Source organism: Hevea brasiliensis, chromosome 14, assembly GCF_030052815.1.
Source record: "Hevea brasiliensis isolate MT/VB/25A 57/8 chromosome 14, ASM3005281v1, whole genome shotgun sequence".
NCBI classification, from domain to species: Eukaryota; Viridiplantae; Streptophyta; class Magnoliopsida; order Malpighiales; family Euphorbiaceae; genus Hevea; species Hevea brasiliensis.
The window spans coordinates 27,996,355-28,068,443 of record NC_079506.1 but is presented as its reverse complement, the minus strand read 5'-3'; the positions used below and the strand labels follow the sequence as shown (position 1 = coordinate 28,068,443).

At 37.0% G+C, this 72,089-nt stretch overlaps 1 protein-coding gene, 1 non-coding gene and 2 pseudogenes across 2 annotated transcripts; 3 read left to right on the top strand and 1 right to left on the bottom strand.

Moving 5' to 3' along the window:
- Positions 1–42,825: 42,825 nt before the first annotated feature.
- LOC131173627 (small nucleolar RNA R71) lies at positions 42,826–42,932 on the bottom strand. Its single transcript, XR_009143940.1, has one exon. It is a non-coding gene; the product is annotated as a small nucleolar RNA R71 (small nucleolar RNA).
- A 14,128-nt stretch (positions 42,933–57,060) lies between these two features.
- Positions 57,061–58,763, top strand: LOC110649328 (putative F-box protein At4g17565; annotated as a pseudogene).
- A 3,040-nt stretch (positions 58,764–61,803) lies between these two features.
- Positions 61,804–63,246, top strand: LOC131172925 (F-box protein SKIP23-like; annotated as a pseudogene).
- A 3,385-nt stretch (positions 63,247–66,631) lies between these two features.
- LOC110649331 (putative F-box protein At5g38270) lies at positions 66,632–67,850 on the top strand. The gene is given in 2 exon segments (XM_058134555.1): positions 66,632–67,595; positions 67,738–67,850. Coding segments are annotated over 2 exon segments (1,077 nt in total).
- Positions 67,851–72,089: the final 4,239 nt, after the last annotated feature.

The window sequence follows — 72,089 nt, the reverse complement described above, 5'->3', positions numbered from 1 at the left end:
AGAAAGGTTCATGGGAAAAATGCTATATATGATAATTAAAATGCTCATAAGGATAATTAAATATTAAAAATGATATGAATATGTAAATTGGGACTAATGTCCTATTAATATGAAATTAATGATACCAATGAATAGTACCAAAAAATAGTAACAGTGAATAGTGCTAAAATAATTAAAAATATTTAATTGCCCATAGTATACCTAAACTTATTTATTTAGTTTGGATAATTTGGTATATCAATTAGGGACTACAGATAGCAGTATTGCCTACCAAGAAAATCATAAACTGACAATATATGTCTGGTATGATTGTTCTACAGGCTATATGCCTACTTACTGGCCATTGTGCCTACTTTATTTCTGGCTTTACAAGCCTGATAGCGGGTCTCATGCCCGACAGCTGGCCTCGTGCCTGACAGACATATACTGGATAGACATACGACTGTCTAACCAGTATACACCCGTGCATCTAGCTTTTATAATTTGTTATAGGTTTCTTGGGCACTGATGAAAATTAATTAAGACTTAAAATACAATAAGTAATCACAAAAGATCCCGATAATGTTAATTGTTTCCAAAGAGCAATAAAAATGTAAAAGACCCAGAAATTATGAGTTGCAGATATTATTTCAAATGTTAAATTATTGTTATTATAAATTATGCACCACTAAGTGTTATGCTTAGCGCGTTGGTTTTCCATCGTGTAGGTACTGGAGATCAGTCCCAGCAGCCGCAGCAGCAGCAGTAGTAGTGCTCACGCAGAGACCTATCAGATCTGCCAGTGTTTACTAGTCACCTCTACAGTTGTATTTTGGTAGGGCCCATGTATATACTAGTATTTTGGTTCATTATGTCTAGTCGTGATGTATTTCATTTTGGACTTGTAATTAAACTTTGAGATTGAAATAAAAACTTATAATTTATTATCTATGAATTTCCATATGAATGCAATAGATGATACTTCATTTTGAGATCTCATAAATAGTTGTGAATGATATGATAAAAGAGAATATGATATGGAAATATGTGAGATGACTATGAATATGTTAACAGATGATAGCGGAACCCGCCAGATGCTAATAAAGCAGGGGAGGCTCTATCCGGGTCTCCACGGAAATAAGTCATAAAAAAAATTTTCTACACATAGAATACATGTTTTAAATGACATCAAAAGTTTACAATAGATATGATAAAACAAAATAGGATACTCTGGCACCGAATGTGGCACTTCTTGCTCGGCTATATAATAGACGGGTAAGGGGCGTCGCATTTAGTGGTATCAGAGTAGAGGTTTAGGCGGTCCTAGACGTAGATAGATAGAAAGAAATAGTTGCATCACATGCATGGGCCTTTAGATAGAGTCGAGGTGACACTAATGCAGTTCTGTTCTTTATCTGTTTTATAGGATTGATGGCATCTGATCCTTCAGAGCACAGACCTCCAGGACCGATAGAGGAGGAAGTAGAGAGTCACGCACCTGCTCCTAGTCGGGAGAGAAGTGGTAGTTGAGCAGAGTCATCTCGAGGTACTGTGAGTAAAGCACAGCAGGCCTTCTATGAACAGATGACACAACTGTTCCGTTAGGTCACCGGAGGCATTCCTCAGCCACAGCCACCTTCACCTCCATAGTCATAGCAGCCACCACCACCACCACCTGTACAGCCACTTCCACGCCCACAGCCGCAACCTGTACACAGATCTCCACTAGAGAGACTATGAAAGTATGGGGCAGTTGACTTCAGAGGTAAGAGGGATGATGATCCAGCCACAGCAGAGTATTGGCTGGAGAGGATAGAGAGGGTATTGCAGCAGTTGTAGTGCACCCCAGAGTAGCAGTTGCAGTGTGCTCTGTCATTGCTACAGGAGGATGTATATAGATGGTGGGTAACAGTATCTAGAGTAGTACAGTCTGCACAGATCACTTGGGAGTTCTTTCTGGCTGAATTCAGAAAGAAATACATCAGTCACGTGTACTTGAAGGCCAAAAGGAGAGAATTCCTGGCACTGAGACAGAGGTAACTGACAGTCTCTGAATATGAGCGGGAATTGGTGAGACTTAGTGGATATGCATTAGAGCTAATGCCTATAGAGGTTGATAAGTGCAAAAGGTTTGAGGATGGACTGAATGACAACATCCGACTAATAGTTACATATCACCACTTCACAGATTTCTCCCTATTAGTAGCGTCAGCTCTGGATGTGGAGAGAGTCAGAAATGAGGAGCAGTCCAAGAGGGACAGACAGCGTAAGAGAGGTCCTAGACAAAGCCACTTTAGTGCACCAGTTACTAGTAGTAAGAAGCATAAGGGTTCACAGAGCCAGACACAAGGCCAGAGGGGCCAGTCTGGAGTAGTTATAGCTAGTTCCCCGGGTACGGTAACAAGAGAATCAATTTCAGTGCTAGAATGTACCCACTGTGGCAGGATACACAGAGGGGAGTGTCGACTGTTCACTGGTGGATGTTTCAGATGTGGGTTTATGGATCATTTCATACGAAGTTGTCCACAGGGGAGTGCTCCCACTGCACTACCACAGACAGAGAGGACTACCCCGACAGCACAAAAGGGTAGAAGACCTGTGAGGCCTGAGACAGCTGGTACATCACAAAGGGCTTCTGAGACTATAAAATGGCTTGAGGCTAGAGTAGCACCTCGTGTACGCTATGGCTCGAGAGGAGCTAAATCCGGTAGACGTTATCAGAGGTGCATTTCCTAATTATAATACTTTTAAGTATGTATTGATAGACCCTAATTATATTCATCCCTATATATACGTTGTATCTCCTGTTAAAAAGAGGATACCGAGAGATGGGTTAGAAGATGACATGCTTGCCACCAACCCTTTGAACCCTAAGGTTATGGTAGATTATCAACCGAAAAGGATCGTATCAAAGATAATAAATGGAAATGAGAAGGAGGCTGTATATGAGATGAAAGAAGATGAGTACAGAACTGGTTGAGGAAAAAAAAAAAAGAGTTAGTCTATGGGATTATACCGTGGTGACTATGTAATGCTCTTGATATTTGTGCTGTAAACTGCAGATTACAGTACCAACTTAGGACTATTGTGTAGAGCTACGTATTTTCAATAGTAAATCGAGATAAGGATAAGATTGTAAAACTAGGATCAATAAGACAGACTAAAGAAAAAGTAAAGTATTGTAAAACAAAAAGGCGAAAAGACAAGGAGATAGCGGTCTCTTGATTAATTACACTGTATAAATTTCGAGGACGAAATTTTATTTAGAGGGGAAGAATTGTAATGCCCTCACTGTAGGTAGTCCGTACATTCTACTTTTTCGACTACTAATATCTGTTCAGACAGTCAGACTGTTTGGGACTACACTTAAACTGTAGTGAGGAGGCATAAATTAATAAAATAAATATTAAAAAATAATAATATATATAGGAAAAATTTTGAGAAATAAAAATAAAATTTAAAGAATTTATTAATTAGTATAAAATAATAAAAATAACCTGATGAGCACCATGAAGGGCATTTTGGTCATTTCATCCCTAGAGGTGAATTTTGATCTAAATGTCAAATTAAAATTAGGAAATAAAATAATTAAAATAAATTAAATTTATGAATTTGAATTTGGAAAATGATAAGAGAAAGAAAAAGAAAAGGAAAGAAAAGAAAAGAAAGGAAAATAAAAAGACTTATGGCATTTACAAAAAAAAAAAAAAAAATTTAAGTGCACATAAATGTATATATATATATATATATATAGCCATAAGAGACAAAAGCCACTAAACAATATCTTCTTCTCCACTCTTTCTCTCTCTCTCCCTCAACTTGCCGCCCACCCTTGGTCCCTCATTTCCACCATTGTCATTCAAGCTCCAAGCTTGATTTCTCCCTCATTTCCTCACCAAAACCCATAACACTCTTTATTAAAAATACTCCCCACACCCTAAGGAAGCTTTAGAGACCCATTTAAAGAAGAGAAATTGAAGTTTGTAAGTTGGGTCACAAGGTAAGTGTAAAAATACCACTCCCTCTCTTCTTTAAATCTTGTAAGAATGATGAGATGAGTGAGTATTCCATGAAAATGAAAACAAATAAAAAGAAATTGAAGAGCCCTAATTTTGGCAGCCATGAATCTTGTGAGGTTTGCTGTTTTTAAATGATGAAAAATGGTTTCATAAGGATGTTTGAATAGTTGATATGATAAGAAGTGTAAAAGAGTTGAGTTTGTGTAAATTGGGTGATTGGAATTAGGGTTTATGTATATGATGTAGGGACTTTATGTAAATGGTTGAAATTAACTTGGTTGAGTTGAGATTGATGCTTATAGAAGTGCCATATATGCTTATTTGGAGTTTGGAAGAAGGAGGAGATTAAAATTGGGAGTGTGAATTTTCTGCAGGTTGTGTTGTTGTTGAATCCAGTAAATTTTTATTGCCATATCTCCCTTTGTGTTGCCCCAATTGGTATGAGGCCAATTGGAGGTGTTTTGGGACATCCAAACCTTCATTTTTCAAGAAGGAACCCTGCCCAAATTCTATCAAAATCATGACAAATTCTCTACCCAAACCCGGATGACCAAACACTAAAACCCAAAAAATGACCAAATGAACAGTACATGTTCATTTGGTCATAACTCTCTCTATACTGATCCAAAGGACCTAAAATTACATCAATGGAAACCTTAGACATAGGGCTACACTTTTCATGAAGACCACTTGACCCAATTTTGCTTTTAACTAAATCAAATTGTTAGCACAAGTTGAGTCACTAAAACTGCCAACCCAGAAATTGTCCAAAATACTGTTCCTTTGGTATGCTTGATCAGTTTTGGCAAAAATGCCATAACTTGGTCTCCAAAGTTGTAAATTGAGTGAAACTAGTGCCAAAAGTTTTATAAGATATAGAGCAACAATTTTTATGTTTTGACCAAGCTCTAGAACCATTGCATCCTAGGAAAAAAATTAGCCAAAGTTAGGAATTGAAATCTGGAAAATCTTAAGTTGAACCCAGAATGCCATTTGATACCCGTGTGTTCATTTGGCCATAACTCCCACTAGGAAATTCCATTTGAGATGTGCCAATATGATCTGGAAACATGATACTTAGGGCTACAACATTGATTTAGACACCTTTGCCAAATTCTAACTGTAAAGACCCTAAAAAGAGGGTCAAACATACTGCCCTAAAGTTGGTTATTGCCCTTTTAGGACTGAGAGTCCAGGTTAATTCACTGACTATAACTCACTATACCAAGCTTGAAAAATTATGAAATTGTACCTGGGAGTCTCTAAGACATATAGGAACATATCTTGTGAAGGAATCTAAGCCTAAAAATGACCATAAAATGATCAAATGACTGGTCAAAATTTATTGACCAGGAATTGTAAATTCTGGACAGCTTAGAGGCAAAGGGACCAGTTATGGTATTTTGACCTTAACTTGAGTTCTATTACCCCAAATTCAGTGATTCAAAAACTGAAATTCAAGTTTAAACATAGAGGAGCAATTGTTATGAAGGAAGTGTGACTAAATAAACATCCTAACCTAGTCAAATTCCTAGATAAAGATAACACATCAACATGAACCTAAAGAAAGGTTCATGGGAAAAATGCTATATATGATAATTAAAATACTCATAAGGATAATTAAATATTAAAAATGATATGAATATGTAAATTGGGACTAATTTCCTATTAATATGAAATTAATGGTACCAATGAATATTATCAAAAAATAGTAACAGTGAATAGTGCTAAAATAATTAAAAATATTTAATTGCCCATAGTATACCTAGACTTATTTATTTAGTTTGGATAAATTGGTATACCAATTAGGGACTATAGATAGCAGTACTGCCTACCGAGAAAATCATGAACTGACAATATATGTTTGGTATGATTGTTCTACAGGCTATATGCCTACTTACTAGCCATTGTGCCTACTTTATTTCTGGCTTTACAAGCCTGACAGCGGGTCTCTGCCCGACAGCTGGTCTCGTGCCTGACAAATGTATACTGGATAGTGTCGACACCATATTTTGGCCGATCCCCAAAATACTTTGAAACCGATCCCCGGTGCTAAGTTTCCTCGGAGTAGCTAATCACGTTTCCGATCCCTCTTTGGTAGGCGGTCACATTTCCGACCTCTCCTCGCAAAGACGTGAATCAATGATAAGTCCTACGCATCCCTTGAAACTCAGCCGATCTCTCAAATCATTTACCGATCCTTCAAACCCGTTGCCGGATTTCCGGACCTGTCAAGAATATTCCCGATCTCTGTTGATAAATGAAGTGAACTAGCACTAGATCTTTTCCTACCAGTTTTATTGCCGACCTCCTTTCCGAAAGTTTAAGAGCTAAAGTTTTGGTTCGATTCCGATCTTAAGTGTTCGAGTTAAATTTTCGGTCAAGTTCTGTTCAGCATTTCTTCCCTACCGATCTCATGTTCAGAGTGCTTTCCGATCTCTCATACTTAGATTAATAATCACATTTAGTTTTTGTTTTGCTGTGCTCATACAATCAAATACTCAGACAAATAATGGTTTAAAATTTTCCGATCACAATCATTCATTGAACAAAAGGCATTTCATTTCATGTCATAATTTGTACAAAGTTATTCGGCTGGGGGATCACCCCCAGCCTGATCTACATTTGGATCACTCCCTCTCTCCCTCTCACCCTCGGCTTCATCCTCACTATCTTCACCATCGCCCCCGGGTGCCAGGTCGTCCATCCAAGAAAAGTCTTCTTCTGGGTAACGCTCCTGGAGTGCGGCCAAGAGATCCTTGTGAGCCTTCACATAGGCCTCAGCTATTCCCGTCACCATCTCCTCATCCCTCTCCTTAAGCTCCTTATCCTTCGCCTCGAGTTCCTCTATAAGTTGAGCGACCTGAGAGGATGCATTGGCGTGGAGCGCTGGACTTCCTTAAGAGCGTCCCTCTCATCCGAAATACGGCCTGCTCGCCAACCGGTCTTCATGGAGCTTTGCCCGTCCCTCGACCTGAGATATATAATCCCGAGCCGATGAGAGTTCGGATCGGAGGGAATCCACTTCCTGGTTCTTCTTCCCGATCTCCTTACCCAGGCGCTGAATCCTTTCCCGGATCATGGTCTGGTTCACCAGACACTCCACGTTTAAGCTCATGGTCCGAGTCAATATGTCATCAAGGCCACTCTGGGATAGCCTGTCCCGATCCTCCTGAAAGAAGATGGTAGACCCCAGGACTTTAGCAAAACCGGGGTTCTCCTTAACAGTTCGGTTATCCTTCAAGGAGTCGATCAGTATCTGAGCGCCCCGAGAGGAGGTCCTCCCAGAAGCTTGAGTAGGTCCCCTTTCCGCGCTTGGGACAACTGCAAGAATTGAGGTCGCTCTTCCGATCTAGGAGGAGATCGGGTAGCTTCAGTGGTCGAGGGACCCGAAGGTTGGGGAGGATCTCTTTGTATCTCCCCAGGCTCGCGACCAGGTGTTTGGAGTCGTTCTGAACGCTTCATCTCCTTTACTTTCCGGAAGATCTCTCTTCCTTCTTCCGCTTCCTATGACCTTCACAACCCGCCATACCGCACAAAGAAAAGGTTAGTGACATCACTAAGGACCTTATAATTGAGATATAGAAAATAACTATGCCGAGGTAAGAGAGACTAAGTTCGCGTTCTTGGCCGGTGAGCACTGAACAAATTAATGGTGCAAATTTCTAGATACCGAATCCAAACAAGAATACTTTTTAGTGGCAGCCTCACTCATCAGATCCATCACTATCAAAATATCCTCTTCGCTCAGGGTAATATGGTTCGAAGCAAGGGTCCCCGTACCACCACCATGGGAAATCCTCAAAGCGGCTCGGATCTTTGCTCCTCACAATGAAGAAACGATTCTTCCAGGTCGTAAGGGACGAGGGAAGATCGGAAAAGAGCCCGCAACTAGGCTTCGCCTGAAAGAACCAGTGGTCATCGTCCTTTCGGTGAGTTAGCCGGTGCAGCTTGGCGAACACTTTAGCCGTAGGTCTGATTCCCTTAGCTCGGCATAGACCTCGGAAAGCTACCAAGATCCGCCACGAGTTGGGGTGAATTTGAACAATGGATGCTCGATGAAATTTTAAGACCTCCTTGTAGAAGTCATCCGTGGGAACCAAGGTCGCCTTTAATTGTTCCTCGTACACCATAACCATGTCGTTCTCTTCAAAGGAGTGATTGACACGAAGGTCGCCATGGCACTTGATTAGCTCGCATAAGTCGGGCCGAATGTTATATTCTTGGCTAAACGATCAAGATCGGATTCTCGAAGAACCGATCGTAGCTCGCCTATAGGAGATTCTCCCACCAAGGGCGCCAGACGCCTTAATGGTACGACCCGCCCCTGACCTGGAGCAGGGACCCTAAGAGGTTCGGGTTGCATGCTTGGCCCGGCCGCCTCTTCCTCATCAGACGATGACCAAGAGAACTCAATGGAAGGAGGGCTCGCCGCTCTCTGACCTTCTTCACCGCTCTTTTTCTAAAGAAACTAAGAACTTTAACAAAAAGAAGATCAAAGTCCTTACGAGTCTAATCTGTCGGAGAAACCGAGAAAATGAGAGAACTTCAAGCTATGAGCAGAGATCAAAATGAAATGAGAAAACAACCGGCTAACCTCCCCTATTTTTACTAGTCCGAGCATTTAATGCTGGCGTGGTTCTAGGCGGCTCATCGATTGGTGAGACTCGACGGCTGTTCTGACACTTTTCTCATATATCCGCATGTTCAGAGATCGGTCATTCGGAGATCGGCTTAACTATTTTAATATTTTGAAGAAAGGATCACCAAGTGTCATTCAGGTAAAGAACCAGATCGGATAACCACCTTAGAGATCGGAAAATAATCAATGCAAAAAAAATAATAAGATGATAACTGCAAAATAAAGTCTTTATTTGCAAAAAGATCGGATTACATCATTTGGGCGATCTCTAGGATCGGATTACAATAAAGGTCTAGCTACATCATGTGGCCGATCTCTAGAGATCCGATTACATTGAAAATTACATCATTTCGTGATCTCTAGAGACCGATGAAAATCCTATCTCAAGAGGCTGATCTAAGGACCGCTTTATAACTAATGCCAAGGATACTCCTGTGTGTTCCAAAGATCGCTTATAATCGATCCCAGGATATTGCCGACCGGATGCTTCATCCGCCGTCGAACACCCAATGTGGATCGAATCGCTTAACACTCAATGTGATGAGAAGCCGAATGAACTCGCTTGAGAAACTCGAGATCGTTACAACCGAATCCCGCAATACGCATCGGTCAAATACAGTTCACTCACCATCGCCAAATAGTACCATCCAATCACCTGGATCGTAAATTTTCCGTAGATGAAAAGGGAATTCCATCGGAAGAGGATCAAAACCACGCTTGTAGCTTAACTTTCCCGAATAGCTAGAACCAAGAAACAAGGAGAAAGAGAGAAAATCGAATGAAGGAAATGCCACTATCAACAGGTATATATAGGGAAAATGGGCATTTAATGTCGAAGGAAAACGGTTGACGCTCAAAATCGAGATGTATTTATTGCTTGGACAGAATCCAGACTGATCAAGGTATAAAAGAGATCGGTAGTTAGGAGATAAGCATGAGAGATCTGAATAGGAGCTAGGGTAGGGATCGGAAGACAAAAAGAATAAGACAAATTCGATAACCGCCGCCGTAATCGTGAGCCGAGGTAGTTAAAGCGTGGCAGACGAGATCTCCACCGCACGCCTAAGAATCGCCCGCAATGCTGACAGGTGCCAGGGTATGTCATGACAGTCCTGTACATCCCAATCCCCACCGTTGATCTCACTTGTAAGGATGAATCCGGAACCCTTGGATCAAGAGAGAAGACGACAATACCAGCGTCTTTCACTCTCACTCGCATCGTTCCGACAAAGGATTCAAGACCGCCGGATTAAAAGAGGAAAAGGACAAATATTTTGAGAATCGATCTCAGCCAGTCGTTTTGATTCTCTTTAATTCCTGAACATCCGATCATGTACTTCAAAATCCTGACCCTCCATCTCCCTCAAAATGAATCCTGACCCTTCATGGGGAGCACCCGATTCCTATAAATACCTGCATGAAAAACTGTTCAAGAGGGAGGACGGACGAAAAAAAGAAAGGCTGTTATTATAGCGGAAGAACTCTGAAAATTTCATTCAGTTTGTTATTCTGCTACTTTGAAGTATTGATTGGAAAGACTTTTGAAACTAGTTTTCTGAAGTGTTTCTTGAAAGGATTTTGAACACTGGAACTCTACATTTCCAGCTTGTTCATCACCTGATCACGCCTTCACTTTCAACTCTTTATCATCTCTATTTTCATCCCTTCTGTTGGAGCTCAAATCCCACTCAGTTGTTATCTTGACCTAATCACATCATAGCTAAGCTCCCTCCAGTTCACGGTGAACATCAACTCTCAGGCTAATCAGTCCGCGGTCTTGTTTCTAGTGGCCACCCCACAATTATTCCTACAGATTCAGCTCCTCCCAGGTAAGAGCTCACGTCGCTGTTTTATTAAGTGTTTGCGTTCATTTCTTTCGTAGTCTCTCTGTCCTTTTTACGTATGTGATTTTTCTCCAAGTTCATCTCGTGCAAAGAGACCCAGAAATGTTATTCTCAGGTCATCTCTTTAGTGATTAGTGTGCCTTTTATTAATCTTCGTCATTTCTGAATACAAGCTTTTCTGGTTCCTAGTAGAGTGTAAATGGTCAGGTAAGACGTAGGTAACTGCAACCTAAAGATCTCTCTTAAAGGGAAAATCTGAATAATACATAAGGAAGATAGTCAAACTATTAGGTCGACGCAACGCAGGATTCGGCAAAGATGCCATAAAATGGAAGTAAAAGAAGCAGAGTAGATTGGTCATAAATAAATATTGGTAAAATAAATACATGAGAGGTCGGTAAATCAGGTCTCATTTTCCCCGTCTAGCCGAAGGATATTGATAAGTCCTATCCCCAACCTCTTTAAACTTGTGATCCTTATCTCTAGGTTCTTAGGGCACCAAAATTCTGGAGATCGGAAAAATACCTTTCAGGCACCTTTCTAATTTAAAAGAGATCGGAGGAGAGTTCTTATCCGGTCTTAACTCAAATTCTAATAAACATTTAAAAGAGATCGGAGGAGAGTTCTTATCCGGTCTCAACTCAAAATTTTATTAAATAGGATCGGAGGAGAATTTTTATCCTGTTCCCATCTCGAAATTTTAATAAATACCTAAAAGAGATCGGAGGAGGACCCTCACCCGACCTCCAATTAGAATTTTAATAAATAATCCAAAGAGAGATCGGAGGAGAGTTCTTATCCTGTCTCTATTCAAATTTTAATAAATATTAAAAAGAGATAGGAGGAGAGTTCTTATCCTATTCTCACACCAAATTTCAACCGTATGCAAGATAATCCCAAAACCCCGAACAATTCGTAACGCCAACTCACTAAGGCTGTCTCATTTACTTATGTATCTGGGTAATCCTAATTAGTGAAAAATCAAACATTCCTTTTACCAAAAGGATTAACATTCCCACTATAGCCCTTCTAACTAATTTATAAAGGACACAAAATTAAATCTACTTACCCTTGTTAAGGGACGAGGTGGGGTGACTAACACCTTCCACACCAGTTAGTGGACCCCGAACCTAGAATCTCTGTTTTTAAGTGGTTTCATTTTTAATTTAACTCCCTAAATGGTTTTCTTTAGTTTCCCTCAAAACTAAGGTGGCGACTCCTCACTTTTCCCACTTCGTGAGTGATCGTCAAGCGACCGCAAAATCCCGCTGACTTAGCGACTACTGGGACGGTATATCCTAACCCCAGTCTAGAGGTCCAAAAGTAGGCTTAATTTTTGTCTGATCAAATTATAGTTAGAGGGCTCACTCGGCAATTTCTTATATGCTAATTATTATTGCTGCTAACTATTTTGTTTTGCCTGTTCTATCTCCTACAGTGCTCTTCATTTCAAAGAAAAAGGAAAAAAGGAAAAATGGAAAAATAAAATCCCCCTGAATTGGGAAGAGGTAAAAGTGTCCCTTCACACACCGAACACTTACACAATGTCCTCACACACTATAGTCCTAACCCGGGCTTTCTTACCCTTTTAGGAAAGTAGGAGGGGGTCATGTAGCGGTGCAGTGGGTTTTACCCGTTAGTATCCGTGAAGGCTCCTGCTCAAATTGAAACTCGTTCTATCCATTGTGATACTCGTGGAATTTTCCCCGACAATATCATGGGGGTAGAATGGGGCTCTCTCTTGTTCTGAGGGGCAATTTGGGAACCTGTGGCTATTAGAAAAATTAGATCCTGAGCTAAACCGTCACAATAGCTGAAAGCCGTAGTAAACTGCCTCATAAGATAGAACCATCCAGATAGGTAGCGCTTACCCGGTATCAGGAGTCTCCCTATTATAGGACAAAAAGGGACATGTTTACTCTTACCTTACTCTCTTTCGATTTCTTTTCGTTCATTTTGTGAGGGTAATCTTGAATTCTACTGAAACACTTACACATTTTCCTACTTTGATAAATGTGTACGTGTCACTCTGTCAACAGTATGATTCAAAATTACCCTAATTTGTCTTACTAACGAATCTTCCCGCAGGCATCACCAAACCGAGGGTCTGTAAAAGGATAGGCATCATTTTTATCATGGCATCCTCGAGTCAGTCGGCAGAAAAGGTTCAGAATGCTAAACTTTGGTCTGAATCGGCTCATGTTCCGGTACCCTCCCAAAATGATGCTTTCAAGGCGCCTGCTAGCTCGCTACCTTCACTGGATTTGGATGAAATAGAGGTCAAAATGAACAACCTCGAGGGTCTGTCTAGTAGATGGAGGTCGCTTCCCGATCAGGTCAAGGTACAGTTTGAAGAAAAGTACGGAAGGATTGCAACCTTAATGCAAGTCAAGGTCCAAATCCCGGCATTAAAAGCCATGTTGTCGGTTTGGAATCCTAAGTACGGAGTATTCTCTTTCAATGATATTGACACGGTCCCCACTATGGAAGAATATCAGGCATTGCTAGGGATCCCATACTCCTTGCAGAACCGGATCTACTTACACCTCGAGCATAGACAGACCTGGAAACGGTTGGCACACATGTTGGGTTTTCCCCCAGAAGAAGTAAAGTCCAGAAAGCGATCAAAGGGAACACGTATGGATGGTATTGGACGTACCTTGAGAAGCGGTTAGATCATCGCCTCCAAGAGAAACGATGGGATCAAGCTTCCGTAGCACTCGCCTTGGGAATCTATGGTCTGATCCTGTTCCCGGGGCCATTGGGGATCATCACTAGCAGTGCAGTAGAGGTATTTTGGACAGTAGAAAGGCAGGGGATCAACCCGATACCGGCAATCCTTGCTGAAACCTTGTTAACCCTAACTTACTGCAGACAACAGGGGAAAGGGTCCATTAAGTGTTGCTCTCAGTTATTATACCTCTGGACTATCAGCCACATGTGTCCTGAGGAGACAAAAGGATTGACTTGGTACCTTGACCAGCCTCCCATTGAGAAGATGATCCGGTTAGTGATAAGCCCGAAGAATGAAAAACAGTGGCGGGAACGGATTCTGAGTTTCAATAGCCATGATTACTGTTGGAGGAAGCTGTGGACGTCAAGCCAACCTGTCTTGATTGGTACAGGAGGTATTCAGTCGGTGTCCCTAATTGGAATAACCGGGTATACAAATTACACTCCAGTACCGTAACAAGGCGCTTTGGCTCAACACAATCTGTGATCAACATTGAAGAATACCACCAAGGACACTTCTACCATGAACTCAAGGAAGAAGAAGGGTTGAAAATGGCTCGCAAGTCTTGGGAAAGCATCGCTCTGATAGAGAAATCACCCAAAGGCCCAAGTGCCTCGGACGATTATCTTAAATGGAGGACTGACAGGGACCGAGAACACTCTACTGTAGAATTCAAGGACGACAACCCTCGCCAAGACGCCTTATTAGAGGAAGCTGATAATCGCCTGGTTGACTCGCTACAAAAGGCAAATACCGAGAACTCACAATTGCAGGAACAAATAAAACAGCTGGAGGACCAACAGAAACTTAAGAGAAGGGTAAGAAAGCTCAAGGAAGAGGCAAGGGCCGAAAGGATAGGGTTCGAAGAGCAAGAGGTACAGTGGGAAAAAGAAAGAAACTCTCTCCAAGCTGAGGTCAAAGAAATGAAAGGGCAGAATAGTAAGCTTCAGGAAAGGATGAAGTACCAAGAGGTGCTCGTTGAAGAGTATAAACAGGAAAACAAGAAGAAGAAGCTTGAATTAAAAGAACAGGCACTCCTCATCAACGATATCTTGAAAGAGTGTGCTAAAGAAAGAAAAGAAAAAGAAAAACAAGCTGCCCTCTATCAAGAACTGAAAGAGAATGTAGACCAGCTGGAGAGGACAATAGCACAAGGAAAACAAGAATTATTACCAGAATCCGAGTACGCCCTGAAAGCATTCGATCCTGCCAGGCAAGAAGGAAGGTTATATGAGTATCTCAGAAAATGTCATCTCATTATAAAGAACCTCCCAGAGCTTAGGCCGATGTAAAAGATACGATGTACAAATTATTCAGTTAATGAAGTGATTTTTGGACCATTGTTTAGCAAAATTTGTGAATGAATAGTATGACTCCCGTAGGAACTTCCTCGCTAGGGTTATGTGAAAAATTGAAATGCGTTGTATGGACAAGTATCATAAATGCGCACTCAATCTCGTCATTCACGGTCAGACTATCGAACGATGCCATGATAAAGCTGAGGCAATTATCCTTTTTACAGATTTCAACTTGGCTCTCAAATGCCACTGTATCCTTCGTCCAGACCAGGACTTTTTAGTTTCTCTGCAAAAATCCAAATTTTATTTCAGATTTTCTTTTTTTTTACTCCTCCCAGGAAATCAATATTGATTCAAACAAGGCAAGTCTGACCAAGCACACAGTTCAACCCAAGCGAGTGTACTTAACAAGATCTCGAACAAGAAAGATAATGGAAAATCAGGAGCAAGTACAGAACCTACAGGGGCAGGTCTCCGAATTGAAAGATCAGCTTTCTGAAATCATGAGACTAATGAAGGAAATGTCTCAGAACAAACCTACTTCAGAACCTAACCCACCATTACCTCCTCCGCCTCCTACAACAAATGATCCTCATCAAGCTTCAACCTCTTTTACCTTTCAGTCTCCCATTCCGGACCCGACAGTCACTGTCAATCCGGTGAGCATGAATAATGACCCACCTTTCTCCTATTACCCGGCTGTCTCAAATGCCGAGCCTCACCCTTCAATCCCGATCCATCCAGTTTACTCCACCCCTCAGCTCCCGGTTGGAGGAGCATATCACACAGTGGAAGGAGAACATAGGGCGAGAGATAACGAGAAACTATCTGCCCTAGAAGAAAGACTGAGGGCAATAGAGGGGCTGAACATGTATGGTTCAGTCGATGTGTCGTCACTAAGATTGGTGCCAGATGTGGTGGTACCACCCAAATTCAAGGTTCCGGATTTCGACAAGTACACCGGAAACTCGGATCCTCATCCACCGCAACCTACATTGCCAAAATGTCTGCCTTAACGGAAGACGATAGACTTCTCATTCACTTCTTTCACGAGAGCCTCTCCGGAGCAGCTCTGAGATGGTGCATACAATTGGACAGGAGCAAGCTACACTCCTGGAAGGATTTAGCCGATACTTTTCTGAAGCAATATAAATTCAATTGTGATGCGGCACCCACAAGGAGGGACCTCCAGAACCTGGTACAGAAAGACCGAGAAAGTTTCAAGCGACGCCCAACGATGGAGGGAGAAGGCTGCGAGTATATCCTCCGGTGACCGACAATGAACTTTGCTCCTATTCATCGAAACGTTGAAGGCTCCTACTTCAACTTGATGATCGGAAATACCTCCAACAGACTTCTCGGATATCATCCAAGCGGTGAGAGAATCAAGCCAATCGAGAATAGGAAGGCTACAGGAGTTGGTGAGAACCAGAAAGAAAAGCGCCAATTTTGGCAAGAAAAGGAGGGTGATGTACACTCTATCACCCGTCGAATAATTACCCCAATTTCCCCAAAATAACTACCGGCCCTATTCCCCCTCTCATGGCCAAACCATCGCCAACATTCCACCTCCTTTCCCTAATTATCCACAAACACGCCCACAATACGCCCCACCCACAAATTTCCAACCAAGACCACCTCCTCCACCAACTCAACCACGACCACCACAAAATAACCCGAGACCTCCAAGAAATCCTGATCCACCCCTTCCCCTCCCTCTCAGTGAAATATACCGATACCTTGTCGGTATAAACCAAATCGTACCAGTCCCTTTAGACCCAATCCAGCCGCCATATCCCAGGTGGTATGATGCCACAGCCCGTTGTGAGTATCATGGAGGAGCACAAGGGCATTCAACTGACAACTGCGGGGCACTCAGAGGGAGAGTGCACGCTCTAATCCGGAACGGGTGGTTGAAAATTGAGGGGAATGGTTCCCTCCCCAATGTCACCTCAAATCCACTGCCCAACCATAATGCGGGTAGTGGTGTAAATATGATCGAATCTAAGGGAAAGGGATCAACACCTGAAGTGGATGAGCTGGTTCCATACTTTGAGGAGATTTTTGCTATAGCAATGAGGGAAGGTTATCTTTCCCCCCAGGCAACGGGATTAGAGGAGAATACGGGGTGTCCTTACCATGGAGGGGCAGCTGATCATGAGCTGCGAGATTGTGAGGGGTTCAGGCAAGAGGTCCGGAACTTATTGTCTTTTAAGGGGTTGAGATGTCAGAAGAGGTCAAAAACGGAAGGGGAAGTGAACACCACAAGATTCAGCCAAACTGCTTCTACCTCCAAGCCCAGAATCACCTTCTCACCCCCAGTAGCCTCACCACCAGTAACAGTTATTCAGACTCCGCCACAGCTCCCCATCACCAACACTCATGCTGTCCCTTGGAACTATAATTTCCAAGTTTTTACTCAGGGAGCGTCAAGCAGCACATCCGCTCCTAGCCTCGCCTCACCTCCGGCACTACCAAAGCCATGTTTCGCTCCTCACGAGCACTTCAGGATGACTTATGCTGGACCTGCCAGCAACATCGCTCCCCAAACAAGTCCCCAGCCTATTATTGCAATAAAACCCTCTCCACCTGAGCAAGAAGTCAAGTTTATAACCCGAAGTGGGAGGTGTTACGGGAACGAGGAAAGAGAAAAGAGAAAAGGGAAAGTAAAGATGGGAGAGTCATCGAAACACGGAAGAGGAGGTTGAGAAAGCGAGGGAAGCAGAGCACATTGAGCATAGAGAAGATGAAGAAGCGTTGCTCCAAATAATGAAGCAGAGCGAGTATGACGTGGTGGAACAGTTGAGAAAGACACCGCTCGGATTTATTGTATCGCTGATTTTGAGTTCGGAAGTGCACCGACAAGCCTTGCAGAGAATCTGAATCGGGCCTTTGTCAACCCCGACATTACTCGGCGGTTGAGAAGTTAGTGGGACAAATCCGGGCATCCACTGTAGCCTTTTCTCAAGAGGAGGTAGACCACTGCGCAGCTTAGGGCATAATAAAGCTCTGCATATAACGGTAAAATGTAAAGGTCAGATAGTGGCCCAGGTCCTCATCGATAACGGATCAGCCCTCAATGTACTGCCTAGCGCTACCTTGGCTAGATTGCCGGTTGACCAATCGAATATACGTCAAAGTACAATGGTGGTAAGAGCTTTTGGAACAAGGAGAGAGGTCGGGGGCGTTGACTTGCCAATCCAGTCGGTGCATGTACTTTCAATATCACGTTTCAAGTGATGAACATTGAGCCGCCTTACACCATGTCGTTAGGGAGGCCTTGGATCCATTCTGCGAATGCTGTTCCTTAGACTTTACACCATTAGATCATATTCATTAAGGACGGAAAAATCATCACGGTGATGGTCTAAGAGGCAATACTGGTCACCAAGCCGTAATCACTCCCTTATGTTGAAGCGGTGAGAGTCATTGGAAAGTTCTTTCCAGGCCCTTGAATTGCAAGATACTGGGAAGGAGGGGGCCATGGCTATGGTGGCCAAAGTAATGTCAAGAAGCGGGTATGAAGAGGGTAAAGGCCTAGGCGCCACATTACAAGGGATTGTCAAGCCTATCCGCCATTCGTAAGATAGGCCGTTGTGGTTTGGGATATGAGGAGGATGCCCTCGTGGATGGGCGATTCGATGAGAAAAATGCTTGGGATCGAGATTTGACCGTAAGATAGGAAAGGTGAAAGTAGTCCGAGAATCACGGAAATCTTCACTAAACCGGTCATTCAACATCCGGCAAGTACAGAAGAATCACCTGATGATCCATCCATAGATGTCATCCAACTGGATTCCTTGTATGAGGCCCTAATTTCGCCAATGGCTGAAGAGCAGGAGCTTGACAACTGGACAACGGAGGATATCCCCGTACTCAATCTCGAGTAAAGTACCTCTGGTTATCTACACTTGATCACTTTGTCCATGGTGACAAGTGTAATACTGTAAATGGACCTTTTCTTATGGCATTAATATTAATGAATTAATAGCGCATTTTTAATCCAATACTCTTTTTCTTTCCATCCTTATAACATGTTCTATTCTTTATTCCTTCAGGACAATTCATCAATTAACACCTAATAATCCAATAGACTCAGAAATTCCTCTGGTTAATTTTGAAATCCCCATAACTGCCATTACTTCAAGTAATTCTGAGGAAGACCTTACAGAAGAAAGCAATGAAAAAGATGAACCCTCCCTCGTGCCTTGTGAAGACGAAACGTGCACAATAAACTTAGGCACGGAAGAAGTAAAAAGGGAACTTAAGATAGTGGAGAGTGAGGAGTTGGGAGATATGATCGGTGCAGCAAGGAATTTCTCGACGTGTTCTCTTGGAGCTATGATGACATGGTCGGTTTGGACCCTCGGATAGTGACGCACAAGATTCCTTTAATTCCGGAACGATCCGGTGAAGCGGCGAGAGAATGAATCCCGATACACCGCTCAAGGTTCGGGATGAAGTCAAGAAAGCGATGACGCCGGGTTCTTAGAAGTGGTCAAATATCCCCAATGGGTGGCTAACGTCGTCGATGATGAAGAAAGACGGAGAGTCGGGGTGTGTGTTGACTACAGGATCTTAATAAAGCTAGTTTGAAAGACGATTTCCCTCTCCCCACATTGATGTGTTAGTTGACAATGCCGCGGGTTTGGGCGGATGTTCGTGTATTGATGGGGCATCGTGGTACAATCAGATCCCAATGGGCGAGGAAGACAAGGATAAAGCGCTTTTATCACCCAATGGGGGTATTCGCTATCGGGTTATGCCCTTCGGGTTGAAGAATGCCGGCTACTTACCAAATACAAGCAATGGTCACATTATTCCACGATATGATGCATAAAGAAGTGGAGGTGTATGTGGATGATATGATCATCAAATCCCGGGAGAGGAGAGCCACGTTCAGTGATAAGGAGGGTGTTTGAAAGACTCAGAAATACCGATTGAAGTGAACCTGCTAAGTGCATATTCTGAGCTAGATCGGGAAAAGCTGTTGGGATTCATAAGCGAGAAAGGGATAGAAGTAGATCCGACAAGGTTCGAGCTATTCAAGAAATGCCGTCCCCAAAAGCGAGAAGGGAGGTGCGCATTTTAGGAAAATCAACTACATTTCGAGGTTTATTTCTAATCTCACTGCCAAAGCTGAGCCTATTTTCAGATTACTCCGGAAAAACAACTCTACTCAATGGGATTCAGTTTGTCAAGAGGCTTTTGAGAAAATCAAGCAGTATCTGTCAAACCCACCAGTATTGGTCCCACCTGTGGCAGGTAGGCCTCTGATCCTGTACATGGCAGTCCAACAGAATTCCATGGGATGTGTTTTGGGACAGCATGATGATACCGGCCGAAAAGAGATGTCCATATAATACCAGAGCAAGAAGTTCAATGATTGTGAGTCAAGGTACTCTTCCTTAGAAAAGACATGCTGCGCGTTGGCACAGACAAGAAATCGCCTTAAGCACTACATGTTAAATCACAAAACATGGCTCATCTCCGTGATGGACCCTATCGGATATGTATTTGAGAGCCCCTTCGTGCGGGAAGAATAGCCAAGTGGCGGGTTATACTCTCCCAATATGATATAGTCTACATGACCGGAAGCGGTGAAAGGTAGCGTGATTGCTGACCTCCTAGCAGAAAACCCTATCCCGGATTATGAAGCTCTGAATTTTGAGTTCCCTGATGAGCATATTAATGAAGTAGACTGCGAAGAAGGGGAACCAGCCAATGTATGGGAAATGTATTTTGACGGAGCGGTCAATTTATCCGGGAACGGAATCGGAGCCGTACTAGTATCCCCAGAAGGAAAGCACTTCCCAATAGCTGCTAAGTTGGGATTTGACTGCACCAACAATGTCTCTGAATATGAAGCTTGTGTGATGGGTCTACATGCCGCTATAAAGATGAAAATCAGAAAGTTGGAGGTGTATGGAGACTCGGCTCTGATAATTTATCAGGTTAAGGGAGAATGGCAAACCAAGGATCCCAAGCTAATCCCCTATCAGAAGCACTTACTGGAGATGATCAAGGAATTCGAAGAAATCTCTTTCACTCATCTGAGTAGAGACAGGTATCAATTTGCAGATGCCTTAGCTACTCTGGCTGTTATGGCTCAAATCGAAGAAGGACAGACGTTTCAGACGTTCAAGATTAAGGTAAGGGATGAGCCAGCCTATTGTCTCATGATTGAAGAAGAGCCCGACGGAAAGCCTTGGTATCATGACATCCTGGTCTACTGTAGAACCGGAGAATTCCCTTCGGGGGCAAGCAAGAATGAAAAGAAGATGATTCGGAGATTAGCATTAGGGTACTTTCCCAGTGGAGAGACCCTATACAAGAGGAGCGCGGCAATTCGAGATGCGTAGATGCAAAAGAAGCTAAGAGAATCCTCTTTGAGACGCATGAGGGAAATTGTGCCACTCACGCCAATGGTCACATGATGACGAAGCAAATCATGCGACGTGGGTATTTTTGGACCACAATGGAAAAGGATTGCATCGAGTATTTCCGGAAGTGCCACAAGTGTCAGATTCTGCAGATCCGATAAATATGCCACCTCACAAGCTGTTCAATCTCGTCTCACCGTGGCCTTTTGCAATGTGGGGCATAGATGTGATTGGTCCCATCAATCCCAAGGCATCCAATGGGCACAGATTCATCCTTGTAGCCATCGACTATTTCTCCAAGTGGGTCGAGGCGACATCCTATGCTCACATCACGCAGAACACGTTTCTCAAATTCTTCAGAAACAATATCATCTGCCGGCATGGTCTCCCGAATGAAATTGTCACTGATAACGCCAAGAACCTGAACGGTCCGAAGATTCAGAAGCTGTGTGATCAATACAGAATCCGACATCTCAATTCCTCCCCATACCGTCCCCAGATGAATGGAGCGGTTGAAGCCGCGAACAAAAACCTCAAGAGAATAATCCGGAAAATGACAGTCACATATAGGGATTGGCATGATATGCTTCCCTACGCTCTCCACGCATACCGGACTTCCGTAAGAACCTCGACCGGGGCAACACCATACTCACTGGTCTACGGGATGGAAGCTGTATTGCCTATTGAGGTTGAAATCCCGTCCCTAAGAATTTTGAAGGAATCAGGGATCGATGAGTCAGAATGGATCCAGTCAAGGTTGGATCAGTTGAATTTGCTGGATGAGAAAAGGTTAACAGCAGCATGTCACGGACAATTATACTGAGAAGAATGGCGGGGCATTTGATAAAAGCGTCGCCACGGGAATTTCAACAGGGACTTAGTTCAAGAAATGCTTGCCAAACCAAAACGATCCCCGGGGCAAATGGTCACCAACCTACGAGGGTCCTTATGTGATTAAAAAGGCGTTTTCTGGAGGAGCCTTGATCTTGACTCACATGGACGGTGAAGAATTCCCGAGACCTGTGAATGCCGACACTGTCAAGAGATACTATGCATGAAAAGGAGAAAGGATGAAAACCCGAAAGGGCGTCTTAAAAAAAAAAAAAAAAAAAAAAAAAAAAAAATCTTGGGGTGAAAACCCAAAAGGGCGTCCCAAGAACCGAAGTGGAGGAATAAGGAAGGGGGCATGAAACCACGGATAGAAAAGAGACCGTTACAACATGCAGCTTCAGAGAACTCGAAATAATGGCAGTTAAAAGACTTCAAAATTAACCATAAGGAATATGTGAGATCTATCCCTATGGCCTTTCCCTTTGAAAGTTTATCTTCGTTTTCAAGACCATAATAAAGTTATACTTTATTCCTTCCGCTCTTATTTTTCTCACGCCCGCTTTTATCGCCCTTTCTCTTTGTTTAATGTGCTATTAATTAGTTAAATTTTTGCCATAAGATTTGAATTAGAATTGATAACCTCACGTACTTTGCTATGAGATTTGCAGGAATGACGGCCTTAAAAAAAAAAACTAGAGGCTTAAACCGAAAGCGCTTCTAGCCGATAGACGAAGAGAAAGTGAAAACCATAGGGCGCTTTCCGTAGAATAAGAAGAAAGTCGGGAATGAAAAGGGGCATCCGAAAGAATGAGATCATAGGTCGAGTCTTGCAACTCCTCCTCCATTAATCGTCGCCTTCGTTATCTTGTCGAGTACACTCTTTCAGGGAATAACTTCATATGCCAAAGTCAGACTTGTTTTGTAAGTTGATTTTAATTTCTTGCAATTTAAATTTCCACCATCAATCTCTGGATCCTTGATCCAAGTTGATTTTATTTTCCTGCAATTCCACCATCAATCTCTGGATCCTTGATCCAAGTTGATTTTATTTTCCTGCAATTCCACCATCAATCTCTGGTTCCTTGATCCAAGTTGATTTTATTTTCCTGCAATTCCACCATCAATCTCTGGTTCCTTGATCTAAGTTGATTTTAATTTCATGCAATTTAAATTTACATTATCAACCTCTGGTTCCTTGATCTAAGTTGATTTTAATTTCATGCAATTTACATTTCTGTTATCAACCTCTGGTTCCTTGATCTAAGTTGATTTTAATTTCATGCAATTTAAATTTCTGTTATCAACCTCTGGTTTATAGATCTAAGTTGATTTTAATTTTCTAGGTCATTAACTTAGGTGTGCTTTAGTTCCCTAATTTCAAATACCTAATCGTCCAAAATATGAGTCGGAATCTTTACATAATTCCTATACGGAAATTTTTCCTTTAATAGAAATTACGTAAAGAGGGGCAGCTGTCGACACCATATTTTGGCCGATCCCCAAAATACTTTGAAACCGATCCCCGGTGCTAAGTTTCCTCGGAGTAGCTAATCACGTTTCCGATCCCTCTTTGGTAGGCGGTCACATTTCCGACCTCTCCTCGCAAAGACGTGAATCAATGATAAGTCCTACGCATCCCTTGAAACTCAGCCGATCTCTCAAATCATTTACCGATCCTTCAAACCCGTTGCCGGATTTCCGGACCTGTCAAGAATATTCCCGATCTCTGTTGATAAATGAAGTGAACTAGCACTAGATCTTTTCCTACCAGTTTTATTGCCGACCTCCTTTCCGAAAGTTTAAGAGCTAAAGTTTTGGTTCGATTCCGATCTTAAGTGTTCGAGTTAAATTTTCGGTCAAGTTCTGTTCAGCATTTCTTCCCTACCGATCTCATGTTCAGAGTGCTTTCCGATCTCTCATACTTAGATTAATAATCACATTTAGTTTTTGTTTTGCTGTGCTCATACGATCAAATACTCAGACAAATAATGGTTTAAAATTTTCCGATCACAATCATTCATTGAACAAAAGGCATTTCATTTCATGTCATAATTTGTACAAAGTTATTCGGCTGGGGGATCACCCCCAGCCTGATCTACATTTGGATCACTCCCTCTCTCCCTCTCACCCTCGGCTTCATCCTCACTATCTTCACCATCGCCCCCGGGTGCCAGGTCGTCCATCCAAGAAAAGTCTTCTTCTGGGTAACGCTCCTGGAGTGCGGCCAAGAGATCCTTGTGAGCCTTCACATAGGCCTCAGCTATTCCCGTCACCATCTCCTCATCCCTCTCCTTAAGCTCCTTATCCTTCGCCTCGAGTTCCTCTATAAGTTGAGCGACCTGAGAGGATGCATTGGCGTGGAGCGCCTGGACTTCCTTAAGAGCGCGGTCCCTCTCATCCGAAATACGGTTCTGTTCGGCCAACCGGTCTTCATGGAGCTTTGCCCGTCCCTCGACCTGAGATATATAATCCCGAGCCGATGAGAGTTCGGATCGGAGGGAATCCACTTCCTGGTTCTTCTTCCCGATCTCCTTACCCAGGCGCTGAATCCTTTCCCGGATCATGGTCTGGTTCACCAGACACTCCACGTTTAAGCTCATGGTCCGAGTCAATATGTCATCAAGGCCACTCTGGGATAGCTTTGTCCGATCCTCTGAAAGAAGATGGTAGACCCGGGACTTTAGCAAAACCGGGTTCTCCTTATGATTCGGTTATCCTTCAAGGAGTCGATCAAGATGTCGAGCGCCCAGAGGAGGTCCTCGAGCTTGAGTAGGTCCCCTTTCCGCGCTTGGGACAACTGCAAGAATCTGAGGCTGCTCTTCCGATCTAGGAGGAGATCGGGTAGCTTCAGTGGTCGAGGGACCCGAAGGTTGGGGAGGATCTCTTTGTATCTCCCCAGGCTCGCGACCAGGTGTTTGGAGTCGTTCTGAACGCTTCATCTCCTTTACTTTCCGGAAGATCTCTCTTTCCTTCTTCCGCTTCCTATGACCTTCACCACCCGCCATACCTGCACAAAGAAAAGGTTAGTGAGATCACTAAGGTCGTGAGAATTGAGATATAGAAAATACCGATGCCGAGGTTAGAGAGCGGAAGTTCGCGGTCTTGGCCGGTGGCCGGTGAAACGATCCAATGGTGCGGCTCGGCGATCACCGAATCCAAACAAGAATACTTTTAGTGGCAGCCTCACTCTTGAGATCCATCACTATCAAACTTTCCTCTTCGCTCGTGGTAATATGGTTCGAAGCAAGGGTCCTGGTACCACCAAATGTGGAAATCCTCAAAGCGGCTCGGATCTTTGCTCCTCACAATGAAGAAACGATTCTTCCAGGTTCTTAAGGGACGAGGCGGATCGGAAAAGAGCCCGCAACTAGGCTTCGCCTGAAAGAACCAGTGGTCATCGTCCTTTCGGTGAGTTAGCCGGTGCAGCTTGGCGAACACTTTAGCCGTAGGTCTGATTCCCTTAGCTCGGCATAGACCTCGGAAAGCTACCAAGATCCGCCACGAGTTGGGGTGAATTTGAACAATGGATGCTCGATGAAATTTTAAGACCTCCTTGTAGAAGTCATCCAGGGGGAACCGAAGGCCGGCCTTTAATTGTTCCTCGTACACCATAACCATGTCGTTCTCTTCAAAGAAGTGATTGACACGAAGGTCGTCATGGCACTTGATTAGCTCGTACAAGTCGGGCCGAATGTTATATTCTTGGCTAAACGACCGAAGATCGGATTCTCGAAGAACCGATCGTAGCTCGTCTATAGGGAGATTCTCCCTACCTGAAGGGCGCGTACGCCTTAATGGTACGACCCGCCCCTGACCTGGAGCAGGGACCCTAAGAGGTTCGGGTTGCATGCTTGGCCCGGCCGCCTCTTCCTCATCAGACGATGACCAAGAGAACTCAATGGAAGGAGGGCTCGCCGCTCTCTGACCTTCGGCACCGCTCATTTTCAAAAGAAACAAAGAACTTAAACAAAAAAGAAGATCAAAGTCCTTACCAGAGTCTAATCGGTGTCGGAGAAACCGGAGAAAATGAGAGAACTTCGAAGCTATGAGCAGGAGACTGAAAATGAAATGAGAAAACAACTGGCTAACCCTCCCCTATTTATACTAGTCCGAGCATTTAATGCTCGCGAGGTTCTAGGCGGCGCATCGATTGGTGAGACTCGACGGCTGTTCTGACACTTTTCTCAAATATCCGAATGTTCAGAGATCGGTTAATCGGAGATCGGCATAACAAGTTAAATATTTTGAATAAAGGATCAGTCAAGTGTCATTCAAGTAAAGAACCAGATCGGATAACCACCTTAGAGATCGGAAAATAATCAATGCAAAAAATAATAAGATGATAACTGCAAAATAAAGTCTTTATTTGCAAAAAGATCGGATTACATCATTTGGGCGATCTCTAGGGATCGGATTACAATAAAGGTCTAGCTACATCATGTGGCCGATCTCTAGAGATCTGATTACATTGAAAATTACATCATTTCTGTGATCTCTAGAGACCGATGAAAAATCCTATCTGAAGAGGCTGATCTAAGGACCAGTTTATAACTGATCCCAAGGATACTCCCAGGTGTTCCAAAGATCAGTTTATAACTGATCCCAAGGATATTGCCGACCGGATGCTTCATCCGCTGTCGGAACACCCAATGTGGATCAGAATCGCTGTCGGAACACTCAATGTGATGAGAAGCCGAATGAACTCAGTTGAGCAACTCGAGATCGGTACAACCGAAGCCCGCAATACGGATCGGTCAAATTCAGTTCTCTCACCATCGCCAATTAGGACCATCCAATCACCGGGATCGTAAATTTTCCGTCGAGGAAAAGGGAATTCCATCGGAAGAGGATCAAAACCACAGTTGTAGCCGGAACTTTCCCCGGAACAGCTAGAACCAAGAAACAAGGAGAAAGAGAGAAAAATCGAGTGAAGGAAATGCCACTATCAACAGGTATATATAGGGAAAATGGGCATTTAATGTGAAGCGGAAACGGCGGGCGCTTCAAAATCGAGATGTAATTAATGCTTGGACCGAATCCGGTGATCAAGGGATAAAAGAGATCGGAGATAGGAGATCGCATGAGAGATCGGAATGGGAGCTAGGGAGGATCGGAAGACAAAAAGAATAAGACAAATTCCGATAACCGTCGCCGAATCGGAGAGGTAGTTAAAGCGTGGCGAGCAGATCTCCACCGCACGCCTAAGAATCGCCGCAATCTTGTGACAGTGCCGTGGTATGTCATGACAATCTGTACATCCCAATCCCCACCGTTGATCTCACTTGTAAGGATGAATCCGGAACCCTTGGATCAAGAGAGAAGACGACAATACCAGCGTCTTTCACTCTCAGCCCCCAGATCGTTCCGGACAAAGGATTCAAGACCGTCGGATTAAAAGAGGAAAAGGACAAATATTTTGAGAAGCGATCTCAGCCATTCGTTTTGATTCTCTTTAATTCCTGAACATCCGATCATGTACTTCAAAATCCTGACCCTCCATCTCCCTCAAAATGAATCCTGACCCTTCATGGGGAGCACCCGATTCCTATAAATACCTGCATGAAAAACTGTTCAGGGGGAGGACGGACGAAAAAAAGAAAGGCTGTTATTATAGCGGAAGAACTCTGAAAATTTCATTCAGTTTGTTATTCTGCTACTTTGAAGTATTGATTGGAAAGACTTTTGAAACTAGTTTTCTGAAGTGTTTCTTGAAAAAGGATTTTGAACACTGGAACTCTACATTTCCAGCTTGTTCATCACCTGATCACGCCTTCACTTTCAACTCTTTATCATCTCTATTTTCATCCCTTCTGTTGGAGCTCAAATCCCACTCAGTTGTTATCTTGACCTAATCACATCATAGCTAAGCTCCCTCCAGTTCACGGTGAACATCAACTCTCAGGCTAATCACTACGCGGTCTTGTTTCTAGTGGCCACCCCACAATTATTCCTCTGATTCAGCTCCTCCTGTAAGAGCTCACGTCTGTTTTATTATGTGTTTGCGTTCATTTATTTCGTAGTCTCTCTGTCCTTTTACGTATGTGATTTTTCTCCAAGTTCATCTCGTGCAAAGAGACCCGAAATGTTATTCTCGTGTCATCTCTTTAGTGATTAGTGTGCCTTTTATTAATCTTCGTCATTTCTGAATACAAGCTTTTCTGGTTCCTAGTAGAGTGTAAATGGTCAGGTAAGACGTAGGTAACTGCAACCTAAAGATCTCTCTTAAAGGGAAAATCTGAATAATACATAAGGAAGATAGTCAAACTATTAGGTATAAGCATAGTTCGCAAAGATGCCATAAAATGGAAGTAAAAGAAGCGAGTAGATTGGTCATAAATAAATATTGGTAAAATAAATACATGAGAGGTCGGTAAATCAGTCTCATTTTCCCGTCTAGCCAGAAGGATATTGATAAGTCCTATCCCCAACCTCTTTAAACTTCGGATCCTTATCTCTAGGTTCTTAGGGCACCAAAATTCGGAGATCGGAAAAATACCTTTCGTGCACATTTCTAATTTTATAGAGATAGGATGAGATTTCTTATGCGGTCTTAACTCAAATTCTAATAAACATTTAAAAGAGATCGGAGGAGAGTTCTTATCCGGTCTCAACTCAAAATTTTATTAAATAGGGATCGGAGGAGAATTTTTATCCGGTTCCCATCTCGAAATTTTAATAAATACCTAAAAGAGATCGGAGGAGGACCCTCACCCGACCTCCAATTAGAATTTTAATAAATAATCCAGTAGAGATCGGAGGAGAGTTCTTATCCTGTCTCTATTCAAATTTTAATAAATATTAAAAAGAGATAGGAGGAGAGTTCTTATCCTATTCTCACACAAAATTTCAACCCGTATGCAAGATAATCCCAAAACCCAGAACAATTCGTAACGCCAACTCACTAAGGCTGTCTCATTTACTTATGTATCTGGGTAATCCTAATTAGTGAAAAATCAAACATTCCTTTTACCAAAAGGATTAACATTCCCACTATAGCCCTTCTAACTAATTTATAAAGGACACAAAATTAAATCTACTTACCCTTGTTAAGGGACGAGGTGGGGTGCCTAACACCTTCCCCACCCGTTAATGGACCCCGAACCTAGAATCTCTGTTTTGAAGTGGTTTCATTTTTAATTTAACTCCCTAAATGGTTTTCTTTAGTTTCCCTCAAAACTAAGGTGGCGACTCCTCACTTTTCCCACTTCGGTGAGTGATCGTCCGGGCGACCGCAAAATCCCGTTGCGACAGATAGACATACGGCTGTCTAACCAGTATACACCTATGCATCCAGCTTTTATAATTTGTTATAGGTTTCTTGGGCACTGATAAAAATTAAGACTTAAAATACAATAAGTAATCATAAAAGATCCCGATAATGTTATTTGTTTCCAAAGAGTAATAAAAATGTAAAAGACCCAGAAATTATGAGTTGCAGATATTATTTCAAATGTTAAATTATTGTTATTATAAATTAGGCACCACTAAGCATTATGCTTAGTGGGTTAGTTTTCCATCGCGTAGGTACTGGAGATCAGTCCCAGCAGCCGCAGCAGTAGCAGTAGTAGTGCTCACATAGAGACCGATCAGATCTGCCAGTGTTTACTAGTCACCGCTACAGTTGTTTTTTGCTAGGGCCCATGTATAGACTAGTATTTTTGTAACACCCTAGGCAAATCCCATATCGGCAAAACACGGGAGAGATGCTGGGTTCATAAGTTGACAGTTCGTAACCCCTTTTGACGCGTTTTAAAACCGTGAGGGCTTTGGTCCAGAGCGGACAATATCACTAGTGGGCCGAGCCATTACATTTGTGGTATCAGAGCCGCTCCGCGTGCAACCTTGAATGATGGTGGGGCAAACCTCAGCGAGGACGCTGAGTCCCATAAGGGGGGTGGATTGTAACACCCTAGGCAAATCCCACATCGACAAAAGACGGGAGAGATGCTGGGTTCATAAGTTGACAGTTCGTAACCCCTATTGACGCGTTTTAAAACCGTGAGGGCTTCAGCCCAGAGCGGACAATTTCACTAGTGGGCCGGGCCATTACATTTGTGGTATCAGAGCCGCTCCGCGTGCAACCTTGGGCGATGGTGGGGCAAACCTCAGCGTGACGCTGAGTCCCATAAGGGGGGTGGATTGTAACACCCTAGGCAAATCCCACATCGGCAAAACACGAGAGAGATGCTGGGTTCATAAGTTGACAGTTCGTAACCCCTTTTGACGCGTTTTAAAACCGTGAGGGCTTCGGTCCAGAGTGGACGATATCACTAGTGAGCCGAGCCATTACATTTGTGGTATCAGAGCCGCTCCGCGTGCAACATTGAACGATGGTGGGGCAAACCTCAGCGAGGACGCTGAGTCCCATAAGGGGGGTGGATTGTAACACCCTAGGCAAATCCCACATCGACAAAACACGAGAGAGATGCTGGGTTCATAAGTTGACAGTTCGTAACCCCTATTGACGCGTTTTAAAACCGTGAGGACTTGATCGAGCGGACAATATCACTAGTGGGCGCAATTACATTTGTGGTATCGAGCCGCTCGCGTGCAGCCTTGAGCGATGGTGGGGCAAACCTCAGCGAGGATGCTGAGTCCCATAAGGGGGGTGGATTGTAACACCCTAGGAAAATCCCACATCGGCAAAACACGGGAGAGATGCTGGGTTCATAAGTTGACAGTTCGTAACCCCTATTGACGCGTTTTAAAACCGTGAGGGCTTCGGTCCAGAGCGGACAATATCACTAGTGGGCCGAGCCATTACATTTGAAAACAAATGTAATGGCCCGGCCCACTAATAAAATTGTCCGCTCTGGGCCAAAGCCCTCACGGTTTTAAAACGTGTCACTAGGGGTTACGAACTGTCAACTTATGAACCCAGCATCTCTCCCGTGTTTTGCCGATGTGGGATTTGCCTAGGGTGTTACAATCCACCCCCCTTGTGGGACTCAGCGTACTCGCTGAGGTTTGCCCCACCATCGTTCAAGGTTGCACGCGGAGCGGCTCTGATACCATAAATGTAATGGCTCGTCCCACTAGTGATATTGTCCTCTCTGGACCGAAGCCCTCACGGTTTTAAAACGCATCAATAGGGGTTACGAACTGTCAACTTATGAACCCAGCATCTCTCCCGTGTTTTGCCGATGTGGGATTTGCCTAGGGTGTTACAATCCACCCCCCTTATGGGACTCGGCGTCCTCGCTGAGGTTTGCCCCACCATCGTTCAAGATTGCACGCGGAGCGGCTCTGATACCACAAATGTAATTGCCTGGCCCACTAGTGATATTGTCCGCTCTGGACTGAAGTCCTCACGGTTTTAAAACGCGTTAACAGGGGTTACGAACTGTCAACTTATGAACCCAGCATCTCTCCCGTGTTTTGTCGATGTGGGATTTGCCTAGGGTGTTACAATTTTGGTTCATTATGTCTAGTCGTGATGTATTTCATTTTGGACTTGTAAATAAACTTTTGAGATTGAAATGAAAACTTGTAATTTATTATCTATGAATTTCCATATGAATGCAATAGATGATACTTCATTTTGAGATCTCATAAATAGTTGTGAATGATATGATAAAAGAGAATATGATACGAAAATATGTGAGATGACTATGAATATGTTAACAGATGATAGTGGAACCCGCCAGATGCTAATAAAACAGGGGAGGCTCTGTCCGGGTCTCCACGAAAATAAGTCATAAAAAAAAATTTCTACATATAGAATACATGTTTTAAATGAGATCAAAAGTTTATAATAGATATGATAAAACAAAATAGGGTGCTCCGGCACCGAATGTGGCACTTCTTGCTCAGCTATACAGTAAACGGGTAAGGGGCGTCACGGCTCAAATGGGTATAAATACGGGAAGGGTGAGTCATTTGCTTCCTTATGTCATTTTCAGAACCTCTCTAACAATCCCAGCATTTTTTCGTGTTTTCTCGGAGTTTTCAAGCACCGATTACATTCCGGTAAGGATTTTGATTCTTTTCTTGGTTAATTTCTTTTGTTTTCCTAAAAATGAGCAGCGTCGAGGGTCAGAGAGCTGCAAGCCCGCATTCCATCCATATTTTGTGGACCTCTGAAGAAGGCGATGCGACAGGGCCAAGCGAACGCCCCAGCACAGCCATCGTCCCGATCACTGGTCCGACTGCCAGACCGAGGCGGGGAGGACCTTCCTGAAGAGAAAACCTGCCAGTTGATGAGTTGCCTTCGATCCTGAGAGAAACTGATCTCCAATCTATAAGCCAAGAGTATAACCTTCGGATCGACTCTTTCAAGCTGATCAAGTGCCATGGCGACCTTCGAGCCGATCACTTCTTTGATGAAGGTGATATCCTCATAGTATACGAAGAACAACTAAAGGCCAGACTCCATTTTCCCTTGGACGAGTTTTACAAGGCCATCCTAAAGTTCCACCACGTCTCTGTAGCCCAAGTACATCCAAACTTTTGGTGGACTTTAGTAGCCTTCCGGGGCCTCTGCCAAGCTAAGGGGCTTGAACCCATGGCTAAGGTCTTTGCCGAGCTTCATAGACTTGCCCGAAGGAAGGATGACGAGTTCTAATTTTTTCAGGCTAAGCCAAACTGCTCACTCTTTATCGATCTCCCCTCTTCATTGAAGAATTGGAAGCACCGATTTTTTATATTGAGGAGCAAGATTCCAAACGGCTTTGAAGGTTTCCCTCGGAGTTGGCAATACCTGGTCGCTTCGATTCCAAATAAAATCACTTTGAATATAGACGAAGACACCATGGTAAAAGAGTTAAAGACTCAGGCCTCCACCCACAAATTCTCGTGTTTAGAGGCGGTTATGGCCAAACTGAAGTGGTAGATGATGCGGCTAATCACCGATAAAGACTATGAGCTTCAACTCTCTGACCTCAGTACTGGTACATTCTCGATCTCTGGCCTTTGAATCTTAGCAAACTCACTGACTTTTCTCTGTGCAAGTATGGTGGGTGGCGATACTTCCAAAGAGAGCCACAAGCGAAAGAGGGAGGTCTCCCAAAAAGTGCGAGCGATGAAGGGGGCCACCATTGCTGATGCTCAGACCCCCCAGCGAGAATTGGTAGAGGTATCTAGCTCACCTCCCCGACCTCAGGAGCAGCCGATCCCAGAAGTAGAGGTCGTCGCTCCTACTCCTCAGCAGATCGAACTTTTGCCTCCCCCGCCTCCTCTGATCTCTTCCAATGTGGAAAGAGAGTCCTCTGGCCTTGCAGTTAGGACGCTTTCCCAGGGCGCTCAACTACTGATCCAATCGCTGGAAAGGAACCACTCTACCAGAGGGAACCCCAGGCTAGCCAAGGTTATATGTAACACCCTAGGCAAATCCCACATCGACAAAACACGGGAGAGATGCTGGGTTTATAAGTTGGCGATTCGTAACCCTTATTGACGCGTTTTAAAACCGTGAGGGCTTTGACCCAGAGCGGACAATATCACTAGTGGGTTGGGCTATCTTGTGTATCATATCTATTGTAAACTTTTGATGTCATTTAAAACATGTATTCTATGTGTAGATTTTTTTTTTATATCTTATTTCTGTGGAGACTCGGACAGAGCCTCCCCTGTTTTATTAGCATCTGGCAGGTTTTCACTAATCACATGTTAACATGTCCATATTCATTTCACACATTTCCATATCATATTCTCTTTTATCATATCATTCACAACTGTTTATGAGATCTCAAAATGAAGTATCATCTATTGCATTCATATGGAAATTCATAGATAATAAATTACAAGTTTTCATTTCAATCTCAAGTTTAATTACAAGTCCAAAATGAAATACATCATGACTAGACATAATGAACCAAAATACTAGTCTATACATGGGCCTTACCAAAATACAAAAGACTGGTGAGGTGACTCTGGTCAGTGGCAGATCTAGTAGGAACTCTGTCTGAACACTACTGTGGTGGTTGCTGCTCTTCAGTACCTACGCGATGGAAAACCAACGCGCTAAACATAAAGCTTAATGGTGCATAATTTATAATAACAATAATTAAACAATTGAATTTATATATGCAAATCATAATTTCTGGGTCTTTTACATTTTTATTGCTCTTTGGAAATAATTAACATTATCGGGATCTTTTATGATTACTTATTGTATTTTTAGTCTTAATTAATTTTTATCAGTGCCCAAGAAACTTATAACAAATTATAAAAGCTGGATGCATGGGTGTATACTGGTTAGATAGCCATATGTCCGTCCAGTATACATCTGTCAGGCTTGTAAATCCAGAAATAAAGTAGGCACAATGGCCAATGGGTAGGCATATAGCCTGTAAAACAATCATATCAGACATATATTGTCAGTTCATGATTTGCTCTGTAAGCAGTACTGCTATCTGTGGTCCCTAATTGGTATACCAATCGATCCAACTATATACATATAAGCCTAGGCATACTTTGGGCAAATTAGTACTATTAAGCACTTATAGTTTTATTATTTCATATTGTGTACTATTAAGGGTTCATAACATATTTTTATTTCACTTCATGTATTACCTATGCTTTATACCATTTCCATGCTATTATAATGGGAACATATATCCCAAGCACTTATTCGTATAACTTATGTATTTATCACTCTCATTATTTTATGTCGTGTACTATACATATTTATAGTATTGTTATTTCATATATGATGGAAACATAGTTTCCAAGTGTATTTTCCTATGACTTATGTGTTTAGCAAACCATTTAGGTAAATTTACATTTTATGTATCAACTAATTTCATGTTTTATAGTGGGACAGTAGGTCCCACATACCTATTTCATGTAATGTAGCATATAGAGACTTATTAGGGATAAGTTCTTACTAAAAATAATTTAATTCAAGAACTTTTTTTTAGGTTCAGTTTCACTGTTTTGACTTTACATATCAAGTTGAGCAATTACACATTATTACTTATTTTTTTGAAATGCACATATCACTTTATAGTGGGAAAATAGGTCCCACATACCCTTTTATGTGGTTTAGTGTTTAATGGCTTGTTAGGATTAAATTCCTACCATAAGATAATTTATCCCATGGACCTTTCTTTGGTTTCAGTTTTTGTGTCTTACTTTTACCTCTCCATATGATCAGTTTGTAGCCACTGTTTGGCCATACTTCCTTCATGGAAGTTGTTCCTCTATGTATTATCTTTATTTTCCCTTTTGAATCATGTCAATTTGATTTTTAGAACTCAAGTTATGGTTGGATAACCATAACTGACTCGTTCCCAGATTCTGGATCCTTAACTAGGCAGCTTTTGGACTTAAATTTTACCTAATTAATGGAATAGGTTGCATTCACTTTTAGGCATGGTGATCTTCACAAAAATTGTTGCCCTATTTCTTATGATCATTGAGAAATTTGTATCACAATTTTTCAAGTTTTTTGGAATTATTTATGGCCAATTAACTGACCTAGGTTCATGTACCCTATGCCAACAAGGGCTCAGTTCAGGACAGTGAATGCAGGTCACTTTTTGAGATTCTTAAATTCATAATTTGAGGATGTTTCCTAAAACAAAGTTGTAGCCCTATTTCTTAGGTTTCTGGAAAGGTATGGATCATCTCAATTGGATTTTTTTAGCTGGAGTTATGACTAAAATACTATTCTGGGGTCAAGTGAAGTTTGGTCAGATTGCAGGTTTTGATGCAATGAATTATTCTAACTATTTGACCTAGTTCTCTTATTTTCTGAGTTTTGGTCAAAAAACCAAATTTGTAGGTCTGTGTCTTGTGGACATTTTGCCACTGGTTTCATTACATTTGAGTTCTTGTAGACCAAGTTATGGTCATTTTGCCAAAACTGGTCGGATGAGGTTAGGTCCAGTAGTTTCTGGGTAACCTAATTCTGAGCAGTTTTGTGACCAAACTTGGGCCAGCAATTTGGTTTGATTTTTAACATTTCTGAGTTCAGTGGTCTTCATGAAAATTGTAGCCCTATATCTAAGCTTTCCAATAGTATCAAATTCAGATCATTTGGACCGGCATAGAGGGAGTTATGACCAAATGAACAGGGTATTGTTCATTTGCTCATTTTCTGGGTTTGGTGCAGGGTAATCCGGATTTGGGTAGTATTTAGGTCAAGTTTTGGATAGAATTTGGGCATAGTTTCTTCATGGAAAATGGGCTATTTTGGGTCTAGTTTCACCTCCAATTGGCCTCATACCAATTGGAGTCACATATTTTTAGTTATGGTTCAAAACTCATGCTGGACTCATTGAGTCCCAACCTGCAGAAAATTGACACTTCCAAAACTCAATGTCCTCCAAATTCCTTACGTCAATTTGCATGCAATACACTTCTATAAGCAACAATCTCATCCCAACTAGGTCAAATTCAAGCATTTACACAAAATCTCCAAGTCATGTACACAAACCCTAATTTCCAAGTTTCAAACTCAATCAATTCAATCCCTTTTCACTTCTCATACATATAATCATATCAATCATCATCTCTAAACTCATTTACATTATTTAAACACAACAAAGCCCAACACATTTCATGGCTGCCAAAATTTGGGGACATCATGGGTTCATGAATTTCTTGTTAATTTCTTGAAATTTCCACTTATCTCAAGTCACTTTCAAGTATTAAAAGAAGAAGGAAGGGAGAAAAGCACTAACCTCTTGTGACCCAACTTGAAAATTTTTCCGAAACTTCAACTTTCCTTCTCCCTATGGGTACTTAGAGCTTCCTTATGATGTGGGCTAAATTTTTAATGAAGGGGACCATGGGTTTTGGTGGATGGATAGAGAGGAATTCAAGCTTGAAGCTTGAAAGAAAATGGTGGAAGAGGGAACCAATGTGCCAGCCAAAAAAAGAAAGAGAAGAGGAAGAAGAAGACTTGGTTTATGGGGTTTGTCTTCTTATGTCTATTTATATACATATTTTTATTGTACTTTATTATTTTATTTTATGTCATAAGCTTTTTCTTTTCTTTTCTTCTTCTTTCTCTTCTCATTTTCCTAATTAAATCCATAATTTTAACTTATGTTAAGTATTTTATTTCCTAAATTTTTTATTTTAACATTTAGGTCAAAATTCACTTTTGGGGGTGAAATGACCAAAATACCCTTCATGGTGCATATCGGGTTATTTTTACTACTTTATACCAATTAATAAATTCTCTAAATTTAATTTTATTTCTCAAAATTTTTTCTATATATTTTTTTTAATATTTATTTCATTAATTTATACCTCCTCACTATAATTTAGGTGTAGTTCTAGACATTTTGACTATCCGAACAAACATTAGTCATCGGAATAGTAAAATATACGGACTACCTATGGTGAGGGCGTTACATTCCAAGAATATTTATTGATTTCATGACTGAGACCAGATTGCATATATTGTTATCATTTTTTAGAAGCCCTTTAAAACTGGGCCCCTTTTTTCCTCTTCTAAGAAATAAATATGTTGTGATTTATGGTTGAATTCATTCACTTGGGATTTTGATTTTAAGTGGAAATGGAAACTAAGATGGAGATTCATGAAAAACCTTGTGGGAATCATGGTGGAGTTTGTGCCATATGCTTGGATAAGATTGTGCTTTAGGAATCTACTATTATAAAAGGTTGCCAGAATGCCTACTGGTTAGTTCAACCAATCACTTTTTTGTTTATGCTATTTAGGTGTGTTTCTCTAAAAATTTAGTTGTATATTCTTTTTTTACATTTAGTGATTCAAACATGAGAAACACGAGTTCCCATAATATAACTTAAAGATGATTTTTAGTTGGTCCTCTTATATTTGTGTTGCATATGTGGCTTCACTCGAGTGGTAAATAAATAAGTTATTGATGTGTAGAATATGGGTTCTATGTTCTAACCTTCCCAATCCTAAAGGAGAAAATCTAAGGAAGGCGCTTCAAATTCTGTGCATGATTTTATTGTACACAAATTTTTAGTTGATGTGGTTTAACTTGTGTTCTAGAGTTAGTTTCTTGACATTATATTTTAGGTTAATGTACTTGTTTAAGTTATATAAGAACTTAGGAATTGGTTTTCTTTGGCCATGGTTTTTTGCTTAGATTTGAGATGGTTGCCCTCTATAGTAATTTTACATTAGCATGTCTCTTTACAAGTGTGGATGCCATAATATGTTCTTGTTTATGTGCTTTCCTTCATTCATTACCTCCTTTATGTTTCATTTTTAACACATTATCAAACTAGTTGTTTGATGGGACATGGGAGTAAGAGTTTTTTCAAAATTTATGGGAACTTAAATACAATCCTTCATACTCATGATTCAATTTTTTTATCATCATCATTATTTTATTTTTGGATGGGGGGATGGGATTGGCATTATCTTAATGAATCTTAGCAAATTTTGGTAGGATATATTTCTTGACAAATGCATTTACCCAACAAGTAGTTCGGAAGTTTTGCCTTATTTTTATGGAACTGCTATTTTTTTTTTCTTTTGACATTTTTGCTAATTTCTTTACTTTTATTTGTTTTGGTTTTGAAAAATTGTGATGACTTGCATCTATGTTATGAGGCTTACACTGTGCCTCATTATTTAGCAGTAAATTTAAAAACTTCTTGCTTTCCTGTCGCCTTTTGAGACCATGTTTTAAATTTGTACTGAGCAGGTTTGTAATGGCCCGGCCCACTAGTGATATTGTCCGCTCTGGGCTGAAGCCCTCACGGTTTTAAAACGCGTCACTAGGGGTTACGAACCACCAACTTATAAACCCAGCATCTCTCCCGTGTTTTTTCGATGTGGGATTTGCCTAGGGTGTTACAATCCACCCCCCTTATGGGACTCAGCGTCCTCGCTGAGGTTTGCCCCACCATCGCTCAAGGTTGCACGCGGAGCGGCTCTGATACCACAAATGTAACGGCCCATCCCACTAGTGATATTGTCCGCTCTGGGCTGAAGCCCTCACGGTTTTAAAACGCGTCACTAGGGGTTACGAACCACCAACTTATAAACCCAGCATCTCTCCCGTGTTTTGCCGATGTGGGATTTGCCTAGGGTGTTACAAGGTTGATGTAATTTTGTAAAAGAGGTATGTTTATTTTATGTCTTGTATCACTTGTGATACATATATTTTAAGTCACTTGGAATTGTTTTGTGGATATACACTCTTTTGATGCAAAGTACATATATATGCTAAAAATTATGTATTACATCACAAAGAATCAACTGTATGCTATGTGGTTTAAGGGAAAAATTAACTATCATAATTCCACGATGAATCAAGAATCTTATTTTTCTTCTTTTGCTGGTTGTCTTCAATGTGGTTGTTTAGGGCTTTTGATAACTGATCATGCGATTAGTCTTATAGCTTGACATGTCTAATGAATATGTGCTATGAACTATCAATTTACTTAGTTCTTGTCTAATCTACATTGTCTATCAAGAATGCGAACTAACTGAAAAACACTTGATGGTCATAACATGCCTCTTTTCTGGCAAGTGATAAAATAAAATGACAATAGATTCATATTAACTTTTGAACTTGCCTGATTGCTTGCCTAGCTCTGAGTATCAATATTGTTCTTTTATTTTGAAGTAACCATATTTAGTTTTGCCTTGAGTAAGAAAAAACTAACCTATGAGGCGTAAGTGTAGATGTGTACTTTTAAGTGTAGATGTGGAGCAAAATATTAAAATTTCTATATTCATGGATAATGTTTTCTGGTCTACAAATAGCATAATCATGCATAAGGATTCAATTTCATCATCTTTCTTACTGAAGTATTTAAGTACTTTTCTTCATTCTTGTGATTGGACATGAACTAGGGATTAGAACATATATTGGTTCATGTTTATTACAAACTACAGTAAATTGCAACAAGTAATCATGCTGAAGGTTGTAAGGTTATACTTGTTCATAGAAATAAAATGACTCAATCTTATCACCCTTCTACTGTTTAGAGCTCCATTTCTAAAGCAGATATAAAACTTGCTTTCCAATTTCATCAATATAAAACTATTTTAGCCATTCTAAGATCCTTTCATTTGCACAATTATTATTTCTTAGAGCTTTTGTAACCATTATGATTAAGATAGGAGACAAGAAGAAAAGAGCGAGGGGTTGGGGGGGGGGGGGGAGAGAGAGAGAGAGAGAGAGAGGGGGGGAACAATAGGGGACAGGTAAGAAAGAGGAAACTTTTTTTTTTTTAAATTTCTAATCTTGATAAGTGCATGATTTATAAAATTTACTCCCATCAAATTTAATGTTTCTAGTATGTTTTTATGCAAAATTCAGTTGATTAAAGTATATTTATCATTTAGGCATATTTTTAGATAGTTATTGGAATAATTATGTTAAATGGAGAAATTTTCAGTATTTGATGTTTGCTATATTTTTCAGGTGTTTCTAAAGTTGTGAGTCTCCAAATTGATTACTGTTTAATCCATTGAAAAGCTAAGATAGAGCACTACAAATGATAAAGAGGGACCAAAGCCCAAATCAGTCTCCAAGGTTGACAAAATGAGCTATGGATCTATTGCAAAAGCCCAGACTTGATGTGTCATGACCAATCAGTATTTATTTTGTATCTGGAGTTCTAGATGTCTAAATGAATCAAGCCCAAGCCCAATTGAACCTTAAGAGCCACCTCTACAACTTCTATGAAGGGCTGGATGCGAGATGAGGCCATTTTAATTGTCAAAAACGGCAATGAATCGTCATTATGGGCTGGACCGTCTATCTGAACCAGTCCTAGTTTTTGAGCCATAACTTGAGCTCTAGATGTAACAGCCCAATCCTTCTCCAGTTAGTATTGTCCGCTTTGGCCCATGGGCCTCACGGATTTGTCCCTTGGGAGGTTTCATTCCCAAAAGCGCGCTGACCAGGTGAGGAAGGCTCCCACATATATGGCCCAAATCTTTTCTTCCCATTTCCGATGTGGGACACGAAGCTCACTCCAATGCATAGCTGGTTGAACAAGCACGTCCCAACCCCATCCCTGGGTCGTGACAAGCCCACCAACTTCCGCTTGGTGTGTCCTCGCACCACACACCGTACTAGAGGGAGACCAGCTCTGATACCAAATTGTAACAGCCCAATCCTTCTCCAGTTAGTATTGTCCACTTTGGCCCATGGGCCAAAGCGGACAATACTAACTAGAGAAGGATTGGGCTGTTACAGTAGACCTCGAATTTGGGCAAATGAGTACCTGTTGGAAAGCTAAGAAATATGGCTACAACTTTCCTGAAGAGGGAAGAGAAAGATTCAGAAAGGAAGTCACTGAAAATTGGCCTTGATTTCAAAGATGTGAATGCAGGCTAAAAATCTGTCTTTCGAATTTCAAAACTTTTCGTCATTTGGTTTCTATCTTTGGGATTAGGTTTTTGATTATAAATGCATCTTTGGGCAGCAGCTAAAATACATCTATTTAGCAGCCTTGAATACCATAGAACACCTTCATTCTCAATTCTCTTTTTAGATTTTTTTCTTTATTTCTCTTTAATTTTTTGTAAGCCATGAACATGAGTGGCTAATTTCTTAATTCAGTTCAAGGGATTCAAGTTCTTTTGCATTATTTGTGAGACCAGGTTCTTAATTTAATTTATGTCTTTTTGAATATCTATTGTTTTCTGAATTCTTTGTCTTTGATTTATTGAATGATTTGTTAAAAAGGCCTATTAGTTAATTGTTTGATGAGATTAATTGCTTGTTCATCTTTATAATCCGTAATTGTTGTGTAAGATTAAACATGAGTAGCAATTAGGTTTTATTGATTATGATCCTAGTTTTTGATAATAACCTAAGGAAACAATAGGGTGAATTAAATGATTTATGTTTTATAAATTGTTGTTCAGCTTAACTACTTCCTATTCTTAAAGAAGTTATTAATTTGATGAGGATTGCTTAATACCAATTCAGTTAATAATTAGAGTCAATAAGAGTGCTAGGCTTGAATTGATAAGTATAGGAAAGTTAGGGATTTTACCTCGCTGTTTGGTAAATCTACGTTAAGTATTCAATAAGAGATAATTGTATTTCTTTTGTCTATAATCGAATCAATGCATTGGAATGCGAATTATCTTGGACTGAAGTTTGTTTAATTTGAGAGTTTCTTATTTAATTTTAGATCTTCATTTTGGATTTTTTATTTCTTCTTTGGATTACGAATTACCCCCCCCCCCTCCAACCTTTGTTTCTTTTTTCCGGTACACAAGTGCATGAAATTTAATAATTCCGTCTCTAGGGTTCGACCTGGATTTACCACTTACTGTAGAAAATATTTCATAATTGATGATTTCAGTTAATTTAATTTCTGGTGGATTCGACAACCACCAAGAATTTTGGCGCCATTGCTGGGGATTAAAATTTATTGGATTTCGTATTTTTAGTGTCAGGATGTTCTGTTATTAATTTTGTTTGTGAGTTGTTGCTGTTTTCATGGTTTTGAAAAAAAAAATTACGATGTTACTATTCATTAAGAATTTTGGTTGAATTAAGAGGGTGGCCCATACCTATTTTGAAGGAAACGACGTTTTGATCAAGACTAATCAATCCATAGGATTTCTTGGCTCCACCCTCTTGAGGCCAAATTCGATTGTTTTCTAGGGTTTTAAGGCATTTTTCTATTTTTACTTTGATTTCTTTTTGTTTATGACAATAACTTCTCAATCTGGTGAGTTGATCTTTGATCTAGAAGTAGAAAAAACAGCTAAACAGTTGAAAAAATTGGCTAAGCAGGCTAAGTAGATTCCGAGTACATCTGAAAGAGTCCAATCTCCATAGGAGTTAAGTTCAGATTCATATTTGGATTCAAATTCCAAAAATGAAACCATAGCTGTTAGAACTTTGAAAGAGTTGGCTGCTCCTGATCTAAACCAACAGCCTTTGTGGATTCAATACCCTACTTTAAATGTTGCTTTTGAGTTGAAATATGGACTAATCCATTTGTTGCCTAAGTTTCATGGTCTTGCAGGTGAGGATCCACATAAGCATTTAAAAGAATTTCAAGGAGTTTCAGAGGATCAAATCAAGCTTCGAGTTTTCCCTTTCTCATTGAAAGGAACAGCTAAGGATTAGTTGTATTACCTTCCTTCTAGATCTGTCAACTCATGGAATGGGATGAAGCAGATACTTTTGGAGAAGTATTTTCCTGCTTCCCGTGCTACCAACATAAGAAAAGAAATGTGTGGCATCCGATAATACAATGGAGAGAGTTTGTATGAGTATTGGGAGAGATTTAAGAAGTTGTGTGCAAGCTGTCCCCACCATCAAATAAGTGAGCGGCCGTAGATTCAGTATTTCTATGAGGGATTTCTACCAATGGACCGCAGTATGATAGATGCTGCCAGTAGAGGAGCTTTGGTTGCAAAACACCAGATGAAGCTAGGAGGTTGATTACTAACATGGCAGCAAACTCTCAGTAGTTTGGAATGAGAATGGATCACACACCCATGAAGGTTAATGAGGTAAGTACATCTAACCTTGAGAAACAGATTTTTGATTTAACTTCTTTGGTGAGGTAATTGGCTATAGGGAAAATGCAAACTGTTAAGGTATATGGGATTTGTTTGGGTTCGGGTCATGCTACTGACATGTGTCCTGCATTACAAGAGGATGAATCAATGCAACATGTTAATGCAGTAGGAAATTATGGATAGCCACAACACAGGTATGATCCCTTTTCCAATACTTATAATCCAGGATGGCGAGATCATCCTAATCTGAGTTATGGGAATCAATTGGTGCAAAACCGATACCAGCAGCAGAGACAAGTGAATCAACCACCTCCACCTCCTTAAAATCAAGGTATGTCACTTGATGAAATTTTTAAGGCTTTGGCTAACAATACACAACAGTTTCAACAGGAGAGCAGAAATAGCATTCAAAACATAGAGAGGCAGATTGGTTAGTTAGCTTCATCTGTGAGCAAGCTTGAAGCTCAAGGTTCTAGAAAGCTTCCATCACAAACAATCATGAATCCTAGAGAAAATGTGAGTGCGATACTGTTGCGGAGTGGGAAAGAAGTAGATAATCAGACTCCACATGAGCCAATAAAAAGAAAGAAGCAAGGACCAAAAGAGTCTGAAGTTCCTGAAGTTGAGGTAAATACTGAACCTAAATTGAATAAGGTTAATAATTATGTTCTTCCTCCATTCCCATGCAGGTTGGCTAAAAATAAGAAAGAAGAACAAGAGAAAGAAATTTTGGAGACTTTCAGGAAGGTAGAGGTTAATATACCTTTACTTGATACGATCGAACAAATTCTCAGGTATGCCAAATTCCTTAAAGAATTATGCACTACAAGGCGTAAGTTAAGTACTAATGAGAATATCAGTGTGGGGGAAAATGTGTCAACATTAATTCAGCAATAATTACCCCCTAAGTGTAAAGATCCAGGTTCGTTTTCTATTCCCTACAAAATAGGTGATTCTAGATTTGAAAGTGCAATGGTAGATTTAGGAGCATATATTAATGTTATGTCAAATTCAGTTTTTCAAACTTTAAATTTGGGTCCTTTGAAAGAAACCAATGTCATTATTCAATTAATTGATCGTTCTAATGCTTACCCATTGGGAGTAGTTGAGGATGTGTTGGTGCAGGTTGGAGAATTGATTTTTCCTGCAGATTTTTACATTTTGGATATGGAGGATGATAGTTCAGCTTTGATTTTGTTTGGAAGAGCTTTCCTAAAACTTGCCAAGACAAAAATTGATGTGGATGAGGGTACCTTAACTATGGAGTTTGATGAAGAGACTGTCAAATTTAATATCTTTGATGCCATGAAATATCCTGCTGATGATCATTCTGTCTTTTCTATTAATGTTGTTGATACATTTGTGCAAGATGTTTTTGAGGATGAGTTAGAAAGAAAATTGCATTTGCATGAATTAGAGGAAATTCGCCTTAAGGCTTATGAGAATTCTAGGATCTATAAAGAAAAGACGAAGGCATTCTATGACAAACTAAGGAAGCAGTTTGTGATTGGGCAAAAAGTTTTATTGTATAATTCCATATTGAAGCTGATGCCTGGAGCATACAGTGGAGGAGCTCAAATTGAGTAACCCAATGTATGTGGATTAAGGAGCTTTGCCATGTCAAGCTAATGACGATAAACAAAAGTGCTTCTTGGGAGGCAACCCATGGGAGGCTTGTTAGCCACAATTAGATTTGTTTTCTTTCCCTTATTTTATTTTATTTTCTAGCATTTTTTTTTCTTTTCTTTTGCATTTGGGCTTTACATTGGGGACAATTTAAGTTTTAAGTGTGGGGGAGGAGAAATTTGTTGCTACAATCTTTTTAATTGTTTAAAAAAAATAAAAAAAAAATAAAATTTGTTCTCATAAGCTTGATTAATGATTCTATATTAACTCTCGGAGAGAAGTGCTTTGTCCTTGAAATGACTTTTCTATTTTAAGTTGAATTTTTGAGATTTTAGGCAAGGTAATAGTAAATTTAATGATGGATTTTCCCTCTTTTCCATACCATAGAGCAATTTTTTTTCTGCATAAATCATTTATGCTTGATTTAATGGTGAAATGATTAGTTATGTGTGCTTTAAACTAATGTCATGCATATTTCAAAACTTTGTTTAATCTATCAAGGCACTTTATAATATATAGACGCATAAATTGAGGGAAATAAAATGTTGAACTTGAAAATTGCTCCGCTATTTTAGTTAAGCAAACTAACCAGGGGTCTTCATGAACCCCATGTCGATTCTCAAGCCAAAAGCTAGCTAGGATATGAGCAAGGTACTTTTCTGAAGGTAATGGTTAAAAAAAAAAAAAAAAGTAACTGTGATGAGAAAGAAGTACCAATTTCAAATTAAAAAAAAAGCCCATTTCTATCTCTCCTAAGATTTGCAAAGAGCTATAATTGTTGTGCCTTAATAAATTAACCTTGTGTTTTGGTGTATATTGATTTAAAATTTTATGAAACTTTAATTGTGCGAGCTTAATTGATTTCGAGCCTTTTGTTTTATGTTGAAAAAATTGTTGATATATTGGTATGGTGTTGATGGAATTTGTTGTGATGGTTATTACCTTACTTGCCTCTTCTTTCAAACTTTTAATCTTTTGTTAGAGAATATTGTGATAGGGTGAAGTTAAGGAACTTCTAAGTGGAGTTGATTGAGAATTTAAGTCATGCTTGAGGACAAGCATGGAATAAGTGTGGGGGAATTTGATAAGTGCATAATTTATTAATCTTACTCCCATCACATTTAGTATTTCTAGTATGTTTTTATGCATAATTCAGTTGACTAAAGTATATTTATCATTTAGACATATTTTTAGATAATTGTTGGAATAATTGTGTTAAATGGAGAAATTTTCAGCATTTGACATTTGCTGTATTTTTCAGGTCTTTCTAAAGTTGTGGATCTCCAAATTAATTGCTGTTTAATCCATTGAAAAGCTAAGATAGAGCACTACAAATGATAAAGAGGGACCAAAGCCCAAATCAGTCTCCAAGGTTGACAAAATGAGCTATGGATCTATTGCAAAAGCCCAGACTTGATATGCCACGATTAGTTTCAGTATTTATTTTGTATCTAGAGTTCTAGACATCCAAATGAATCAAGCCCAAGCCCAATTGAACCTTAAGAGCTTCCTCTGCAACTTCTATAAAGGGCTGGACGCGAGATGAGGCCATTTTAATTGTCAAAAATAGCAATGAAGTCGTCACTATGGGCTGGACCATCTATCTAAATCAGTCCCGATTTTTAGGCCATAACTTGGGCTGTAGACCTCAAATTTGGGCAAATGAGTACCCATTGGAAAGCTAAGAAATAGGGCTACAACTTTTTTGAAGAGGGCAGAGACAGATTCGAAAAGGAAGTTACTGAAAATTAGCCTTGATTACAGAGACGTGAATGCAGGCTGAAAATCTGTCTTTTGAATTTGAAAACTTTTCATAGTTTGGTTCCTATATTTGGGATTAGGTTTTTGATTATAAATGCGTCTTTGGGCAGCAGCTAAAACACACCCATTCAGCATCTTCGAATATCATAGAAGACCTTCATTCTCCATTCTCTTTTTAGTTTTCTTCTTTATTTTTCTTTAATTTTCTGTAAGCCATGAACATGAGTGGCTAATTTTTTAATTCAGTTCAAGGGATTCAAGTTCTTTTGCATGATTTGTGACACTAGGTTCTTAATTTAATTTATGTCTTTTTGAATATCTATTGTTTTTTGATTTCTTTGTCTTTGATCTATTGAATGATTTGCTAAAAAGGCCTATTAGTTAATTGTTTAATGAGATCAATTGCTAGTTCATCTTCATATTCCATAATTATTGTGTAAGATTGAACATGAGTAGCAATTAGGTTTTATTGATCATAATCACAGTTTTCGATAACAACCTAAGGAAACAATAGGGTGAATTAAATGATTTATGCTTTATAAATTGTTGTTCAGCTTAAGTACTTGCTATTCTTAAAGCAGTTATTAATTTGATGAGGATTGCTTAATACCATTTTAGTTAATAATTAGAGTCAATAAGAGTGCTGGGCTCGAATTGATGAGTATAGGGAAGTTAGGGATCTTACCTCACTGTTTGGTAAATCTACGTTAAGTATTCAATAAGAGATAATTGTATTTCTTTTGTCTATGATCGAATCAATGCATTGGAATGCAAATTATCTTGGACTGAAGTTTGTTTAATTTGAGAGTTTCTTATTTAATTTTAGATATTAATTTTGGATTTTTGATTTCTTCTTTGGATTGTGAATTACCCCCCTCCCCCCTAACCTTTGTTTCTTTTTTCTAGTACACAAGTGCACGAAATTTAATAATTCAGTCTCTAGGGTTTGATCTGGATTTACCACTTACTGCAGAAAATATTTCATAATTGGTGATTTCAGTTAATTTAATTTCTGGTGGATTCTACAACCACCAAATCTATTAATATTATAATATTAATTTGTATTTTAATTTTTATCCACCGGCCAAAACTAAAACCACTTTCTCAAATTAGGTTACAATTGCCAAAATTAAATGGTCTTTCATAATTGAAAAATCACACAATTGTTTGAATTTTCTAGGTCATTAAAATTTAGTCTTTTAACAGATGCTAGACAAAAATGGGTTGTTGAGGCACTCTTAATTTTTAAGACTCAGATGCTGGTAAAGCATTTTTTTTTTTTCTTGAAGGAATGGTCTTTCTCACAAATTCATTATTTCATTTATTATTTTTACACGTTTCCTTTGAAGGCAATATGATCCCTAGGAGCATGGACTTTTAAAAGGTGGCTTACAAGTATCACTGCTCTGGATTAAGTCAAATCAAATTAAGGAATAAGATTAAAGATAAGGTAGGAATCATATAAACAATAGGAAAGTCCTCATAAGGATTGTAGGTTAATATGTTAAAATGTTGAATTTATACTTGATATAGTGCGTATCTATTAATTGGTCATTGTTCTAAATTATGTTTCGGGGATAGTTTTATGTAGCACCACAAGTTATGTAGCAGCATTCTTTTTTTGCTAGCATTCTTTCTCTTTCATTTACATGTAGTAGCATAAGCTATGAGATTTGAACAATATTTTAAAGTGTGCCCTGCTAATTATATATGTATTTTGATACAAAGAGATTCAGGACTTATCATACTTGGAGCACCATCTTGTTCAAGATCCTTGTGCTTGTAAGTACAAGTATTCATTGTTAAAATTTATAATAAAAATTCGGTGAATCAGCCTTTATATATTATGCTTTTGTTTGATGTGCTTTTACAAATTGATTAAATAACAATATATATACTTAGGAATAAGTTGTTGTGAAAAATTTATTCCTAAAAATTATAAATACTTTCTAATAATGCCCTACATGTTTTACAGATTGATCCCTAAATATTATAAATACTTTCAAATAAGCCCTTATATTTTTTACAAATTGACCCCAAATATTATAAAAACTTACGAATAAGTCCCTATATTTTAACAAATTGATCCCTAACTACTAATTATAAATTGATCCTTAAATATTATAATTATTTATGAATTAGCCCCTATATTTTTAAAAAAATTGTCACTAAATATTATAAATACTTACGAATTATACCCTATATTTTTATAAATTTATCCCTAAAAATTATAAATACTTTTGAATAAGCCCTTATATTTTTTACAAATTATTCCCTAAATAATACACACGCACACACAGACACTTACGAATAAATTCTTATTATAAATTGATCCTAAATATTATAATTATTTACGAAGCCCTTATATTTTTAAAAATTGATCACTAAATATTAGGAACACTTACAAATAAGGCCTCATATGTTTACCTATTTTTATCAATTGATAGTTGATCCTTATTTTTTTAATTTATTTTAATGATTGTTTAGCAAATAATGTAACCTAAATTTTAAACTAAATTCTTTTCATTATCAAATACGTTTATTAGGTAATGGCTCCTAGAAAAGGATGGATGGATCTTGTTGGTGATCATCTTAATGATATGTATTTACATGGGGTTGAAGAATTTTTAGACTATGCTTTTAAAAAAACTCAGAATTATGGGAAAATTTGTTGTCCCTGTGTCAAGTCCAATAACACGTATTCCATTACACGAGAAGTGGTAGGGACACACCTCAAGGTGTATGGAATAATTCATAGATATAAGTTCTGGTATCACCATAGAGAAAGGCTAGGTGAATTTGAATCTGATTCAAAAAGTGATGAATTAAAAAAAGATAAGCCTAGTAATGCGATGCATGATATATTAAGGGATTTGTATCTAGAGTTTTGTGATCAAGATATAAACTTTATGGATGCGGATACCTTTAGCCATGATATCCATGAAGAGGAACTGAATGATGATGCAAATAAATTTTATAGGTTATTAAGAGATTTTAAGCAACCATTATACCAAGGTTCTAAGAGCTCAAAGTTATCTTGCTTGGTCAAATTGCTCTATAATAAGAGCCTTGGTCGATGGAGTAATGAGTCATTTACTATGTTTTTTCAATTATTAAAAGATGAATTATTGCCTGAAGGATCTACTTTTCTAGATTCATATTACGATATAAAGAAGGTAATTCAAGATCTTGGTCTCTCATATAAAAAATTTAATGCATGTGTAAATAATTGCATCTTATATTGGAAAAAGGATGAGGGGTTAGATTTTTGCAAGGTATGTGGCTATTCTAGATGGAAGACAGATAAATGTAATGGGGAAGATAAGTTTAAAGCCAATGGGAAGAGAACACCAATAAAAATTATATGGTACTTTCCACTAAAACCAAGATTTCAAAGGTTGTTTATGTCCACAAAGACAACGTCTTTGATAATGTGGCATGAGGAGAAGAGGGTAGATGATGGAGTGATGAGACACCTTGCTAATTCAATGGCATGGACTTCTTTTGACAAATTACATCCAAAATTTGCCTCAGACTCTCGCAATATGAGACTAGGCCTTGCTAGTGATTGCTTTTAACCTTTTGCCAATTCAAATATGCCATATAATATGTCGATAATTGTACTCATTCCATACAATTTGCCACCTTAAATGTGCATGAAACAATTGAATATTATTTTGTCAATCCTCATTTCAGGTCCTGAGGGTCCCGGAGATGCAATAGACATTTATCTTCAACCTTTAGTAAAAGAACTAAGGGAGTTCTTAGAAAATCGTATTGACACATTTTATGCACATGCACCAAAAAAAATTTCAAGTTATATGCAGCTTTATTATGGACTATTAATGATTTACATGCATATGGTAACTTATGAAGTTAAAGTACTAAGGGAAAGTTGGCTTGTCCTTGTTAAGGACAATTGTTGGATGAGGTTGGCCAATGGAAGCAAGCAATTTTATACGGCTCATTGATGATATCTTCCTCTTAATCATAAATGGCGAAATGATAAGATATCATTTGATGGTACAATGGATCAACAGTTACCACCCGAGCCACTTTCAGGAGATGATATACTTGATCAAGTGAAGGATCTTGAAGGGGTGACATTAACTAAGGCTCCTCATATGAGGAAATCATTCTCACATGATGGTAGAGGAGACAATTGGAATAAAAAGAGTGTATTCTTTAAGCTTCCATATTAGAGAACCCTATTGCTACGCCACAACTTAGATGTCATGCACATTGAAAAGAACATATTTGATAATGTGTTGGGGACAATCATGAACAAAAAGGGATAAACTAAAGATGGCATCAAAACTCGCCTTGATTTTCAAGCAATGACTATAAGGCCAGAGTTTTACCCAATACAAGAGGGAATAAAGTTGTGATACCTCTAGCAGTATACAATTTATCTACTGATGAAAAATACAAGCTTTGCCAATTTCTAAAACAATTAAAAGTTCTAGGTAGATTTTCATCTAATATTTCTCTGTGTAAACATGAAAGAGTGTAAAATCTCAGGATTAAAGAGTCATGATTGTCATGTTCTTTTATTACATATTATTAAATATACTTCCTCCTACTATACGTGGTTTACTTCCTAAAGTAGTATATAAACTTCTTGTTGAGTTGTCACTATTTTTCACTCATTTGGATGGAAAGGCATTAAAGGTAGATGTACTAGAACAATTAGAGAAGCAAATCCTTATAACTTTTTGTAAGTTAGAAAGGATATTTCCACCTTCATTCTTTGACATTATAGTGCATTTGCCTACGCATTTAGCTAATGAAGATAAAATTAGGGGGCCACTACAATATCGTTGGATGTGCCCAATAGAATGAGCATTATATTCATTTAAGCCATGTATTCATAATAAAGCTTGTGTAGAGGGTTCAATTGTAGAGGCATATATTGCGAATGAATGCATGACTCTTTGCTCAATGTACTTGCATGATATTGAGACAAAGTTTAATCAATAAGAGCATAACTATGATGGTGGAACTAATAAAAACGATGGAGGTTTATCAATTTTCACCATAGTAGGACAGGCATTAGGTGCTTGTAAAACTCATGATCTTGATACACAAGAGTGGGAGCAAACTTATATTTATGTATTAAAGAATAATGATGAAGTCAAGTGATACAATGACTATGATATTTTTAAGCTTATTAATATTGTATTTACTATCTTATTTCTTTTTCAATTCATCACAATCACCCATAATCCTCCTTTTTTTTCCCCTAAAGAGTATTCATAATTGCTAGCAAATAATGCAGTAGGTATGTCTGAAGGTCAATAAAATAAAAATTTTGGTAGATGGTTTAAGACAAGAGTAAGTACACTTTAAGTTACATGGTTTAAATACTTATTTTAATTGTTTATAACCACAAAGAATTGATGTTTCATTTTTTTGAACTATTCTTTTTATAGATTACGTGCTGTATAAAAAAGACCAAAGTCAGATGATGGAAGCTCTACTCTCATTGTCATGTGGTCATGCTCGATATGTGACATCTATTTATGGTTAAATTGTTAATGGGTATAGGTTTCATATTGAATCTCATGATAAAGGTTTGAGGACACAAAATAGTGGTGTTGTTGTAAGTGGAGTTATTAGTGGTGAAGTTAGCAAAATAGATTACTATGGTTTCTTAACTGAGATTAATCAGTTGTAATATCTTACACGAAGATGTGTGGTGTTATTTCGTTGTAATTAGTGGGATATTTATGATCAAATGAGGGGGGTTAAAATTGATGAATATAGGGTTATTAGTGTTAACTACAAATGAACTCTGAAAACAAATGGGCCTTTCATATTAGCTAACTAAGCATCACAAGTCTTTTATGTCTCAGACAATAGTGACAAGGGCTGGTATTGTGTGATAAAGGCTCGTCCTATAATGGCCCGGCCCACTAGTGATATTGTCCGCTCTAGACCGAAGCCCTCACGGTTTTAAAATGTGTCACTAGGGGTTACGAATCGCCAACTTATAAATCCAACATCTCTCCCGTGTTTTGCCAATGTGGGATTTGCCTAGGGTGTTACAATCCACCCCCCTTATGGGACTCAGCATCCTCGCTGAGGTTTGCCCCACCATCGCCCAAGGTTGCACGCGGAGTGGCTCTGATACCACAAATGTAATGGCCCGGCCCACTAGTGATATTGTTCGCTCTAGACCGAAGCCCTCACAGTTTTAAAATGCGTCACTAGGGGTTACGAACCGCCAACTTATAAACCCAGCATCTCTCCCATGTTTTGCCGATGTGGGATTTGTCTAGGGTGTTACACATCCTCTATATTCCTATTAAATGCCATTAAAATAAGACATTGAGCCCATTGATTTGAATCAAATAGATAAAGCATATTAATAAGATGAATATATCAATCCTAAGCTTTTGGAAACGACTACAGTTGATGCAGATGATGAAATTAGTTCGAACAGGATGGATTCAAAGCCACAAAGAGTTGATATATCTTTAATACAAAAGAAAAGAAAACATAGATTATGAAGTGTATTTACTTTTTATTATTAGATGCTAATGTCTTACTTTTCTCTTAGAATAAACTCTATAATATATCAATATTTTATTTTGGATGTTTAAGTAAATTATGTTATTGAATGTAGTTTTAACATATTGGTTTAACATAAAGTGTTTATTTTATGTTTCTTAGATTGTATTAACATATTGAAAATAAATGACTATGGGTTCATGATGCAAGATTGCATTAAACTAGGACAAAAATAGTGAAAGGTTCATTCATACCACCAGGTGCATTAGGAAGGGGACGGGGACGTAGACATCAATCAAGATCATTTTTTCTCGTAAAATCCACGCAAAGGCATATTGGATCAATTGCATATAGTCCATTAAAGCTACATTATGACATCTCTCCTTCAAGATATTGATCCTAGGGAAAAAGATAGTGGAATACAAGAGCAAGTATCTGAACAAGTGTATGAAGGTGATCCTTATTTTTCTATTTCATTCGAGGTTATGAATTTAGTTTAAACTAATAATTTAATTTTATTCATTATGTTGATAGATTTTGATACTATAAAAAATAATACAAGAAGCCAACGTCAAATTAATATCACTTCCGTAGAAGAGAATCTAATGCAGGAGTAAGCACACGAAGGACAAAATAATTATTATCATATGCATTATTATTAATTTACGTTCATCATACTTATTTATTATTGGTGCATTATTTCTAAACTATTAATGAAGTATTAAAGACTAATTTTTTTAGATATTGCTACAATGTAAAATAAGAGATAAATAAGGGGTATGAACAAGGGTAAAAGGGTTCCAACACTAATGGATGGAGAGAAACTGAATGTGATTTTTTATAATAATCTAGTTATTGGACAAAATCATAGAGAATGGTCAAGATATTTGAGCAAAATAGTGCATGACGCGAACATTTGTCTAATAAGAATGTACTAATGGAAGGAAATTTGAGAAGATGCAAAAAATTATATGTGGGATTCAGTTAAGGTACCTTTACTTTTGACTAAACTTTTGATTGATTTTTAATTTTTATTTATTCATTCATTCTAATTCTTTTTATAGGAGAAATTTAAAAATGATAACATTGAGTTATATCGAGAAAAGACTTTGGAGCATATGAATCAATTGTGGAATAATTGCAAAGGAGATTTGAAATGCCACATGATAATGCCATGTGGTTCCTTTCTAAAGGTGTTGAAAAATGTCCCTCATGGGATCCATCAAGAAGATTAGGAGTAGTTAGTTAAGAATTATTTCTTTGCCAAAAAATTTAAGGTATGACACATTTTCTTTCACTGATATTAGAAATTATGTAAATTAAATATAACAATATTTATTTTAAGTTTTATTATTCTTTAGAATGGTTCACATATATATTTTTTAAATAAATTATTAATGTAAGAAACAGGTGTTCGAAACACTAGAAATAGGCAAAACTTAAATATGCTCAATCGCACTGGTAGCAAACCATGCAGACAAATTATTTATGACTTGGTAATATTAGTGAAAATTTTTCATACTTTTATATCTTAGTGATTAAATATATTATGCTATTTTGTAACAATATTGTATTTTATAAATGGAGGCAAGGATGGCAATCCACCAGACATTGGAACTATATTCTTTGAAACTCATAAGAAGGGTGCAGATTTGGTTGACTCTAATGTTCAAAAAATATGTATATTATGTTAGTTCTATTGCAAATATGTTTCTTTTCATAAATTATTATATTTGTGTCATTAATTGATCATAGTTATTGCAGGATCAAATTTGTGATGTCATTCAATCCAGCTCCTCTTTATCTCATATGGAGCCAGTAGAACAATATTTTGAAATGTGATATTATGATCATGTAATTGGTTGTGGGGGTGAAATGAAAGCAAAAGAAGTTAATAAATCTTGTTCCTATGTTGGCCTTTAAGAGGATAATCGATTGCTTAAGGATCATTTGTTCGAAGTAGAAGCTAAGATGAAACACCTTAAGGAGTTACTATTGAGCCAACATTCTAATGCTCCATTTGGAACTCCTCCATCTACAGATCATTTTACATGACTGGGATAAGATAATTATCTTTGTTTTTCATGCATTATATTCTTTTTGCTACTTTTAATGTAGGTCATATTTTAAGTAGTACATTTATAAATGGAAATGTGTTATTTCTCTATTTTATTTTTATCCAAAATAAATATATATAATTAAATTGAGTATGGGAATTGGATTGGAAGTTGATGAGTATTTTTGAAGTTATGTTTTATGCAGGTTGAGTTTAAATTGTTTATTTGAACTTTTGGAAATATTCAAAATACAAACAGAACTCTGCCAGATTTTCTATTTGACATTTATACTTAAGCTATTAAGAAATAAAATATTAATGCATTTTAAATAAAGTATGAAATTTGTTTCAAGTTATTAGTGGATTTCAAAATTTTTATAATCTGATTAGACTTTTATATTTTTGTGTGGATGTGATTTTGCAAATGGTGAAGGTATTGAAGTAACTTTTTGAGTGAAGGTGTTCAAAAGTAACTTGGGAAATATTGTTGAATTTTGCTTCCTTCACATTTTTATATTACTTTATTGACATATACAAATTAAGTATGAACAATTAATACTAAACCAACGTTTGAGACATTTGTTATGGCATTCATATTAATGTATAAATATTATTTTACTTATCAATGCATATTATTTATTATTATTATTATTATTATTATTATTATTATTATTATTATTATTATTATTATTATTTATTGCGTATTAAAAATTCAGGTATTTTAAAAGTGAAAATAATTAAATCATCATCATTAACGATGATTTTTGTATTCATATTGATTATTAATCACTTTTTTTGTCACTAATAATTTTTCTCAATCACTTTTATGATTGTTAATAAATTTTTACAACCACTTTTTTGGGCATTAATCATTTTTAACGACCATTTTTCATCATTGTTATCAATTTTTAATGTCCATTTGTCTACTTTAATTATTTTCTACAACTAATTTTTACTATCGTTAGTAGTTTTTAACGATCAGGTTTTACTCTCGTAATACTTTTTAACGACCGTATCTTTTTTATCATTAATAGCTTTTAACAACCATTATTTACTATCATTACTATTTTTCAACGATGAATTTTTTTTCATTGGTAATAATTTTTAACGACGACATCTAAGGTCGTTAATAATCTTTAATGATCATTATTTACTATTGTTACTTTTTCTCAACGACCAATTTTTTCATTGTTAATAATTTTTTATGACGACTTCAAAGGTTGTTAATAACTTTTAACGACCATTATTTACTATCATTACTATTTTTCAACAACCAAGTTTTTCATCGTTAATAATTTTTAATGACGATATTAAAGGTTGTTAAAGTACAAAATAATGGTATTTTAATTCAAATTTAATGATCATTTTCTCTTTCATAAATAGTATTAATGATGACTAAAATAGTCGTTAATATTACAATTTTAACACTCGATTATTGTAGCCTTGTTATTAGTATTAACAACGAGTTAAGTTTAATGACATAGTCTATAATGACTTAACTACCAACCTTTGCAGTTGTTAATTAGTATTAATGACTACTTTTTAATTTTTAACAAGGATTTTTCCTCTTGTTAAAGACCATTTTTCTTGTAGTGGATGTTATATTATCCTAACATATAGCAAATGAGCTCTCGAAGTATACATTGATCGCACGATATATTTGTAAAATATGAAATTTGTAAAATTTGAAATGAGAGTTGACCTATCATGTGTGAGTGGAAAAATGTTAGAAATATTGTTTGGGTCACCTATGTAGGTTAACCCGAGTCCATTAGAATTAAAATCCAAAAGACATGTACATTGCCAAAAGGTGAAAAAATCCAAAAGTTATGTATATTGATTAAAAGATATAACTATATGAAGAGATGCAACTCTTCTTAGTAGTTCCATGCATGAAGATATGCATCTTTTGGTTAAAAGGTTAGCATACTTTGAGTAGTGTATATAAGAGCCTTGCAAACTTCTATAACCATGGCGGAAGACCCGAGTGCTAACTCCAAAAGATTACAACTTTCTTTTTCTAAGGATTCTTCCATTGTCAAACCAAATTGGTCTAAGCTTCAACCTGAACTTTTGAGATTGATACTTTCAAAGCTATCTTTTGCTCAATTCATTCGCTTCAAGGCTATTCGTTCTTCTTGGTATTCCATTGCAAAATCATATGTCTCTTCTTTACGTCAAACACCATGGCTCCTGCTCCCTGGCAACCAACGACATCATGCTCGTTGCTTCTTTAGTCTTGAGGACAATAAAACATATAAGATCAAGAACATTGGTAATCTGTTTGGTAATGATGCTTGGTGTGTTGGGTCATCTCATGGGTGGCTAGTGCTTTTGGATGATGAAGCAAAACCCTTCCTCCTCAACCCTTTTCACAAGTTCGAATTCAGTTGCCTACAATTGAGAGGTTCATGTTTCAAGTTAATAAATCCTACTTCATCCAACACTTGAGAAAGGTTTTTTATCACCAAAGCTATCTTCCTGTCAGATCCATCTCATGATAACAACTATGTAGTTTTACTAATTTTCAGTTACCTTTCAAGGCTTGCTTTCTGTAAGAAAGAAGATTCAGGTTGGACTATTCTTAGTGGTGCATCTCAAGGCTATTGTGATATCATATACTTTAATGATCTTTTTTATGCATTAACGTGGGATAGTTCCATTGAAGTCTGGGACTTTCATGCTTCTTTGCCAATAAAGAAAAGGGAAATCCACCCTTCAACCACAAGAGAAATGTTGGAAGCTACAAAGTGTTTCAGAAATTTACATTCTTGCCAAACTTACTTGGTGGAATCATCTAGCGATCTTTTACTGGTGCTAAGGTATATAGGGAATTTTGTTAATTAAGAAGGTAAAGTTGTTGATGAGGCATATATTCTGAGTGGTGACAGCACCCAGCCTTTGGTTTGCCCATATCAAACACTTATGTTTCATGTTTGCAAGTTGGATTCTAGTGAGCAAAAATGGGTGGGAGTAGACAATTTGACGAATGAGGTATTTTTTCTAGGGGGAAACCATTCAATGTCACTCTCAGCTCAGTATTGTTTAGGATTTGAAAAGAATTCTATTTATTTTATGGACAATAATTGGAATCAGATGAATGAGGATGACTTGTATGGAGGCCATGATCTTGGCAAGTTCAGCTTGGAAGAAAAGATTGTGAAACCATTAATGAAATTTTCATCTAGATCGAGTAGTCATGATTTGAGTAAATTTTTTTAATGTGGGTTTTAGAGTAAGAGAAGATATTTATAATGGCATGGGTTATGGGTTTTTTATATGAATAATGATATGATATGTATTTTTTTTTTCAATTTTTTACAGAGAAGCAATTATTGTTATTATTTTAAGTGGGTTGATCCAAAATTTCCAAGGTAGGCAAATGTTGTCATAGTTGGGCTGCTGATTCGAATCAAAAGGATGGAGCTTGAGAGAGATGTGGAAAAGAAAGAGATTGAAAAAAATTGTAGGAGATGGAAAATGGTTGTGGCATGTTTCTTGTTGTGTGTGATTGGAAGAATTTTCCTTTGTGCTTAGTATAAAAGCTGATTAGAAATGTTGGCTTCTGGGCCAAAATTTTGTTAATATTTTATAGTTGTTTCTGGGCCAAAATTTTGTTAATATTTTATAGTTGGCTCTTTTGTGTATTTTGATAGAACTTTATGTGTAATGTAATTTGGGTTAAGATATTATTGCTTTGTATTGCTTAATATATTTAATCAATTATGTAATTTTAATCATTTGGAATGCTATAATCATTATGATATTTGATCATTCTTATTTGGGTTGACATTGCATAATTTTTTTTTATACTATATTATTTTTATAGTAATTTCAATCTATTATTTAATTTTAATACATTTGGACTGAAATATTTAGAAAATAACTCAAAGTCATCAAATTTCAATTTTACTCTATAAATGAGAGGGTATAAAAATTCATTAAATCCTTCATAATATCAACAAAATCTAAAGTAAATAATAACAAAAATTAATATGAAATAAATTATATTTATATATTCATATAAACAATCAATGTTCAATAACAATCATGTTCCACATATCCAAAATATGCTTCGACATTGAATCAATAATATATTCATTTGATTCAATATTTGAAGCATAAAAATTATTGCTTTACAAAATCAAGACATGTCAATAAACCAACTTTACCAAAATATATATCCAAATATGATATATACTTGTGGTATTACTAAAACCACAGTAAAAAGCAATAAACTAAGTTATGTTACTAATAGATCATTGAAAAACTCCTACTAAATATTAAAAAAAAAAGAGTCCAAATTACCCAAAATAAGCTAAAACAAATCATTCTCAAACACATGAAAAAAAGACTCAAAATAGAACATCAATACTTAGTTGACTTTGTCTTTTTTTGCATATGTGCTCTATTTGCCTTTGCCTCCTCTCACTTTAAGTTTCCTTGCTGCATTCGACCTTCCTTTTACCTTAGATGTGTGAGATGTCCCTTCACTATTAGATGCCCCTTCGCTATTAGATGCATTTGCTTGACCCTGCAAAATGTAAAAAATAAATAATAAATAAATCTTAACAATTCCTTCAACTTAGTAAATACATAAGTTTGTGTGCATTTTTAAGATGTAGTTGTATACCAAATGTTTGCCCAGTTCCATCATCCTTAACATTAGGAATTTGGCTCTCATTATCATTCCTTACATCAGTATCATGTTGAGATTCAACCTCAGACCTATTACCAACTCTTTGCCCTATTCCATCATCCTTGGCATTAGGTATTTGGCTTTCATTGTCACGCCTAATTATATGTTCACTAATATCATCCCCATTTGCACATGTATGCAGATAGTCATTATCTGTTATGGTGTCTTCATTCATGTTAAAAAAACAATCTGCAAAACCACTATAACTAGCTTATCCAAATTCATATGTGCATGCATTACTAATCCCATTAAACCTTTCAGTATTTGAAGACCCTAAATCATCAAATGTCCCTTGCACATGAAACTCCTGACTCCCCCCTCAAGTTAGTTCTCTATATTGCTAGTAACTTCTAGGTTACCATCCTTTAAAAGCAAAGGCATTAATGAATTACCCTTGTATGAACTATCACTACTTTCCTTAACCACACACCAATCTCATAAATCTCCTTAAGAATCAATTTAGACTTTTAGTAACTTCCTGCTACCTAAACTCCTTCCTTAGATCATCAATAGTCAAGTGTTACACATACAGATCAATAATACCTTCAATCTCAGCTTGTCTACACATTTTAAGGATGTTTATATCATTAGATAATGGTCTTAAACCCTTATAATAATCTATCCATGGTTGCCTCCAAAAATAGCTAAGCATTCCTTCAATCTTCAAACCTTGACACATTCGATTAATCCTCACCATGGACATGGTATTCCATGTTAAACCATGGACTGTCCATGTCTTCCCATCATAATACCCCCATTCTCTAAGTGTACCATTATAATGAATGCATAAACTAAATGAAATTTCATCGTGCACCCGTACAAGAAATAATATAATTTAATAATATTCAAGTTATGAAAACATAACTTTGTCAGTGCACACATATCAATTAAAAATAACATTACTTGTTGGAGAAATATAATATAATATAACAATAAACAATAAGGTAACATATTTAATGCATATAAGCTTTCATTATAAAAGCATGATTAACACATTACATAAGGTATATAATGTCTTTCTATAATGGGTCATTCATCAAAGCACCTGACAGAAAACAAATTGACACTAAACACTGAGAGAAAGATTTTGCAAACAATGACCCACACGTATTATTCATTATAAAGCAACATATTTAATACAGAGAGGCTTTTCCAAGTCAAATATCACTATTCAAACATACATCGTTAAAGCAATCAGTTTATAGCTAACCTTGATTATGGGCCATGTTTGCTTCCATAGTTGCGAAACTGATAGTAGCCCCTGTTCAAAGTAAAAAAAAAAAAAAAAAACATGCTATCAAATGGGCCCTCAAATATTCTCCTTCGAATCAACTGATAATAAAAAACAATGTACGCAAAATGGTTGCTTTATAGTGGACCACATTAAAACTTTCCAACAAAATCTAATCAAAATAATATTGAATCAAATATACCCATTGAAAAAAGCTACAACAAATAACGTACCTTAACTGAATCGGGAGAAAACAATAAGGAAAGTCCCAAACAATGAACTTGATAGTGATTTGTGAGGTAATGGAAAATTCATAAGAAAAAAAATGACCAAACTCACAATCCTTCAAGGGAATAATAAGCAAACAGACGAATCGATGAACCAAGAGTGAACTGACGAATTGAGGGAACAATAAGAAAGAGAGAGAGAGAGAGAAAGAGAGAATAAAGATGAGAAAAATAGCATTCAAGACAACAGTGATAAAAGAAGCTGCGTTCTACGTGTCAGATAAAATCCTTAGTCGACAATGAAGAATGAGTCATGGAAAGAAATAATCGATGGATTTCAAGGGATGATATGCGATGAAGAGAGAGAAAATGTATATGAAAGAGTGAGAGAGTGAAATAACACATTGGAAGAGAGACAAAAAGGGATAGATGATTCTTAATCTTACCTGGACATGCCATATCATCTTTTTACCTTTAAACCAGTTATTGTAGGTTATATAAGGTTTAAAGTGACATTTACCGCAGTTTATGAGGTTTTAAGTGAAATTTTAAAATTCATGTACCGTAGTGTTACTGACCGTAAAATTCATGTACCATGGATGAAATTTACCCCAAAATCATATGTCTCTTCTTTGCGTCAAACACCATGGCTCCTGCTCCCTGGAAACCAAGAACATCATGCTTGTTGCTTTTTTAGTCTTGAGGACAATAAAACATATAAGATCAAGAGCATTGGTAATCTGTTCGGTAATGATTCTTGGTGTGTTGGGTCATCTCACGTGTGGCTATTGCTTTTGGATGATGAAGCAAAACCCTTCCTCCTCAACCCCTTTTCACAAGTTCGAATTCAGCTGCCTATAATTGAGAGGTTCATGTTTCAAGTTAATAAATCCTACTTCATCCAACACTTGGAGAAAGGTTTTTATCACCAAAGCTATCTTGCTGTCAGATTCATGTCATGACAACAACTATGTAGTTGTACTAATTTTCGGTTACCTTTCAAGGCTTGCTTTCTGTAAGAAAGGAGATTCAGGTTGGACTATTCTTAGTGGTGCATCTCAAGGCTATTGTGATATCATATACTTTAATGATCTTTTTTATGCATTAACGTGGAATAGTTCCATTAAAGTCTGGGACTTTCATGCTTCTTTGCCAATAAAGAAAAGGGAAATCCACCCTTCAACCACAAGAGAAATGTTGGAAGCTACAAAGTGTTTCAGAAATTTGCATTCTTGCCAAACTTACTTGGTGGAATCATCTAACGATCTTTTACTGGTGCTAAGGTATATAGGGAATTTTGTTAATCAAGAAGGTAAAGTTGTTGATGAGGCATATCTTCTAGAGTGGTGACAGCACCCAGCCTTTGGTTTGTCCATATCAAACACTTATGTTTCATGTTTGCAAGTTGGATTCCAGTCAGCAAAAATGGGTGGGAGTAGACAATTTGACGGATGAGGTATTGTTTCTAGGGGGAAACCATTCAATGTCACTCTCAGCTCAGTATTGTTCAAGATTTGAAAAGAATTCTATTTATTTTACAGACGATAATTGGAATCAGATGAATGAGGATGACTTGAATAGAGGCCATGATATTGGCAAGTTCAGCTTTGAAGAAAAGATTGTGAAACCATTAATGAATTTTCATCTAGATCGGGCAGTCATGATTTGGGTAAATTTTTTTAATGTGGGTTTTAGAGTAAGAGAAATATTTATAATGATATGGGTTATGGGTTTTTTTTATATGAATAATGCTATGATATGTATTTTTTTTTTTCAATTTTTTACAGAAAAGCAATTATTGTTATTATTTTGAGTAGGTTGATGCAAAATTTCCAAGGCAGGCAAATGTTGTCATAGTTGGGCTGCTAAATCTAATCAAAAGGATGGAGCTTGAGAGAGATGTGGAAAAGAAAGAGATTAAAAAAAATTGTAGGAGATGGAAAATGGTTGTGGCATGTTTCTTGTTGTGTGTGATTAGAAGAATTTTCTTTTGTGCTTAGTATAAAAGCTGATTAGAAATGTTGGGTTCTGGGCCAAAATTTTGTTAATATTTTATAGTTGTTTCTGGGCCAAAATTTTGTTAATATTTTATAGTTTGCTCTTTTATGTATTTTGATAGAACTTTATGTGTAATGTAATTTGGGTTAAGATATTATTGCTTTGTATTGCTTAATATATTTAATCAATTATGTAATTTTAATCATTTGGAATACTATAATCATTATGATATTTGATAATTCTTGTTTGGGTTGACATTGCATAATTTTTTTTGTACTATATTATTTTTTATAGTAATTTCAATCTATTATATAATTTCAATACATTTGGACTGAAATATTTAGAAAATAACTCAAAGTCATCAAATTTCAATTTTACTCTATAAATGAGAGGGTATAAAAATTCATTAAATCCTTCATAATATCAACAAAATCTAAAGTAAATAATAACAAAAATTAATATGAAATAAATTATATTTTTATATTCATATAAGCAATCAATGTTCAATAACAATCATATTCCACATATCTAAATTATGCTTCAACATTGAATCAATAATATATTCATTTGATTCAATATTTGAAGCATAAAAATTATTGCTTTACAAAATCAAGACATGTCAATATACTAACTCTACCAAAATATATACCCAAATATGATAGCCTCCTCTCACTTTAAGTTTCCTTGCTGCATTCGACCTTCCTTTTACCTTAGATGTGTAAGATGCCCCTTCGCTATTAGATGCATTTGCTTGACCCTGCAAAATGTAAAAAATAAATAATAAATAAATCTTAACAATTCCTTCAACTTAGTAAATACATGAGTTTGTGTCCATTTTTAAGATGTAGTTGTATACCAAATGTTTGCCAGTTCCATCATCCTCAACATTAGGAATTTGTCTCTCATTATCATTCCTTACATCAGTATCATGTTGAGATTTAACCTCATACCTATTACCAACTCTTTGCCCTATTCCATCATCCTTAACATTAGGTATTTGGCTTTCATTGTCATGCCTAATTATATCTTCACCAATATCATCCCCATTTGCTCTTGTATGCAGATAGTCATTATCTGTTATGGTGTCTTCATTCATGTTAAAAAAACAATTTGCAAAACCACTATAACTAGCTTGTCCAAATTCATATGTGCATGCATTACTAATCCCATTAAACCTTTCAGTAATTGAAAACCCTAAATCATCAAATGTCCCTTGCACATCAAACTCCTGACTCCCCCCTCATGTTGGTTCTCTATATTGCTAGTAACTTCTCGGTTAGCATCCTTTAAAAGCAAAGGCATTAATGAATTACCCTTGTATGAACTATCACTACTTTCCTTAACCCCACACCAATCTCATCAATCTCCTCAAAAATCAATTTAGACTTTTAGTAACTTCCTACTGCCTAAACTCCTTCCTTAGATCATCAACAGTCAAGTGTTACACATATAGATCAATAATACCTTCAATCTCAACTTGTCTATCCATGGTTGCCTCCAAAAATACCTAAGCATTCCTTTAATCTTCAAACCTTGACACATTCGATCAATCCTCACCATGGATATGGTATCCCATGTATGGTATCCCATGTTAGACCATGGACTGTCCATGTCTTCCTATCATAATACCCCCATTCTCCAAGTGTACCATTATGATGAATGCATAAACTAAATGAAATTTCATCATACACCCCTGCAAGAAATAATATAATTTAATAATATTCAAGTTATCAAAACATAACTTTGTCAGTGCACACATATCAATTAAAAATAACATTACTTGTTGGAGAAATATAATATAATATAACAATAAACAATACATAAGGTAACATATTTAATGCATATAAGCTTTCATTATAAAAGCATGATTAACACATTACATAAGGTATATAATGTCTTTCTATAATGGGTCATTCATCAAAGCACCTGACAAAAAACAAATTGACACTAAACACTAAGAGAAAGATTTTGCAAATAATGACCCACATATTATTCATTATGAAGCAACATATTTAATAAAGAGAAGCTTTTCCAAGTCAAATATCACTATTCAAACATACATCGTTAAAGCAATCAGTTTATAGCTAACCTTGATTGTGGGCCATGTTTGCTTCCATAGTTGCGAAACTGATAGTAGTCTCTGTTCAAAGTCAGAAAAAAAAAACATGCTATCAAATGGGCCCTCAAATATTCTCCTTCGAATCAACTGATAATAAAAAACAATTTACCCAAAATGGTTGCTTTATAGTGGACCACATTAAAACTTTCCAACAAAATTTAATCAAAATGATATTGAATCAAACATACCCATTGAAAAAAGCTATAACAAATAACGTATCTTTATTGAATCGGGAGAAAACAGTAAGGAAAGTCCCAAATAGTGAACTTGATAGTGATTTGTGAGGTAATGGCAAATTCATAAGAAAAAAATGACCAAACTCACAATCCTTCAAGAGAATAACAATCAAACTAACGAATCGATGAACCAAGAGTAAACTGACGAATTAAGATAAGAGAACAACAAGAGAGAGAGAGAGAATAAAGATGAGAAAAATAGCATTCAAGCGAACAATGATAAAAGAAGCTGCGTTCTACACGTCAGATAAAATCCTTGGTCGACAATGAAGAATGAGTCATGGAAAGAAATAATCGATGGATTTCAAGTGATGATTTGCAATGAAGAATGAGCCTGATGATGAAGAAATTAAAGGGACACAACTTACTGTATTGAAGAGAGAGAAAATGTAGATGAAAGAGTGAGAGAGTGAAGTAACACACGTTGGAGGAGAGACAAAAAGGGATAGATGATTCTTAATCTTACCTGGACACGCCACATCATCTTTTTTGTAACACCCTAGGCAAATCCCACATCGACAAAACACGGGAGAGATGCTGGGTTCATAAGTTGACAGTTCGTAACCCCTATTGACGCGTTTTAAAACCGTGAGGCCTAGTATGGGCTAGGCCAGAGCGGACAATATCACTAGTGGGCCAGGCCATTACATTTGTGGTATCAGAACCGCTCCGCGTGCAACCTTGAACGATGGTGGGGCAAACCTCAGCGAGGACGCTGAGTCCCATAAGGAGGGTGGATTGTAACACCCTAGGCAAATCCCACATCGACAAAACACGGGAGAGATGCTGGGTTCATAAGTTGACAATTCGTAACCCCTATTGACGCGTTTTAAAACCGTGAGGCCTAGTATGGGCTAGGCCAGAGCGGACAATATCACTAGTGAGCCAGGCCATTACATTTTTACCTTTAAACCGATTATTGTAGGTTATATGAGATTTAAAGTGACATTTACTGTAGTTTATGAGGTTTTAAGTGAAATTTTAAAATTCATGTAACATAGTGTTACCGACTCTAAAATTCATGTACCATGGATGAAATTTACCCCAAAATCATATGTCTCTTCTTTGCGTCAAACACCATGGCTCCTGCTCCCTGGCAACCAAGAACATCATGCTCGTTGCTTCTTTAGCCTTGAGGACAATAAAATATATAAGATGAAGAACATTGGTAATCTGTTCAGTAATGATGCTTGGTATGTTGGGTCACCTCATGGGTGGCTAGTGCTTTTGGATGATGAAGCAAAACCCTTCCTCCTCAACCCCTTTTCACAAGTTTGAATTCAGCTGCCTATAATTGAGAGGTTCATGTTTCAAGTTAATAACTTGAGAAAGGTTTTTATCACCAAAGCTATCTTACTGTCAAATCCATCTCATGATAACAACTATATAGTTGTACTAATTCTTGGTTACCTTTCAAGGCTTGCTTTCTATAAGAAAGTAGATTTAGGTTGGACTATTCTCAGTGGTGCATCTCAAGGCTACTGTGATATCATATACTATAATGATCTTTTTTATGCATTAACGTGGGATAGTTCCATTGAAGTATGGGACTTTCATGCTTCTTTGTCAATAAAGAAAAGGGAAATCCACCCTTCAACCACAAGAGAAATGTTGGAAGCTACAAAGTGTTTCAGAAATTTACATTCTTGCCAAACTTACTTGGTGGAATCATCTAGGTATCTTTTACTGGTGCTAAGGTATATAGGGAATTTTGTTAATCAAGAAGGTAAAGTTGTTGATGAAGCATATCTTCTGAGTGGTGACAGCACCCGGCCTTTGGTTTGCCCATATCAAACACTCATGTTTCATGTTTGCAAGTTGGATTCCAGTAATCAAAAATGGGTGGGAGTAGACAATTTGACAAATAAGGTATTGTTTCTAGGGGGAAACCATTCAATGTCACTTTCAGCTCAGTATTGTTCAGGATTTGAAAAGAATTCTATTTATTTTACGGACGATAATTGGAATCAGATGAATGAGGATGACTTGTGTGGAGGCCATGATCTTGGCAAGTTCAGCTTGGAAGAAAAGATTGTGAATGTCACTTTCAGCTCAGTATTGTTCAGGATTTGAAAAGAATTCTATTTATTTTACGGACGATAATTGGAATCAGATGAATGAGGATGACTTGTGTGGAGGCCATGATCTTGGCAAGTTCAGCTTGGAAGAAAAGATTGTGAAACCATTTTATGCGTGTGATTTAAGGAGGATTGATCCACCACCTTTTTGGATAGTTCCAAATCCATGGTGAGAGACATATATGATTTATAGTAATATATTTGTGGAGCAACCTGTTTTTAATTAGTTATTGTTGTCCATGGTTTGATTAATTGTACTAATGTTGAAATATTTTTTTTCTTCCAAATTAAAGCTTAATGTTTGTCATAATTAAAATGGGCATTTTCTATCATCTCTATTTTGTGCTTGATTCTACCATGAATATTGATTGTAATTAAGAAGCGTTACAAACACTAATTTGCTCTAAAAGTACAGTTCTAGAAATTATTGAGAATAAAAAAAATGAAAAGGGGATGGTACTCACTGATAATCACCTAAAAAACTCACAAAAAAATGAAAAAGAAAGAGAAGGAGGAGAGTTTAGAGAAGAGGCAGTGTACCAAAACTCACATTTACTAAACTTTAATCATATAAAATCACAATTTCATGTCAAATTTTAAATTCATAAATCCACATTTAAGAAAAAAAAAAACCTTTATTTTTCAAAACTCATTTTTTATATAGTAAATATTATTTATTAAACTCAATGACAATTTTTTTTTTAATAGTTCAAGTTCTTCAATACTTAAAAAGTGCCAAACACGACTCACCTTTTTTTTTTTTTTTTTCCCTTCCTGAGAGAGAGAGAATAACTCAGACATGGAGAATGGATTAGTGCTCTTTGCAATTTCAACCAATCAAAATGCAATCCTTTAAAATCTATATATTTTGTATAATTTTAAAGATATTTTTATAAAATATTCTTTTAAAATATTATATATTAATGTATATCCATAAATTTTAAATTAATTATTCCATCAGGCCACTTTTTTACGAACTCCATGATTTTTTTTACGAACTCCATTAGTTAACCATCAAAATTTGATATTTTATTGAAAGAAAAATTTGCACCATGTAAACTATTCTTCAAAAAAAAAATCTCAACAATAAAGCACTTAATAATTTCATTAAACTAGGGAAAACATCACAAAAATTCAAGATGAAAACTAAAGAGAAGAAAGAAATTTTTTTAAAAAAAGGTAAAACCTCTCTCCCTAGAAGTTTTTGGTTGTGATTATTAATTCATCTCTTTTAGATGAATCTAAAAACATATTTTTAATGTTTGATGTGCATATTTAAAATTATTTCCTCAATATTAATTATGAGAATCAAATTTAAATAACAAATCTGAACTAATTGTTTATTGCTTAGTTTTGGATCAAATAATTATCGAGATTTAACCATTTTATATAGCAAAAGATACCAAGGCAATTATTTGTAACTATCGGCTTTTACAAAAGTTGCTTCTCTATGGGTTTTTTTTTTTTTTTTAATTTTAAGCATCAACCGTGGGTGTTTATAACAATTTAAAATTTTATGCAATTTTATATTTAGTTAAAGTATTTATAAGTGAATGATAAATAGTTAATATATTTAATAAAAGAATAACTAACAAACATATTTATTGTTAAAATTACTAAAAATGATATTAAATGAGATATGTAATGAAATTTTAAAAATTAAAGAGGGATAATATGATAAAATACTTAGCCAAATTAACTTTATAAATACAGGACTTATAAAAACTAAAATAAAAAGTTAGTCTTCCAAGTTTTTATATATATAAACTTATTTTATAAACCCAACAAATGTTGAAACAAATAGGTAAGCTTATTTTTATAGTTTATAAACTAATTTATAAGTTAAGAGAAACACATTCTAAAATTGAAATTGAAATTATATTGATTCAAGATTTCAATTGAATTGACATTGCTTAGTTCAATTTTAAACTTATTTTTATAGTTTATTTTTATAGTTTATAAACCATAATCAGATTTTTTTAAAAAAAAAATTAAAAATCATTAAATTTTATTAAAACCGAATTCAACCATCTAATATTAATCTCTTAAATCTTTAAACAGCCAAGTGTGATAAATTTAGGATTTTCCATTAAGCGCATTTTTGGTTTAACTGTTGGCTAATAGTTAGTAGCTGATAACTGATAGCTGATAGTTAGTAGCTGATTTAAGTCAGTATATAATTATGCTTTCTGCTTTGAGTATACTTATTTTTTAAAATAATATCATATTATTTTACTTAAAAAAATTTCAATTTTAAAAAATTTACATTATGTTTGTAAATTTCATATAAAATAATATTTAATTTTATAGCAATTATTTAAGAAAAATCACTAAACAAATATTGAGATGGTAAAATTCTACAAATAATATATATATATATATATATATATATATATATATATATATATATATATATATATATATATATATATATATATATATATATATATATCATTAATTTCATTTACGATAGACTACCTTTTAATATCTTAATTATTGTACCTATAATTATTATACCTATTGAATTTATATACATATTTACGAATTAAAGATTTAAAAACTACTAGCTAAGATTTTAAACTTGTAATAATTATAATTAACACTGGGTATAATTAAAAAGAATTTATTTAAAAAATATAAAATATTTTAGACATAAAAATATAAGCTATTTCAATTTTCATTTTAACTTATCTCTTATTTTCTTTTAATTATTAGTATATATAAAATATTTGACATTTAAATAAAATATTGAAAATTAATGTTATTAGATATAGCCTAATTTTAATTTATCTTATTAGTTAAACCTATCTCATAAAAAGATTTGTCCACATAATTTTTTTTTCATAAGAATAGATGAAATATTCTTAATAATAGGTTGTCAATTACTTTTTTTTTTTTTAATTCTAATGGAAGATTGAACTTAAAATGTTACAGCTTTGAGATAGCAAAATTCAATTTAAGTAACTGTATTCACCAATAATTAACACTTCGCATAATTAAAAATATAATTTTATTTAAAAAATACGAAATTTTGGAATTAAAAAAATTAAATATTTGAAATTTCATTTTAACTCATCTTCTTTAAATTTTTATTAAAAAATATTTAAAATTTCATTTTAAAAGTTTTAGCTGAAATCTAATTTTATCTTTTTTTAATACCAAGTTGATAAATATAAAGAAAGTAATTTTTTTTTTTTTTGTTGCAAAGTCATGGATTAGAAGTTTTAGCTCAAAAGGCGATTCTTCTAGCTAAAACAAGAGGCTCTAATCAGGTCATAATTAAAGGAGGCTCTTTAACTATGATACAAGCAATCTCCAGTATTTCTAAATGTCTATCAATTCAAAGCATTATCTTGGAAATTTTGCAGATAGGCGGTGGTTGATAAAGATGGGATTTCTTTTCAATATGTGAATTGGCTTTGTAATGGGTAGCTCACAGTCTTGCCACCAAATGCTTTCATGATTAGTTCTCTGTCTCATGCTTTCATATCTGGTGCTTTAAGGGCATTAAAATGAGACAAATTTTGTGCCATTTTGTTGGCGTGTTTGACGTTCCAATTACATTTTTTTTTTCTTTATATCATTAATCATATGCATATAATTTAAAAAATATAATATTTTATGTTTGGTAAGGATTTTAAAATATATTATATTAAGTATTAAATATAAAATATATGGAATTTAAAAAATATAAAATATTTGAAATTTTATTTTAAAAATGAAATTAGTTTTATTAGATAGAAACTAGCTGAATTTGAAATTTCATTTTAACTTATTATTTTTTTAATTATATATTTAATTATTGTTGTTATAACTTAACAAAGTTATCTTTTTATATATATATATATATATATGGTTTAAACCAAAATAACTAACCGAATTAAAATTTCAAATTAAAATTTTGATTCAAAATTTCAATTCGGTTAATTATTTCGTTTCAAACCAAATATTACTAAATTAGTATACGTTGATATACAAATTAATATAATAATTAAATTTTTGTCAATATATAAAATAAATAAATTAATTAACCGATTAAAATTCATTTAATTTAGTAAATTATTACTGCCTGGTAGATGACAAGGTGTTATCTAAAGTCACATAATTTGTGAGTATGGGAGTGTGAGTCTCCTCTAGCTAGTGAAATCATTGAAATCCTGATTTAATGGATCAATGCACATAAGATAATGTCTTCGTAATCTCTTGCGCTCGTAAACAAATGCATAAGCAACGAGAGGAAAGTTAGGCAATATCTTAGAACCTTTAGCATGCTTTGATAAGTTATTAATTTTCTTTTTTTTTTTTAGTAGAATGATAAATTATTAATTTAATAAGTTATTGTGCGCTCATAATTGTCAAATACTCAAATCTCAAGTCCCACTAAATTAAAAATTTTAATAATTTAAAAATAA